This window comes from Haliotis rufescens, unplaced genomic scaffold (assembly GCF_023055435.1).
Source record: "Haliotis rufescens isolate VD_foot unplaced genomic scaffold, xgHalRufe1.0.p SCAF_9, whole genome shotgun sequence".
NCBI lineage: Eukaryota > Metazoa > Mollusca > Gastropoda > Lepetellida > Haliotidae > Haliotis > Haliotis rufescens.
The window spans coordinates 18,417,816-18,489,904 of NW_025964383.1; the positions used below are offsets into that span (position 1 = coordinate 18,417,816).

Genomic DNA, 72,089 nt, shown 5'->3' on the forward strand with positions numbered 1-72,089 from the left:
AAGACGATCTCATCGATAATCAAAATCTATAGTGTGATTAAACTGTTCCTACTTCGCGAAGAGCATCAAATCAAGTGAGCACCTTGATTCAAAACATGAAAAGATATTGGAAATATCGTTTGACACCGAGTTGGCGGTATACATGTTTTGCAAATCCTGCAATCGACCGATATCTGCACGGTAGTTTACGAACCGGATGCCGATTTCGTTGCGCGATTTTGATTTGACAATGCATAGACTCGTTAGTCCAGCCAAAATATAACTTTTATAGTCAGTTAACTCCCTTGCCTCGGGAAGGTGTTTAAACAACAGCACCACCCTAGACGATCCGTGGGCCTTTCCAGACAGGAGGTGAAATGGGGTTATATGTCGCGTTCAAGATTGTTTCACTCATATAGCTACGCACATGGGTGCGTGTTTGCGAGTCCGGAGGACCAATGCTGGTGTTTTAGTGCTAGCCAACTGAGATACCACGCCGCAATTTAACATGGATACCCCATTCGGACAGAGCACACCAGAGCTTGTTTTATCTCCATAATGCCAAGCGCCAGACAGGGTAACAACAAGTACCATCTTTTGACTTCTTTGGATATGAGACGGCCGGGGATCGAACCATCGCCCGTCCAATCATCGGGCAGACGCTCTACCCACTAGACCACGGAGGCGGTCCCCTTCCTGACAGGTGTATTCGAATGGAATACATCAAAATCACATTTCTTTACTCACAAAACAGAATATACAGGGCAACTGATCAAGGAATTACGCAATTTATTTGCAATACGAAGATAACAGAAAGATTCTAGCCTGAACTATATATTTACAACCAGAAAAGTAACAACGAGGTATATATTATCATCAATATAATCAATATTATCATCAACAAACTTATTTACATGAGTTCAACAAATTGCTGACACAGCTAAAATGACCATTAAGGAACGTCTCACTCAGACACGTGTTTACTGATTTGCCGGCGTGTGTCCCCTTAACGGACAGGACGCACGTACAAGCTATATACAGTGGTATTTATGAAACACGCACGGTAAACACACTGAAAATAAAATAGTTGAACCATTTGACAAATTATTATATATTCATTTAATATTAATATCAAAATATAGTTTATTTGGTACTAAAATAATATGTTACATCAATATTACGGTATATATTGCAAAATATATTTAGAAATACTTCACTCGTGACGAAAATTATGGTTCTGTTGATGAAAGTATTACATCAGCATAATACATGCAATAGAAATATTCAAGACATTTTATTCATTTTAGACTGCTCAATTACACGTAAAGATACGACTTAGGTAAAATTATTATATTTGAGTGAGTGAGTAAGTATGGTTTCTCGCCGCTTCTAGCAATATTCCAGCAATATCACGGCGGGGGACACCATTGTACCCATGTCGGGAATCGAACCTGGGTCTTCGGCGTGACGAGCGAACGCTTTTACCACTAGGTTACCCAACCGCCCCTTATCATCTTTGAATAGACATTGTGCTCGTCTTTACTGAAAGCGGCCCTATTAGTAATCGATATGTATATATATTGACGTATTTATAAACAATTCCACTTTATCAAACTTGTATCCTACCCATAGAACCGATGTGTACACTGACCGTCAACCAGTAATGGCGATGTGCGTTATTAACATTTGCGACCTGAAACGAAGTATTAAATATATACACTATTTACATACACTTTAAATATGTACAAGCTGTTGCGGTGACCTTGACCTGGCTTAACTGACGTTACGTATTATACAGCACGCTTATTATAATACATCATAGCTGAGACTAATACATTTAAGAAATGATCATATCCATAACTATCAAATTGGATAACTGTAACAAGATATTACTATTGATGGACAGCGAAAACCAACATATCACATCCACCTGCCCAACTGAAAGCACACCCTGACGTGGCCTGCCGTCAACTCTAAACACCACTTTCTCCCACGGCTCCTCACACCGTCACTGGTCGCTCGTCTCGCGGTGATTGGAGGGTATTTCTGATGTTATATACCTTACGGAAACTAACATGTTATGTATCTTAATTATGTTTCCCCATTTCCATTTGGCAAAGCAGCAACTGACATCTTGACGATGGCCGCAATGACTGCTACGTTTCACCGGAAGCTGCTGCCAAACGTGCCACAGCGAAGCCAGCTCCGCCATGACACGGTGGCCTTGACCTTGATCCATGACCCTTTACCCATATTCTCAGTTTTTAGACAGTTTGGGAGGAAGCATCCTGTTTCGGCCTTCGACTCCTGTTTGGTTTTTTCGCTGTTTCCTCCTCTTTAACCTCTCAAACTTCTCCGTCTTCCACCATTTCCTCACCAGCCTAGCCAATCGTTTCATGGCGTTGCTGTACCTGTTGACGTCGGTTGAAGACTTCGCCGCCTTCTCCTTCTCCGGCTCCTTCAGCTCCATCCATCGTGACCTTGACCTATGGACCACTCTCTGTGTACGTTTCAGCGTTCGGAGCAGCTCCCGAACCCGCTTACAGAGCTGTGAGTGTACTTTCCTGCACTGAAAGAGAAAGATGTCAAGTCAGCATAACAGGCAACGTCAGACAAAATGATATGATATTATCAAATCCACTTTCAAATGGTAGATGTGTTCGGTCTTGCTACAACAAACAGATCGGTTCCATTATACATTATATATAGACGATTTTGTCTCGAGGCTAACACTGTTTCAGCGTAGGTGCGAATCTAACGCGTTGCGTCGCTGCGTGCAGTTTAATCCCGTGATTCCTTACAATACAGCATGGGACAGTGGAGTGCTAGTATACCGGAATCCCCACAAGGGGGTACTGGATTAAATTTCTGGCCGGAATCCCCACAGGGAGACAAACATGGGGTACTGGGGACCATTTCTGCCCGGAATCCCCCACAGGGAGACAAACATGGGGAACTGGGGACCATTTCTGCCCGGAATCCCCACAGGGAGACAAACATGGGGAACTGGGGACCATTTCTGGCCGGAATCCCCACAGGGAGACAAACATGGGGTATTGGGGACCATTTCTGCCCGGAATCCCCCACAGGGAGACAAACATGGGGTACTGGGGACCATTTCTGCCCGGAATCCCCCACAGGGAGACAAACATGGTATATTGGGGACCATTTCTGCCCGGAATCCCCCACAGGGAGACAAACATGGTATATTGGGGACCATTTCTGCCCGGAATCCCCCACAGGGAGACAAACATGGGGAACTGGGGACCATTTCTGCCCGGAATCCCCCACAGGGAGACAAACATGGGGAACTGGGGACCATTTCTGGCCGGAATCCCCACAGGGAGACAAACATGGGGTACTGGGGACCATTTCTGGGCGGAATCCCTACAGGGAGACAAACATGGGGTATTGGGGACCATTTCTGCCCGGAATCCCCCACAGGGAGACAAACATGGGGTATTGGGGACCATTTCTGGGCGGAATCCCCACAGGGAGACAAACATGGGGTATTGGGGACCATTTCTGGCCGGAATCTACGATATATATTTACAATGAGGCCCAGAACAATGCTTAACTTAAAACCGTGTAATATAATCTTACCAAAGCATTCTGGACTTCAGTTGGATTCATTTTCAATTTTATTCCATAGGTCTGGTGATAAGCCAGAATGAAATAATGGTATAATCAGCGTTAGGAATTGGCAGTGGTCCTATAGCCCTTGCTAAACCGCCCGATAGCTAAAGTATCACAAGGACTAGTTGAAATTTGCCATTTTAAAGGGTTTTGCTATTTGTTTATATTGTAAGGACTAGTAGACTAAAACAGTCCGTTTCTATCGCTGATAATCGTACCTGACTGTTTAGAGTGAGTGAGTGAGTATGGTTTTGCGCCGCTTTTGGCAACATCACGGCGGGGACACCAGAAATGGGCTTCACACATTGTACCCATGTCGAGAATCGAACCCGGGTCTTCGGCATGACGAGCGAACGCTTTAACCACTAGGCTACCCGACCGCCCCGACTAGACAGAATAAGCGATGCGATAACGATGCTACTTTCAACAAGGGGTCACTCGGTATGCACTAGGTGGAGAGGATGCTGCGGTCATATCCACCCAATGAGGCCTCCACACATGCAATAGCACAAAAAAAACGAGGTGGCGTTCTCTATGTGTCATAAGGTTTGGTTATATTTTCTAGTGATTGCCACACTTATCGCAAGGTGCAGGGAAAACATTTTTAAAAAATCGTTGATTCATCGTTCATGTATGTTTGGGCTCCGACTATTACGACAAGCCGTAAATGATGAGTCTACACTTCTTTGAGAACCACCGGCGTTACAATGATGCTATGATATGGAATTCTGTCAATGAAATGTACATCACCGGAGCAGATACACGTGTGGATGTTGTTATGGTAATAGTTAACTCAACTCGGGATCTGGAAACTCGCTCAAGGGAAGCCATGGGGCGTCACGTGACGTCATGTCTGTTTTCACTGCTGATCATCCTAACTCAATTATACCATCTGGGCATCCCATTAGCCGCGTGTTTGTCGTCTACTCATGCTATTCATGGCGTTAGGGAGGCCTCCTGTTTGTCGTCTACTCATGCTATTCATGGTGTTTGGGTGGCCTCCTGTTTGTCGTCTACTCATTCTATTATTGGTGTTTGGTGGCCTCCTGTTTGTCGTCTACTTATTCTATTATTGGTGTTTGGGAGGCCTCCTATTTGTCGTCTACTCATTCTATTCATGGTGTTTGGGTGGCCTCCTGTTTGTCGTCTGCTCATCTATTCATGGTATTTGGGTGGCCTCCTGTTTGTCGTCTGCTCATCTATTCATGGTGTTTGTGTGGCCTCCTGTTTGTCGTCTACTCATCTATTCATGGTGTTTGGGTGGCCTCCTGTTTTTCGTCTACTCATTCTATTCATGGTGTTTGGGTTGCCCCCTGTTTGTCGTCTACTCATTCTATTCATGGTGTTTGGGTTGCCCCCTGTTTGTCGTCTACTCATTCTATTCATGGTGTTTGGGTGGCCTCCTGTTTGTCGTCTACTCATTCTATTCAGGGTGTTTGGTGGCCTCCTGTTTGTCGTCTACTCATTCCATTCATTGTGTTTTGGTGGCCTCCTGTTCTTCGTCTACTCATGCTATTCATGGAGTTTGGGTGGCGTCCTGATTGTCGTCTACTCATTCTATTCATGGAGTTTGGGTTGCCCCCTGTTTGTCGTCTACTCATTCTATTCATGGTGTTTGGTGGCCTCCTTTTTGTCGTCTACTCATTCTATTCATGGAGTTTGGGTTGCCCCTCTTTGTCGTCTACTCATTCTATTCAGGGTGTTTGGTGGCCTCCTGTTTGTCGTCTACTCATTCCATTCATTGTGTTTTGGTGGCCTCCTGTTCTTCGTCTACTCATGCTATTCATGGAGTTTGGGTTGCCCCCTGTTTGTCGTCTACTCATTCTATTCATGGTATCGAGGTGGCCTCCTGTTTGTCGTCTACTCGTAATCTAGTAAGTCTAGCCATGATGTTGGTATAGCCGCGTGTTTCTAGCCAACTCGTGCTAGCCACGATGCTGGGTTGGCTGCGAGTATCGGAAAGGGGTCACGTGGTTCTAGGGGTAGTTCGAGGGGAGGGGCCGGGGTGTTGGGGTGGACATTGCGGGTAGGTCTTGCTGGTTGGGGGAGAGTTGTACCTGAGACTGAAGACCCAGGTCACGGATGCATGGAGTAATTTAAGATATAGCGTGCCTCCATCTCAAAAGTCTACAGGACTAGTGCCAATTTCTAATGCTGATAAAACCACTGGTTCCATTGTTTCAGTCTGGCTCTTCACCAGAACTGTGGACAAAATTAAAAAAATGAATCCAGCTCAAGTCGTAAATGATTTGGCAAGTTTAGATTTTGGCAAGTTTCAAATTGCATCAGGTGTAAAATAAGCGTTGTTCTGGGCTCCATTTGGATTTTATTTTCTATTTTGTATATATACAAAAAAGTCATAATTATATACATTAAATTTTATTTTTATTTGTAGAACTAAATGTCAGTCTAGGGCATATGTACCTGAGACTTAAGACACAGAGCATGTAAGACAGGGCACGATAACTCAATGTGTTTTCATGGCAGTACCCCCAGGACTAGCGTCTCTCGCCCGGCGCCAGACATTATCTGTGTACGGGGCGGCGCGGAACAGGGGAAGGGGTCCTGCCGTACGCAGGTTACAACATGGCGGGACTCGCATCAGCTATTCCCTGAGTGACTGATAAGCCCTTCCTACATACGCAATTAAGCCACTGCCAGCAGCTAAAAGCGTTACTACGCAAAGAAAGATCTAAACACGAAATGAGGAAACGGTGTGTTTATCACCTGGTTAATAAAAACAATACTGCTATGGATACATCGACAATGAAGTCAAATCAGTGCTATAAAGTCGGGGAACGAAACGTGTATTAAATTATCTAGGAGGTGGTGGGTGAATTTGGTGTAGCATTGCAGTCAGTGCCATAGCTAGATCATCACCCAGACTGGCGCAGACAAACCAGTGATTTGAAACGATAAGCGTAAGAAATTATCTGCGCAGTCGGGGTAAGACAACACACAGACCAGTCAGCCACGTTAGGCACTTTAACTCCCCCCCCCCCCCCCCCCCCCCCCGGCGTTAAACAACAAACTCAACCGGCCGTTAAACACGCAGTGGGTAATTTGATTCTTTGTAGCCGATCCGTTAGTGCTAATGGTCACATTCTGTCAACATACATTTTATGGTTAACCAAATATCTCTGGTAGTTGTTATTCCTTATAGTATCGACAATCTTTCAATCACGTATGCCATGGTGAAATATCGCCGGAAATTATCTGTATTGCCCTTCTATCCAGCAACGCTGGGCCAAATCAGCGACCGGGGACCGTGCGTGGGGCTTCAACACGTTCGGCAGCCGTGGTGCCTGAACATGTAGGCTATCAGATGCTACCTATGTTATTTAGTCGTGTTCTCGTCCATTTCTTGCCACATGTAACCGTGGTTTATTGCCAAATGTAATGCAGTCTGAGATGAGAGTCGATAACTTTAAAGATTATACCGGCATCAGTCAGTAAATACGTTTTTTTTCATTGAATAAAATCACCCCCTATCTCCCGACTTATCACTCCTTCCGGCGGTTTACCTCCTCGGCACTGTTTCATGTGTGTATTATTACGCGGGTGTGTGTGAGGAACTTGCTGACCCCTCCCAGTTCCCGTATAGCAGGTGGTATGGCAGACCGCCAGATCCCTCCCCCCTCTTCCCCTCTGCGTCGACCGTGCGTCAATTTCACCACTGCCAAGCAATCACGCTGCCCCACGAAATCAAGTTTGCAAAAATATCGCCGTTTTTCCGTGAATGTTTCGGAAACGACGTACTATCGTCTAGACAAGCTGCAAATGGTCTTGGCTTTATCAATCTGATTTAAACCATAAACCCACGCTTTTCCCAACTTACAATGATTAAATCAAAGGGTTTTTCACATCGCATTACATGTGTATACACCGTCTTTAAAATAGATATACATGCATGCGGGCCAGGAACATGTTCTTCCAGACATTTAATAAGGCAATGTCTTCCAGATAAACTCCCATAATGTGTCTTCCCGTGTTTTCGTATTCAGGGACTCCCTCAAAATCCAAAATATCATTTTTACACAACAGGGTCAAGGCTTCCGATTTACGAATGAATTGATAACGTAGACCAATTTCTGGCGTCGGACCAATGAATAACCCTGTCCATTCCGTTATCCGAAACGAAAATGGGATTTGATAAGATACCAGGAATTCCCGAAAATGTTTCTTGATAAAGTCCCCGAAATATGTCCGCCTATCAGATACTGGGACACTGATGAGGCTTGCTGTCTACTGTCTAAGGCGTTATAAATCACATGAGTGGTCACGTGTCAAACATATCTGTATCAGCATCAACCACGGAGGATGTAGGTTGATATCCTACACTCGGTTGGAGATTCTTATATAAACTATTTACTGAAATGATAGCCTCAATGTTTGTTTTGAGCAAACATGAAATAGCGACAACAGGAAGCAATTTGCTCCACACATGGCGGAGGGTGGTGTGCGGAGTTTTGAACGACCCACATGCACGCCAGTTATCTGTATTAGTATCCCTTTAGAAGTTTTCGGGAGATTTATTTTAATTTTAATGTAACATGAAATAATGTACTTAAGACAAAAAAAAGTAACATCTGCCATTTCTAGTTGATTTGCACCTGTGTGACTGCTATTTGAATTGATAAACCACTCAGTGGTCATAACCTGCTTCGTAACAGGTGGTTTTAGGTGCGAACGTTTCCGTTCTTCTAGTGTGAATTAACTGTAACATTTTCATTGCAATGAAATGACATTCCTTTTTTATTCCAGAGATATTTCTGTATTTCGCATAGTTCATGGGAGGATATTTAATAACATCATGCCATTAATTATTATTCGTGTTATCATCATCATCATCATATATTATTATTATTATTATTATTATTATTATTATCATACATTTATTATAATTATCTCCATCATACATTAATTATCAACATTATCATCAACATCATCGTACATTTATTATAATTATTATCATCATACATTAATTATCATTATTACACATTTATTATCATTATTATTGGTATATACGGTAAAGTCTCAAAATAAGTCAACGTTAACCACATGGTCTTACTAAATTGTGTCTAGACAGTATGAGAAAAAGACGAAAAAACTGGCATAAGAAAGTTAACACTTCAGAATTGGATTTGACCAAACAATTATCAAAACGTTATCAAAACGTTACCATGGACTAAGGGCTGAAAGTTGTCACCCAAACCTTAAGGTCCTTAACTCAACAATGATACCCATATCAAATACATCACCATCGAATAACTATTTCTTGTTTGTTTCATTTTAGCCCCACCATCATCAGTGTGTTCTTTCTTCCCCCTGGCAGTTTAAAAAATAATGATGAACACGAATCGATCGTATTAATATAGAACACATAATACAGAATATAGACTAAAGAAATCAAGGACGGACATTGACTTCCTCTTGTGTACAGTTGATTAATGCATCAAAACAATATTTTAAAATGGCCGCCAAGGCGAGCATTAAAAGCGAATTTCAATTATGCAACTTTCACTGGTTTGAAAATAGGGTCGGCCGGAAAAGTTCATCTTTTTTCTTGTGTTTGTTATTTAACGCCGCACTCAGCAATATTCCAGCTATATGACAGTGGTATGTAAATAATCAAGTCCGGGCTAGACAATCCCGTGATTGACATCATGAGCATCGATGTACGCAGAGCAGCATTGTTTTTATTAACCAGGTGATAGACACACCGTTTCCTCATATCGTGTTTAGATCTTTCCTTGCGTAGAAACGTTTTTTAGCTGTTGGCAATGGCTTAACTGCGTATGTAGGAAGGGCTTATCTTTCACTCAGGGAATAGCTGATGCGAGTCCCGCCATATCTTAACCAGGGGAAGAGTGGACTAGCGAAACGAAATAACCTTGGTCAGACTTAATTAAGAGTCAACCCAAAGAAAGAGAATTTATGGATGTCAACTTCTTTATTATGAGGAACACTTATGAGGAACACATATGACAATTTTTTTGGTGTATTTCTTTAAACTAGATGTCGGATTGACTTCATCTTCCCGAGGCAAGAGAGTTAACTGACTATAAAATTCCAGTTTCCAACCTTGCCGAACTAGGCTGGAATGATAGAGTTACATTTTGGCTGGACTAACATGTCTATGCATAACTTCTTTGATAGGCATTTATCCTTACTGAGTCTATGCATAGTCCAATCAAAATCGCGCACCGAAATCGAAATCCGGTTCTGTCGTGCAGATTTCGGTCGATTTGCAGGATTTGCAAAGTATGTGCACCACCAACTCGTTGTCAGCAGATATTTCCAAATCTTTCATGTTTTTAAGGTGCTCACGTGATTTGATGCATTTTGCAATGTAAAACCCGTTTTATCACAATATAGATCTTGATTACAGATCAGATCGTCCTGACTGGGCGCCACAATTTTGTGTGAAGCAAACGCAAGTGACACGAGAGGTGGAATCTGACTGGTCCATAGGAGATGCTAAACGGGAACATAACTGGTAATAGCCAGTGGTGGCGCTACGATCGAGCTCAGTAATTCCAGCCTAGTTCGGCAAGGGTGGAAACTGGACTTTAAAAGTCAGTTAACTCTCTTGCCTCGGGAAGATGAAGTCAATCCGACATCTAGTTTAAAGAAATACACCAAAACAAATGATCGCAAAATGATAAACCTTACCCGTTTGGTTGCTTTCTTCCCTATCTTCGTGGACTGTCTGAGAGTCACCTCCAGAACGGAAGTCTTTTCCCACATCTCAAGACTCTGCCGATGAGCGAGACGACTCTCTACAAATGTACAACATCAGATTAGTGAAATGTTGGTTGTTGTTAAATGGTTCAGCTATATGACGGCGGTCTGTAAATAATCGAGTCTGGACCAGACAATCCAGCGACTGACATCATCAGCACCGAACCACACAATTGGGATCCGATGACATGCATCGGCCAAGCCAGCGAGCCTGACCACCCGATCCCGTTAGTCGGCTCTTACGACAAGCATTGTCGCCTTTTACGGCAAGCATGGGTTGCTGAAGACCTATTCTACCCCGGATCTCCGACGGTAGATTACTGAACGATTTAGTTAGGTTTCTCGGTTTCTTTGAACAATATTAACTTGTGTAACAGCACTGTGCTATCTGGGTGAGGTGAAATGGGGTTCAATGTAGCGGTCAAGATAATTGCACTAATATAGCGACGTGTGTGTATGCGTGTGTGTGTGTGTGTCCCGAGCGCCAGGCAGGGTAAGAACAAGTACCATCTTTGAACGTCTTTTGGTTTGACGCGGTCGGGAATCGAACCACCGACATTCCGCTCTCCGGGCAGATGCTCATCCATTAGACCCCGGAGGCGCTCTATGAAGTAAGGAGCTAAATGTGCCTGTGCATCATCCTCGAGTATCAAGGGTATTTATTGTGCATCCATTCTCGGGTGAAGCATACCCTGGAGCCATTTGCAACCATTGCTTTGTTTTCAGTCTGGTCCGAAGGACAGGACACTCGAAATAGCCGTCCAATCAAATAACACCCACGAACGAGAAGAATTCTGTGCTAAGTAAGTGATAAACGAGAAAGGGATGGTGACGTGATTTTGGAAATAAACTATGGTTTCGATTAGGGCCATGGTAAATAATACTATGGAATAGAAGAATAATACCCTAGATATTCAGGGATGTATGGGGGATGTCGCCGGAATGAATGAATGCTTCTGTTTGTTGTTTAAGCTGCAGTCGGAATTATTCCAGCTGCATCCCGATTTCTTGTAAATAATCTAGTGCGGTCAGAACGAACAAGTGGTTGATATCATGAGCAACCTTCTTGTTAGGGTACTATGACAGGCAGTCAACCAAACCACCCCATCGACCCCCGATCCATGTGGTCACTTCGAGTGAGTGAGTGAGTGAGTGAGAGAGTGAGTGAGCAAAACAGACTAAGGATCATAATAATAAATTCAGGAGATCCTGCTCGGCGCAAGCAGGAGATTCTGCTCGGCGCAAGTGAAATGAGAAAAATGTATAGCAAGGCAAATTTGCTGAATATATATCCAAGCACATAAAATGAACTAAAAAGGGGTCCATTTGAAAATTCCATTGTGATATGTGTGCCACACCTCTTGCATCAGAGAACTCTATTGCAGTTGCCATGGCAACACCCCAGGCGTACAGTAAGGTACTTACGAGCTTTTTGCTGAGTTTCAAATGGGTAGAGGCTGTATCGTAGGTGGGGCGCAACCTTGTCATGGTCGATGTCGTCACGTAAATGCTTAATTTCCCCCTCCATGATCTGGACGTACCGCAAGGCATGCGCATACTGTCCACTCTTGAATGTCTTGCTGTGGTAGTGACCCTTCCCTGCCGTTGACAATCTGATTATCTGGAAGACGAATTCTCATAATGTACGTGTGAGTGAGTGAGTATGTCTTTTACGCCGCTCTTAGCAATATTCTAGACGGGGGACACCAGAAATGGGCTTCACGTATGGAATCCATGTGGAGAATCGAACCCAGGCCTTGCCAACGTGCAAATGCTTTAACCACTTGGCTAAGCCACCGTCGCCCGCAGGTTTCCGAGCGAAGGCTGGAAGACGTATTCTAGACGCAAATGATGTAACAACAGAAGTCCCACCCGGTACACCATAGCAGTACCATTACCACGAATTAGGATGTTTGCAGAAATCCCTCGAAGATCGCCGGTAATGTAAGCCCCGTTCTAATCGCTGCAGCGTTTTGTAAAGTTTGATCGATGACTATCTTTAAGCTATACCACTCAAATTGTTTTCTGATAATAAGCCAGACAATGAGAGAAAGTTGTCGCTTATCACTCGCATTGAATGAGAACAGACCTTTTCTGATTTTGACCAAAGAAATTCAAGTCTGTGGGTCGATTATGTATTTTTCCATATTTCGATTTCAAATATATTTTGAGAATAAAAATGAAAACAAATAGCACGGGGCGGTAGTTTATAAGACCAATTTTAAACAGGTATTAATATTATTTTAAATAATATTTTTAAATTGATAGCGGCAGTAAATGAGCTGTTGTTGCAAACATCGTACTTATGTCTCGTTGTTGGAATAATATACCCATTGATTTTCAATTTTTTTATTTTTTTCAAATTTCAATTTATTGGCTTCGGCGGATTTGTACACCAAGTTTAAACAAATATGGCCAAATGGCCGTTAACCCTAAACATACAATGGCGGACAGTTTGGACAGACAGGTACGTTTACCATCATTAAAGAAGATACTGGAATGTATACACGTTACTCACGAGTAGGTTAGCTAGCGTCCCAACTTCTCTCCGCACTGTCTCCATGTAAACGGACATCAGTGAATTCGGCGACCTAATTTCCTTCGCTTTCATTGTCTCCTTCCGCGTCCGAAACCGGAACTGAACTATGATGATCTCCAAGGTGCCGTAGCTGATGTTCTTCAGGTAATATTTCCCATCATTCTTGGACTCAATGTCGTTACTTGGCCATATGTTATTTTCTAAAATATCCAGGCTCTTTCTGTAATACTCAACATAAGCCCGGATCATTGTCTTCTCGTTGAACGTCAACTTGCTTGCGATCTCAATCTGAAAGTAGAAGATGTTTTGTTTGTTTGTTTGTTTATTTGTTTGGCCGCCGCTAGCCGTAGGTTTCAAATTTTCAAGTTTCATTTGGATCCTACGGGATGAGCCGTAGGTTTCAAATGTTCAAGTTTCATTTGGATCCGATGGGATTAGCCGTAGGTTTCAAATGTAACTTTCATTTGGATCAGACGGGGTTAGCCGTAGTTTTCAAATGTAAGTTTCATTTGGATCAGACGGGGTTAGCCCCAGTTTTCAAATGTAACTTTCATTTGGATCAGACGGGGTTAGCCGTAGTTTTCAAATGTAAGTTTCATTTGGATCCGACGGGATTAGCCGTAGGTTTCAAATGTTCAAGTTTCATTAGGATCCGACGGGGTTAGACGTAGGTTTCAAATGTAACCTTTATTTGGATCCGACGGGGTTAGCCGAAGGTTTCAAATGTTCAAGTTTCATTTGGATCCAACGGGGTTAGCCGTAGGTTTCAAATGTTGAAGTTTCATTTGGATCCGACGGGATTAGTCGTAGGTTTCAAATGTTGAAGTTTCATTTGGATCCGACGGGGTTAGCCGTAGGTTTCAAATGTTCAAGTTTCATTTGGATCCGACGGGATTAGCCGCAGGTTGCAAATGTTCAAGTTTCATTTAGATCCGACGGGGTAGCCGCAGGTTTCAAATGTTCAAGTTTCATTTGGATCCGACGGGGTTAGCCGTAGGTTTCAAATGTTCAAGTTTCATTTGGACCCGACGGAGTTAGCCGCAGGATCGAGCCCCAATCTCCCGCTCTCCGAGCATACGCTCTATCGTCTAGACCGTGGAGGCGGTCTCCATGTCACATAAAGCCAGGCAACGTATAAAGTTAGAATGAAAAGGTAACCAGCCGACTATTGCAAAATACTACTGCAACGATGGTTCAAGTATTGCAATCAAACAACAATATTGGTTTTATCTATTGTGATATAGTGAAACCCCGCTAATCTTCCCGATTGATCGATTTCTAGATAAACGAGTAAGCATTCTTATCAGTACTATCCTTGAAGGTGGGGTATCCCGATTGACGGGGTACGGAGTAAGGAGCGTTCACCGTTAGTAAACTGTTCATTTTGGTCTGGGGGCATAAGGCGACACAATTCGCTAAAACGATTTGCGCCCCTTGGGCACGCCAGAACCTATGATTGTGGGTTCGAATCCCGGTTCGCCGTGATTATATTTCTAGGTTTGTCAGGACCATACCCGTGCTCGTGGGTTTCACCGAAGTGGTAAACGTCTGAGACCTGCATCACTTCGGGCTTTCCTCCCACATTAAGCTGACACGCCGTGATATAACTGTAATACTGTTCTGAGCGGCGTTAAACCCAACTCACTCACTCACTCCTCGTGTTCTTCATGCGTACTCACTGCCACACAGTCGCCGTTGTTCAGGATCCCTAGGAACGACGCCGCTTCTCCCCCACAGAGACCTAGGTAGGCGATGATGTCGTTGGGGGTGGAGATTGGGGCGTTCCTCTTGCTGTGGACGGGTCGGGTCAGCGATGTCACATTGCCGAATTTCCTTCGAGAGCTGAACCCAAAAAGCAGTTATTTAACATTCAAAACATTTCAGTTCCTACTCTATTCAGGTTATTTATGTCACAAATACTTATTTATCAATCGTTATCAATGAGTTTCGCCCATTTGTTGTGTAGGTACCAATAATTGTGGGTTCGAAATTCTAAATATGTTATCAGATTAACGGAAGTATGGAAACCTTTTAGTGCCATTCTTTTCTTCTTCTTGAAATTTCAAGATACTACGTTGAAATTTCAAGATACTAAGTTGAAATTTCAAGATACTAAGTTGAAATTTCAAGACACTAAGTTAAAACTTCAAGATACTAACAGGAAATTTCCAGATACTAAGAAATTTTATCTTTTATCTTGAAATTTCAAGATCATTATCTTCAAAATTTCAACTTTTGTATCTTGAAATTTCAACATGGCAATTTGAAATTTCAAGTTACAATTTTAAAATTTCAACTTATTATCTTGAAATCTCAAGATCCTTCTTGAAATTTCAACGTAGTATCTTGAAATTTCATATAACATCTTGAAATTTCAAGTTAATATCTTGAAATTTCAAGAAAAAAGAAAGAAAACAAACGGCCCTAAAAGGCTTCCGTACAGATTTGTCAGCACCATACCCGTCGGTATTGTATCACCAAAGTGGTAAATGTCTTAAACATGCATCCATTCCTCCCGCATCAAGTGTAATTCGCCATGGTGTGCGTGAAATACTGTCCAAAGCGACGTTAAACCCAACTCACTCACTCACTCCTTCCTAGTTATCAAACTGTTGTTCATAATACAATTACCATATGTCACAGTGTAACGATCCACCGAGATGTCAAGTATTGTGTACAAATTAAACAATATTGCGCACTTGACTTTGAATTTTGGTCCATTTGAGACATACAGTTTTGGTTTAATTCTTTCATCTTCCCTCACGAGGCAAGCATTTTCACTCGCCTAGTTTAAGACTTTAGACGTATAGGCTAGTGGACACGCTTGTCTCGGAAGATGTAACTCTTAAGGCACTGCGTATTTCTATCAGGCCTATAGTCTGTCATTCAGACCCTGGAACAAACATATCCAATGAAGCCCATGCAAGTCTAGATTACAGGACCCGTGAAGATCCGGGGTAGAATACGTCTTCAGCAACCCATGCTTGCCGTAAAAGGCGACTATGCTTGTCGTAAGAGGCGACTAACGGGATCGGGTGGTCAAGCTCGCTGACTTGGTTGATGCATGTCATCGATCCAAATTGCTTGGATCGATGCTCGTGATATTAATCACTGGATTGTCTGGTCCAGACTCGATTATTTAAGGACCGCGGTCATATAGCTTGAATATTGCTGAGTGCGGCGTTAAACAACAAACCAACCAACCAACCAATCTAGATTAGAGCAGTATCTGAAAATGAAGGGAGTCTCTGGGCTCCTTTTTAGTATATGTTTACAAAGATAAATTAACAACTGTCTTTTTTTCTGTGAGATATGTTCATTTCAGAGACGAGATCTTAGTCTATAAGATTTCCCCCGCAACCCCCTCCTCCTTCACCCCCATCCCCTCATCTACTCTCACAAGACACCGGCGCTCGTGTGCTGTTCATTTTGAAATTACAATGTTTTCTAACCTCAGACAAATTAAACACAATAAACACATTTGTCATTAACCACAAATTACTGTCTTAAGATTGTACCTGATCATAGATAGTCTATGTGCGTGGAGTATGCCTGTTCGCGGCTTCTGAGGCTGTAATGAAGCGCTTCATCCCCATCCTCTGCCAGATACCATCTCTACTTACGTGCTAACACACCGACACCAATAAGCTCTCTGTTAAATTATTCTGCAATCCCTCGCAATATAAAGTAGGAAGATTTACGCTTTTTCAAAACGGAAATAACGCATATAGTCCTCAGGAATCCGTATCAAGGTTGACTTGATGGTTAAGACATAATCTTAAAACAATAAATTGCTCTATCATAAACCGTTTGGCATACGTCTTAACCATCTTCCTGAATTCGCCGGAAACTATGTACCCTGGCGCTTCACCTCCCTGGTGTGAAGGGATGGTGGAAGGACATACGGAAGTGATCAGGTCTAGCTTGGAAGGTTATATCACATCCGAGAAAGTAAAGAGTCCGGACGTTAATGTGAGTTGTTTGGCTACTATAAGGGACTATCTCACCGGGTGGCGGAGGAATTGGGCTGTAAACAGGCTGGTGGAACGCGCACACGTGCATTGTGCCTTGGATGGGTACTTAGTAGAAGGCGGTAAATCTGTGTCATGATTGTGGAAACATTTGTGCGTGGTTGGACTACAACGTTTACTGGTAATGATGAGCGATGGCGTGGCTAGGTGTTAAGAGCGTGATGGTAACTTAGCCTAATAATGGCACGCTTTGGAAATAGGGTACGTCATTTTATAGTATTATGGCGAGCTACGTCGACATCAGTTACCACGAGAAGGTGGTGTTGACTCAAATAACCGCCGAGGAATTCAGCAAATGAGTAATCCATCCAATACACTTGAAGACAGGGAGATGTGTATTTGACATCTCTGTGATCGCAGAACAGGTTTACAACCATTCGACCGACTAATTCTACATCCTACAGAAGAGACGAACTCGGAATAATTCGTTCTTTAGCAGAACATGACATGACAGGAATTTTTTTTAAAGCGAAAGCCTTAGTGGCTGAGTAGGTTAGATCGCTAAATTTATGTGATGGCTACTTGATGCCTCACTCTGAGAGAGTGGGTTCGAATCCCGGATAGGACCTAACCCCCAAAAGTACAAGAATTTGTACTTTACAAAGGCAGAGTTATCCCAAATATAACATGCGTTACATTTGACAACTTTCTAAATGACATTGTGTATGCACAGTTTTTCAGTTAGTTCAAAGAATATAAAATAACGGGGGGAAAAGGATACACCTGAAAATTAGATTTGACCATAAAAATAGAAACGTTTTCAAAACGTTACTAAGCTGAAAACAGTCCCCCGAAACACTGCAAAATTAAGGTGAGGTGAAATTGGGTTTAACGTCGCGTCCAAGATTATTGCACTTATATAGCGACGTGCATGCACGTGTATGTGTGTGTGTGGCTGCTTGTACTAGTCCGGACTGATGCCGATTTATAGTGCTAGCTCACTGAGATACCATGCCGCAGTTTAACATGAATACCCCACTCAGACACAGAATACTGACTCCGAGCCGACCAGTCCTTGTTTTAGCCCCTTAATGCCGAGCGCCAGACAGGGTAACAACAAGTACCATCTTTTAACGTCTTTTTGTATGACGCGGCCCGGGATCGAACCCCGGACCTTCCGCTCTCCGGGCGGACGCTCTACCACAAGACCACGGAGGCGGTCACTGCAAAATTAAGACCCAGAACACGACTATGATACCCGTATGAAATAATCACCGTCGAATAACCATTTCTTGTTTGTTTCGTTTTAGCCACTATTAAACATGGGTGTATATTTTCTTTTGTCCGGCTGTGTATATAGGTAGAAACGCATCTTCGTCCACACCGTGTAGATTCCGGGTATGAATACAGGGACCAGCAGCCCATATTTGTAGTAAGAGGCGACAAAATGGATCGGGTGTTTAGGTTTGGTCGATCGCATGTCATTATATCGAAGACGCCGGAATTCGCTAGACAGAGTTGCGTCCCTTTCGCACGCTAGGAACCTATGATCGTGGGTTAGAATACCAGTTCGCCCTTATTTGTTTTTTTTGTTTATCAGCACCATGCCTGTGTTCGCGGGTTTCACCAAAGTGGTGAACGTCTGAGGCCTGCATCACTTGGTGATTTCCTCCCACATCAAGCTGACACGCCGTGATGTAACTGAAAAACTGCCCAAAGCGGCGTTAAGTCCAACTCACTCACTCACTATCGGTTTGATAATGTTACATTACAGTTGAGTATTTCTCCATGCTTTTCTTACACTCCCGCCCCAAATGAGCGAGTTTTATCACTAGCATTACAATATCCATGACGACCCGGGAAGATCCGGGTAAGAATAGGTCTTCAGCGACTATACGTGCCATAAAAGAGGACTGTGCTTGGCATAAGAGGCGACTAACGGGATCAGCGGGTCGGACTCGATTATTAAAAGACGCCGTCATATAGCTGGAATATTGCTGAGTGCGGCGTTTAACAACAAACAAACAATACCCATGCCACAGCATGACAGGGGACACCAATGATGGTCTTCTCATAATGTAAGCATAAGATCGAACCCGTTACTTCAGCGCGACGTGCAAACGCTTTAACCACTGTGCTACCCGCTTTAGCATTACCCATTGGACAGTTGGATAATGGGTAATGCTTGATGCCTTAAGACCCCTGATTATCAGTCAATATCGGTCATGTGACTGGTTTCTCTTAAACAACCCTGTGTAAGTTTCGCGTCTGGACCCAACCACGCCAAAAGTCTACGCTATCTTGACTGGCAAATTCATCCGCGCCACAAATGTCAAGGCAGCAGTGTGTATTACGTCTTGAATGGATGTATAATTATGAAATGTCTCGGGACTAAGTTTTCTAGTAGCTTCCACAGCGGCACCGTTTCACAACGCTGGCGTCACACCATGATAGGTTTGAATGAATGGAACTATGTTTTATCTGGGGCGCTTCCGTGCCAGCGCCTCCGTCTGATAGGAAGGTGTGTGTTGCCACCTCCCCTGATGAACCACACAGGCAGGTTGGGACATCTCAGGGGAACTATCAACCCTGTGGAAACGCTTAGTAAATCACGAACTCGATAAAGAAATAGGTATTTATCTCGACTAGATTTGATATTCACACTGGCTTGTGTTATATCACACAAGATGCGGGGCGGTTGACTTCCGGTTGGAACGAAATCAACCTGGCAAAGGGTGATAATGAAATAGCATCTCGTGTTGGCAGCCTCAGAATCTAGAAAAACCTTAACTTATATTATCGTCGAATCCAACTTCCGTTACTGTTGAAATAACGGTCTATTTTCTCGAGAGATAACACATATGGTTACTTTTCGGCGATTAGCTTGAAATGTAAAACAGATTCCCGTCCTTGCATGTCTCCGTTACATATCATCTACTATTAGGTCATATCGAAAACCTCACGATATTTTTTTTTTATCGTTTTCGGTATCGTTATGCGAACCTATATTCATATATTTTAAAAACATCATTGACCGGAGATCACTGAACAGAGATACACTGCTGGACAAAAGATAGTGGCTAAACAATAAAACAAACCATAAATGGTTAATCGACGGTGATGTATTTGATAAGGGTATCAAAGATGTGTTTTCGACTTTGAGTTTGCCGTGTTTTGCAGTTACTGTTTTCAGCCTAGTAACGTTTTGAAACGTTTGTAAGTTTTTGGTCAAATTCAATTTTCAGGTGTATACTTTCTTTTGCCCGGCAGTATACTTACAATATGTATGGTCATAGTAACTTGATGGTAGATTGAACTAAGAAACAATACTGAGCCGATACAAAATATACCCCTCACTATATATTTATTTTTTTATCGGCCCAGGATTGCCCTATGCTGTTATCATTTACAATCTACCACCAGGCTCGTCGATTTGGTTGATAAGTGTTTGTTCTCAAAATATCAACTGGGGCGTTGGGGTAGTCTAGTGGTTAATGCGTTCGCTCGTCTCGACAAAGACCTTGGTTCGATTCCCTACATGGTAACAATGTGGGAAGACCAGTTCTGGTGTCCCCCCGCCATGATGTTGCTGTAGAATCAACCAACCTATTATTTACAGACCGCTGAGACATATCTGACAAATTGCTGACTGTAGTATACTGAGTATACACACTCCACGCACCTTCGGGACTCGTGAGTGCAAGAGTGAGTGAGCAAGCGAGTGAGTAGTGTTTTACGCCGCTCTTAGCAACATTCCAACAATATCACGGCGGGGAACACCACAAATGGGCTTCACATATTGTACCTATGTCGGGAATCGAACCCGGGTCTTCGGCGTGACGAGCGAACGTTTTAACCACTTAGCTACCCGACCGCCCCGAAATTAAGTAGAAACGATCTTCATGTGGTTTGTTGTTTAACGCTGAACACAGCAATATTCCAGCTATATGACGCCTGTCAGTAATTAATCGAGTCTGGACCAGGCAATCCAGTGATCGATCCACGCAATGAGCATCGATCTAGGCAATTGGGATAAGATGACATGCATCAACCAAGTCAGCGAGCCTGACCACCCGATCCCGTTACTCGCCTCTTACGACAAGCATTGTTTGCTGAAGACCTCTTCTAACCCGGATCTTCACGGGTCCGATGTACCTGTGAAGGATGTTTCATGTCACAAGTATATTTTCCAGATGACCTTGACCTTATTATCAAAGGATGAAGGACTGGCACAAGGTCATGGGCAACACCCGCATGGAGAAAGAGATGTAACGCCCTTCCTAGCGACCTGAAGCACTAGCTTCTCGCAATTTGTCAACGCCTTTGGAGACAGGGCCCATTGAATGGTCGAACCAGACAGTCCCGTGGCAATGTCGGTATATATATATGCATGTCACTGTTTGATAACCACTTCCTACGACGCAAAAGATCACATTTCGTTACATGGGTTGGGTGACTTACCATCGGAGACGCTCCATCCCGTGACTTCCCTTGCCGTTGCTAATCGGAACTTCCCGCCGTGGGCACTCGCCGAGATCGAGGTGATCCGAGAACTTCCGAATGTACTCAAAGGCCGTTATGTCCATCATTCCCGAGGCGGCCCTGAATTTAATAGAAACAATTTTTGTCAAAAGTGCAGATAGGCTCTGTGTAAAAAATGTCTTTCTTAAATTAAAATTAACATCTTTATTTGGCAACTGGGCATAAATACGGGACTTTTAAGTCTATCTGAGGATTTGTTCTGCCCCGCGCCATGATTTGACTGGTTATTAAGTGCGAGTGTCTTAACGACTACCTTTACATCAACACGTTCATCATTCGTGAGTCAATACATGTTTTGTAGCATCGTTTAACATATATGTACAAAATATATTCAAATGAGTTCAAATAATACTACTGTCACAAAAGGCCTTGTTTAAATGTGGATTTTCGAAATATGTGCCATTTCAGGTAGGAGCTAAGAACTAAGAAAATAACTAATTAAAAATTATAAAAATAATTCAGAATATGTTTTTGTGTAGTGCACATTACGTCACACAAGATCGGTCAAACAGAGTTGGATCTGTTGAATACGTTTTTATCTCAACTGAAATTCCTGGACCATAAAATTGTGGCCACTAAAAGAGTGAGTGAGTGAGGTTTTACGCCGCTTTTAGCAATATTCCAGCAATATCACGGCGGGGGCACCACAAATGGGCTTCACACATTGTACCATGTTAGGAATCGAACCCAGGCCTTCGGCGTGACGAGCGAACGCTTTAACCACTTAGCTACCCGACCTCCCCGCCGCTGAAAGAATTTTGAATAAGCGCTCCAGAAAATCGCCGCCTGCAAATGTATGGATTTATTAGAAAGCTTATAATACAAAAAAAAAACCCGTTAATTTTGTTTATCGACATCGGGGATTCTGACCTTTCCATCACAGCTAGTAGCAGCCTGTTGATAGCAATGCCGCAGAGCACCTGACATGTTTTAATAATCAACCCTATTGAGCTAATAAACACATATCTCATTCTCTCATCATGACAACGGGGCGTACTCATCGACTCATAACAAACCATAAAATTAGAAACAGAACGATTGTTGAAGGTCCTATCTTTTCAACTCGCTGAATCCCCGAACTAATTATATTCACACGTTGATCTAAATGCGAAGGTTGAATAAGCGATATCCATTTGGGAATCTTCAAAGCTCTGTATTTAAACCATTCTATTACAACCATTTGCAAGCCTTTAAATTCAGAGGTGTATTTATTTGCTGTCGGGGAGGCCGTGTGGCTTAAGTGGAAACGGCTCCTGTCACGTTATGAGGTGTCTGTCAGTGAGAACGCCAACTCGTACACTCCACAGAACTTCGACCCTCGCCTGTCCCCATATGCATCTCTAGCTGCACTGTGTCACACACAGACTTGCACAAGTCTCTAAGGCAATAATTATTTGTTTGAATCATAATTTCTAGATTATGTAAATAATAAGAAACAAGTCGTCCCTATAAGAGACTGGGGTCCGCATAACTAGACTTGCCTATTAGGAGGATAGAATTACTACACATCCTTGGACTTTTCTTTGAGTACAGCCTTGGAGCAAGGCTACGTCACACATTCAGGATGAGGATGACGAATTTTATAAACACTAACCCCTAGCCTTTATAGCATCAATACTTTCAGAGCTTTATCATAATAGCTGGGATCACGCACGCACAGTCAGCATCAAAGCTTGTGATAACATAGCACTGACGAGAAACAATTTGCTGTGAGAATGTTTTAGGAATATGCGTAGTTCGGTTTCATTTGCGATTTTCGTTTCGCAAACAGAAAATGAGTTTCTATTGCAAGCATTAATCATACATTGAAAAGGACTAAACGCGTTTATGACTTAATAACGACTATTATGACAACTGGTGATTAAACTGAAATAAATTTAACTGCGATGTCGGATCTGGAAAAGGGTCACGGCTTTCCCCACCCACCATTTTGTTATAAATATGGCGTGAGAAATTTTGACCTCGTTGACGGTATTTCCTATATTCTATAGTTATTCAAGTCACATCCGTTGGGAAATAAAGATCCGGTTTGGCTACGTCATTTAATTATTATCTCATACGTGACACCAAAAAATTCAAATCCGAGGTATTCTCAGAAATCAAGTTAATACGCGAATGAAGTCGAATGAATGACGCAACGTCCAAGCGTTTAAGTTAATTGACTGTCAGGGCTTAGACAGTTCTAGACTCTCCATCCCGGGCGAGTTCTAAACCATTAAGGCATACCAGGGCAGATTTTCATTGTTTTCGTGACACTGGGGTCTGAGAGATCATATATATCTCCTGTAATACTTGAGATATAAAACTGAGGCGAGGCACGTCGGTAAACTCCGCCTGTCTACGCGGACCACGTGACTGCGAGGTCATGTGATGTAGGTTCAGGTCCCTTAATGATCTGTAACTTAAGACGTGTCGGTTATTTAATTTCCTTCAGCGTTTTGCTGTGACTCGTGCTCTATGCTTGCTATGACGGCTCTTGAATTGCGTTGATTAATTAGAAATGTAGGTAGAATGATTTTAAAATTACACTCCAGTTGTTGATGATGTGTCTTGGGAAATTAATTTTAATGAATGAGATTTCAAATTCATTGACTGATTCTGTAGAACACGCGTCGTGGAGCGCCATGTTTTCTCGTAATATATAGCCTGTCTCACAGTCCCTGAACCACATTATTTTCCCTTCCGCCCAGTCCTGTCCGTAATGCAAAAGTCCTAAATGAAGCAAGTCTAGATTTTCTGGGTTTAGAATCTCCCTTCTTACACGGCCTCCTTTACAATTTAAATGGAGTTATTTGGTTCTATCATAATTATGTATTTTCAGAGACTAAGCGTGAGTCTCGGCAATATACTGTAAAGGTTGCCTGCATACAGTTATTATATATGTAAAGACTAGAACCGACAAGCGACAGCAAAGAGAGCGATGGCACTGACGTATTGTCATACACAACTGTCACGCTGACATGAAACTTGTCTTAAATATACCTCGGATGAATTTCTTAAAGTTTGTTTCCTTATTAAATCATATTTAGATAGTGGTAAATAGAAACCTGAAAAATATAGAGCGTGAAAGCGTATATATTGTACATTCAACGACATATTTGTCCCGACATTATCATATTCAATAAAGTCCAAGGCACGAATCTGCGAATCTGGGAATTTGCGAATCTGGGAATTTGCGAATCTGGGAATCCGGAATGTGTCTGGGTGACGTGTCTAAAATGAGTGAGTGAGTGAGTGAGTTGGTTTTAACGCCGTTTTTTTAACAGTATTAGTTATATCACGGCGTGTCATCTTAATGTGGGAGGAAAGCCCGAATTGATGCAGGTCCCAGACGTTTAACACTTCGGCGAAACCCACGAGCACGGGTATGGTGCTGACAAACCTAGAAACATGATCGCGGCGAACCGGGATTCGAACCCACAATCATAGGTTTCTGGCGTGCCCAAGGGACGCAACTCTGCACAGCGAATCGCGGCGCCCTAGACCCGTGCCCCCGACGTGTCTAAAAAAGATTCTGTTACCGAAAACTGTACCCAGGGTAACAACAAATCGTTCACATGGTATGATGAGACTGGGATTCCAGGACAAGCTACTAGATGTCCCAGAATATACCCTCCAGCCAGTCGGTTTTGTAAAAAGTGTTCCTCAAAGAGACCATTTTGTTGTTACCATCCCTTAGACTTGTGTACGTTATATCCGTGTTCGACATATCCGAAGATGAGTATTTGTGCAATGTGTATGAAGTCCGGACAGCACATACCCCCACCCCTCACGCCCTCTCCATCCCACGCAACAACGTAAGTTGAACATAACGTCGGTAGCTCCCGTAAGAAAGTAGATAACGTGCGACTATAATGGGATCTTCTTTTCCACCTTCTCAAGTGTTAAGGTTTTATGACCTCTTTTAAACCGTGTATATAGTATAGCGTTTTTAAGTGTTAACTGTCTCGCAAACGCACCTCGTTGTAGATATGTTGGCACCACTGGACGTGCAACGTGCTTGGGCTATTATTTTGTACTTAGACTTGCACAAGTCTCCAAGGAAATGATGCTTCGTTTAACATATAATTCCTTTTGCAATAAATAAATAAATATTGTCCCAATAAAGACTGACGTCCTGTATTGTCCGTTTATGTAGAATTACCATTTTAAGGATGCAATTACTATACATCCATGAACATTCATAAAAGCCTTGGAGCAAGGCTATGTTGCAAAGTGACGAATCGTTCGTTTCAGCCTGCGACTGGTGTGAATCGTAAATCAGGCTCTTGCATTTGAAGTTTAATTTTCAAATATGTGGGTTTTAAAAAAATATTTCTAGATAATATTATGACAGGTAACTTATAACACGGTTCTCTTTTCTAAGGATCGGGTTAATGCCGTAGTTTAGCACCATCACAACTCTGTAACGGCATCAGGGAGCATGGTTGTTTGGTTGTTGGTTGGTTTGTTGTTTAACGCCGCACTCAGCAATATTCCAGCTATATGACGTCGGTCTGTATATAATCGAGTCTGGACCAGACAACCCAGTGATTGAGATCATGAGCAGCGATCCACGCAATTGGGATCGATGACATGTATCAACCAAGTCAGCGAGCCTGACAACCCGATCCCGTTAGTCGCCTTTTACGACAAGCATAGTCGCCTTTTACGGCAAGCATGGGTTGCTGAAGACCTATTCTACCCCGGAATCTTCACGGGTCGGGAGCATGGATGGGGGTGTAAGGCCTTGCTGCATGTCTTCCGTGTCACAACGCTTTGGTGGCATCAGGGCGACTATACCAGACCCTCATTGTTGTTGCAGTGAAGCCAACACCGTATTTCAGATATATAAGGCTGTAAGATTAAACTATGTGAATCCACATGCGACATTTATCCAACCGAATACGAGAATGGTACTGACAGACGGAATCATATTCAGCTAGAATCTGAGATTCGAAGTCACAATCAGCGGACCCTGGCAAGGTAAAGGGAAGTAACTCTTCACAGTGAGAAATTATGCACATCTTGTCCCGGAGAAAGTCGCACTGCGGGCACTTTGAGGATACCACTGAGAGGTTGAATGTCTCCTATTAACAAGCTTGTAAAAGCACAAGGACAAGCATACATCACTGCAAAACATAATAACCAACACCCGGCTAATCTGGCTGGCGTTATGCCCCCGACTGTCCAAAACGTTTGATGAAATTGATAATATCGACGCATGTTTACGGACGCTTTGTTCAAATAAACACTGACAGCCTGTTCGTTTGAAATCGCCGGGGGTAGACTGTTTCTGGTTGGCATTTTGTGATGCGAATGTCATTAAGGGGCAACTGCAAGCGTAACTTTCCATGCTGAACAAGTACAAACAGGCTCATGATATCGTCCTGCCTTGCCCAGATCTGCTATCTAACAGAGTCTGCTATCCTCTGCACCGCGAGGCCCGAAGACAACTGATGCCATTGTTTGTAAATACCATGGTGCTAGCTCTACGAGCGCCAGCTAACAATAGCTTGTGGCATGTTTCGAGATCCACCTTGTCTGTACCTTCATCAAATAGGCCTCGGCGCTGGCTTGTTTATACAGAGTCTGTTCGTCATTGCAGTGAATTATGGACATATTGTTCCCACTACAACTTCTACTACGGCTGCTACTACGTCAACTACACCCCGCTGTCGTAGTATTTCTCTTTCTACTATGAGCGTCTACTGCAGCGTCTGCTCTGACATAGACTACCACTTCCACAACTACTCCATTATTGTAACGTCTACTCCTGTTACCTCATCCTCCCCTGTTACGTCACCTACTGCTGATATTTTCACAACTACGCAACTACTCTTTGAATCTACTCGAAGAATTTCCACTACTAATATTTATGCTGCTTCAGCGTTTAATTCTACAAAATCTACCAGTGTTAACTATTACATAAACATCAACTGTTCTGCCACTGCTTCTATTTCTGCTTCACCAGCAACTGCTTCTTTGTTTGTTTGTTGTTTAACGCCGCACTCCGCAATATTTCAGCTATGTGACGGCGGTCTGTGAATAATCGAATCTGGACCAGACAATCCAGTGATGGGCATCATGAGCATCGAACTACGCAATTGGGATACGATGATATGCATCAATCTTCACGGAATACATCTGCTATGCTGCTGAAGCTGGGGACACAGAAGCCTCTGTCGCCTAAGGCGACGTAACACGGTCTGCATTACTGCGTGCCAGAATCCTATGATTGTGGGTTCGAATCCCATATTCGCCCTGATAATGATTCTTGGTTTGTCCTACTAACCCCACGAAGCTTGTGGGTCTCACCATGGCGGTAGAGACCGAAATCATTTCAGGGTTCCCTTCGCCATCAAGCCAGCTGACCCGCCGTGAGATAACCGAGGCAAGGGAGTTAACTGACTATAAAAGTACATTTTCCACCCTTGCCGAACTAGGCTGAAATCGATCGTAGCGCCACCAGTGCCTACTACAAGTTATGTCCCATCTATGTCCCTCCTGTTGGCCAATCAGATTCCACCTCTCATATCACGTCCATTTGCTTCAAATAAAATGGCGGCGCCCAGTCAAGACGATCTGATCGATAATCAAGATCTATATTGCAATAAAACGGGTCTTATCCTCGAAGAGCATCAAATCACGTGAGCACCTCGACTAAAAACATGATTTGGAAAATATCTGTCGACGTTCGGTTGACGGTTCAAATGCTCTGCAAATCCTGCAATCGACCGAAAATCCGACCTGATGTCGATTACCGGCGATTTTGATTGGACTATCCTAGACTCGTTAGTCCAGCCTAAATATAACTCATGAAGCATGATGTGGTTAAAGGGTCGAAAGAAAATCTTACAATTGTCACGTCTGAGGCCGGGGTTCGATTCCCCACATGGGTACAAGATATGAAGCCCATTTCTGGTGTACTCGACGTGATATTGCTTGAATGTTGCTGAAAACGGCGTAAAATAATATTCACTCACTCGACATGTACTACAACGTCGGCGACTACGTAAAACATATCAAACCACGTCACTTCAACTGCATGTTATTATCTCAGGCGAATACACGTGCTGATGAGCCCCCTCGTATCTGCCCAATCTGCCACGTCCTCTGCTCCATCAGCTACTACAGCTACTACTGCCACGATGTTGTATATTGTTATTACTATTGTAACAGATATACATTTTCCCCTCTCTACAACATCCAGTTAATTGTTACGTTAATACTACGAGATCTTCTATTAGAACTTTGTCTGCTAATTTTCTCTTCCATCTGCTGATACGATGTCGACTATGACTGCATATTGATATATTGAGTACTATCACAGCAAAATAATCATCTGGGACTACGTCCGATGTTGCCGACACATCAACGTCTACATCAACATCGTCGTCTGCACGTAAGAGGTCGGTTATTTGATATCAGGGGTTGGGGATGGGGTGGGCTTGTTTTGTGGGGTGTTTATAATATATTCTGTTATCGAAAATTGTCTTCAGGCCAACAACAAATCCTTCACACGCCATGCTGAACGTTCTGACAAAGAGTATGCAGTGGGTGATTTACTCTACGTATTCTACCAAAATAAACTCAAGACCTTCCCGATGACAGATTAACTGTAGTAATGTGAGTGAGTATAGTTTTACGCCGCTTTTAGCCATATTCCGCAATATCACGGCGGGGGACACACGAAATGGGCTTCACACATTGTAACCATGTGGGGAATCGAACCCGGGCCTTCGACGTGACGAGCGAACACTTTAACCACTAGGCTACCCCGCCGCCTTTTAGTAATATGAAAGAATCAAGTGGTTCTTAACCGTTGTTTTGAGTAGAATATATGAATATGGAAATTTGTCAGTATTCAGCCTCCATGACTGTGAGTGGGAAGATACCAAAAGTGTAACACTTTTTGGTTGTATCACACCTATTTTTGAAGACATGGGCATCGGTTGCTGGTCAACTCCAGGTGTACAGAAGAAAAAAAATCAGCTCAAGGAACCTACAAGCAGTACTGTATACTTATACACTGCAATAATGTCATTTGTACCGTGCTTGTGAATTCACAATACTATTGTTCACATATTGTTCTATACAGTAAAGTACGTTTATAACGAATACGCTTTAAACGAACTGACGGATATAACGAACTGATTTTTTTGTCCCGACTATTTGCTATTGTTATACTGTATATATATGCTTATAACGAACTACGGTTATAACAAACTAAAGTTAGTGGTCCCTTTGAGTTCGTTATAACCGTAGTTTACTGTTATTTAATGTAACTACAATGTACTTCCCGTGGTTTAATTAAATAAAGACTATGTACAAAGTACGGCACAGATAAGGAAATGACTTCAGCGAATAAATCGACAAGTAAAATTCATTTATTTGTTTGTTCATTCTTCCTTCCTTCCTTCCTTCACTCAAATAACCAAACGTAGCTGTGATTCAATACGGATAGAATGGGTCATGTCCTGCCAGGATTTTCATTGTAGAGATGGCCTGTTTTACACTTGCTTACTGAACATAATCAGTGTATTTGTACTGTTTTCTGCGACTGGTATATCACACCTTATATACTTACCCATAAAGAATTACATACTGCCTTGTTATCGTCAAGTCGAGTTTATCCCTTTGTGAGAGTACCTCATCCAGGGCACCCGTGACTAGTGTACGTCACAATATGGTGTGACCGTCTCCGTGGTGTAGTGGTAGAGCGTCCGCCCGGAGAGCGGAAGGTCCGGGGTTCGATCCCCGGCCGCATCATACCAAAAGACGTTAAAAGATGGTACTTGTTGTTACCCTGTCTGGCGCTCGGCATTAAGGGGCTAAAACAAGGACTGGTCGGCTCGGAGTCAGTATACTGTGTCTGAGTGGGATATTCATGTTAAACTGCGGCATGGTATCTCAGTGGGCTAGCACTATAAATCGGCATCAGTCCGGACTAGTACAAGCAGCCACACAAACACACACACGTACATGCCTGTCGCTATATAAGTACAATAATCTTGGACGCGACGTTAAACCCCATTTCACCTCACCTCACCTCACAATATGGTGTACGATAAGCAGACGACATTAACCGCCATGTTTAGGACTTTTGTTACCCCTCGTTTCAATATCACTTTACCAACCAGACATTGTGAAACTTATTTGTTTCATAATACACCTGTTTACGTCACGCCGACATCGTTAAAACGATGAGTAATGGACCTTGAACTCCGGTGCAATTCGCAGGAAATGGCCCTATGTGGAAGGATTTTGTGTTGTAATAAAACTGTCAGCTGGTCAGCAATGTGTGGTCAGTAGACATTCCCGAGTTCCCCACCCACTGCACATCTTGACACACACAGTATCATATAACGATAAAGAAACAAATCTAGTGTCTTGCCAGTACATGAGAGGAACTAAGTATTCGTCTCAAATTTATATTGTATTCACATGAAAATCTACATTTTGGTCAAATTTGACCTGCTATCTAATGGAGTGTGACAGCCACTGTCTGTAAACAGGACAGTGCCATGCTGTAGGCGATCTGGAGCAGCGGTCTCAGATTACTTGCTTTTCAAATACTTTCTTCTTTCACAGGACTATATACATACCAAAATCAATTTCAAAATAATTTGACATTGTTCATCGGAGATATTTACCGTAGCACAAATTTTCATTTGTAGTATATTTATGTAATTAATACAATTTAATTACTTAATATTTCTAATTAACAAAAATATCGGTTTCGTTCCGTGTCTACGATTATATAGGAATTAGACCGGTTGATCACGGTAAACGTGGTATTGTCTCACAGTGGGATAGTTGAACACATGTGACAAGTCAATCCTTAGTCACAAGATAACGTGTCAACCTGTTTCCGTCTAAAAAACGCGAGTATTTATGAATCACAAATACAGAATACCCTGTCGTCTGCTGTGGAGGTCACGTGACTTACCTTGCCATCAGTGCTAAAGCGAGTGTGGTGAGAAGTACACGCGTTGCCATGGTATTCGTGTCCGTTGTTCGCGTACCCCTCCGTTTAGGAAGCACCATATCCCGTGTATCACCCGGCTCACACTGCTACACCATGGGCTAGCCGCATCAATTTATACCACGCAATCTCATAAGTGAGGTGTGCGCGTGCGCAGGACAGGATGCACTTCGGAGCAGACTCTTGGCACCGCCGTGACGTGTGTTGAATCGTCTGCTACACCAGGTACAGCACGTGCGGCGGGAAACTGGACACAAGCGCCGCTCCCTCCCCTCTCCCCCCGCTCTGGTTTAGATGCTGCGGTTAAGATGCACTTTTCAACTAGCTCCAGTTATATCGCGGTTGGTGTGTCGCGGCGATGCAGTTGATAGCTCTACACATTTATAGCTCCGGGATTGGCTCGTACTTGCCATGGATTGAGCAACGTTCCTAGAAGTTTGAGGCCTGGTCGTAGGGCACTTAAACTATCTGGCAGGGTAGGGGTGGGGGTCGAGCTAGGTGAGAACCCATGCTAATTGCAAGACTGACAGGGCACGTGCAAACGAACGCTAGCACCAACAGGTGTCCCTTTTCCCTGAGCTCTGTCGGTCCAAGGTTAAACATGTGTCGGTTAAGCTTATCCTTTGCCATACGGTAATGCTCTCACGGGGGTAAATGGATGCAGAAGAGATTTGAGAGTGGTTAGTTCCGGTGATTTGTTTCTTTTGAAGATGAAGTGCGTCCTTTGTCTTGATTCCGTTAGTTGGTTGAGAGCGCGAACAATTGTGTATGTAGATTTAGCGCTGCCATTGCTTTGGGTTTCTTTGAAGAATTTTGTTTATTAAATCTCGCTGTACAAAGTGGGTTGATAATTAACCCATCCTTCACCTGACGTATCATTCTTAACGTGTCTGCACAACCATTTGGGGTTAAGATGCACCAGGACGCCTAGTGCTCTAAATTAAGACGTGTTCATTACTTGCTAGACATGGCTAGGGGGTTGGTTCAAGGAAATGTGCTGATAAAATAAACGGTCACAACCATCGTCAGGTTATTCGCATAGTTTTCAAATTCACGCTTGTTTAAGAGTTCATGTAAGCGTTTTTGGTTTAAAAAAATAATAATAATCGAATCTGGACCAGAAAAGCTAGTGCTATCATGAGCATCGATGTACGCAATTGGGATACGATGACATGACATGAACCACGTCAGCCAGCCCGACCACCGATGCCGTTAGCAGCCTCTTACGACATTTCTCTCGGCGAATAGCTGCAAAAGTGCGCACTTATTCACTTACGACAAACGGGTTTGCTGATGACCTAACCCGGATATTCCCGGGGGATTAGGGTTACAGAGTTGTAGAGATGGGTAAATAATTCATATTGTGTAACTGCAAACAGACTTCAATCACTTGTGGGGAGTCTGGGTGAGAGGTGGTCAGTCCCCAGCCACCTGTGATGCTTTTATTTATTTATTTGTATTGTTTTGTTGTTTAACGCCACACTCAGCAATATTCCAGCTATATGACGTCGGTCTGTAAATAATCGAGTCTGGACCAGACAATGCAGCGATTGGCATCATCAGCATCGATCCACGCAATTGGGATACGATGACACGCATCAACCAAGTCAGCGAGCTTGACTACCCGATCCCGTTAGTCACCTCTTCCGACAAGCATAGTCGCTTTTTACGGCAAGCATGGGTTGCTGAAGACCTATTCTACCCCGGATCTTCACGGGTCGTGAAGCTTTTAAGAGGCGACTAGCTGGATCAGGTGGTCAGACTCGGTGAGTGAGTGAGTATGGTTTTACGCCGCTTTTAGCAATATTCTAGCAATATCACGGCGGGGACACCAGAGCAGGCTTCACACGTTGTACCCATGTGGGGAATCGAACCTGGGTCGTCGGTTTGAATAGCGAATGCTTTAACCACTAGGCTACCCTACCGCCCCGTCAGACTCGATAACTTACTTGATAACCTATCATAGTAGAGTTAAACATTGTCATCGGCTTTTGTCAATGTTATTTAGAACTCTTCCAATACATCGCTATGTGGCTGACATTATGCCGAAATTTTAACTCACTCATTCAATCTTCCAAAACGTGTGTCATCATTCCGGATGGTAGGGTAGCACAATGGATAGTATGTTTGCATTTTCGACACTTTTACATTACCAGAAGACGGTCAAATACATGTTGCACAAACCACACTGAACAGCTATGCTCCATGAAGAATTCAGTTTGTGTAGCACAACATGAACAAATTGTACGTGCGTTTGTGTTTTTGTTGTTTAACGCCGCACTCAGCAATATTCCAGCTATATGACGGCCCTCTGTTAATAATCAAGTCTGGGCCAGACAATCCAGTGATTGACATCATGAGCATCGATCCACGCAATTGGGATACGATGACATGTATCAACCAAGTAAACGAGCTTGACCACCCGATCCCGTTAGTCGCCTCTTACGACAAGCATAGTTGCCATGTACGGCAGGAATGGGTTGCTGAAGACCTATTCTACCCCGGATCTTCACGGGGAGACAAGAATGGGTTGCTGAAGACCTATTCTACCCCGGATCTTCAGGGGTCACACATTGTACGTATATATTTTTGTGGGATTGTGTATTTTTTCAAGCTACATCTGCAAAAACAGATATTTCATTAATTTAAACTATAAGCCTAAATATATTTTTTGCTTTCAGAACTATAACTGAGTGCAGAGACTGACATAGACCAAACTTGCATGCATTTAAGGCGTAACAAATATTGCCATTTTAATTTAAATGATGTCTTGGAGAACAAACAAAACTTCGTGGTCCTGAATAACCTTTTAACCTAGAGGTTTTTTTTAATCTGAACGATTACAATAATTGTACATCCCGATTTAGTGTGAGTGAGTATTGTTTTACGCCGCTTTTAGCAATATTCCAGCAATATCACGGCAGGGGACACCAGAAATGGGTTTCACACACTGTACCCACGTGGGGAATGGAACCCGTGTCTTCGGCGTGACGAGCGAACGCTTTAACCACTAGGCTAACCCACCGCTCCCATGTAACATGTTTCTGTTGAACATCGGTTAACGTAGCTATGTCTTAACCTCATGTGACTGAGCTCATATTATCCATCAGTTGTTCTTTAGGCCTCTCGTGCTCAATAAACATCTGTCTATTTATCTAAAACGTGTTGAAAAATAACGGCGTGACGAGCGAACACTTTAAGCACTAGACTACCCTCCGCCCCTCACATCCCGAATTGAACAAGCATCACTTGATGCCAGATGGTTGTAATGTTTATACCATTGAAGGGGCGGTCGGGTAGCCTAGTGGGTAAGCGTGCGGTGGTCACGCCGAAGACCCGGGTTCGATTCCCGACATGGGTACAATGTGTGAAGCCCATTTCTGGTGTCCCCTGTTGTGATATTGCTGGAATATTGCTAAAAGCGGCGTAAAACCATATTCACTTATACCATTGAATGACTGCCGCTTATGCGTAGTGTAGCCTAGAGGTTGAAGCGTTTGCACATCACGCCGAAGACACGCGTTCGATTCCTCACATGGGTACAATGTGTGAAGCCCATTTCTGGTGTCCCCCGCCGTGATATTGCTGAAATATCACTGACTCACCCAATATCGTCATTTTGATGGGTGGGTGGTGCGAGTCGAGGTGGATTACCAAAACGCCAAACAGGTACTTGTTGAAGATATATTTTGAAAAGCTGGCCCATAGGGAGTCCTTTTACTGTTGTAAATATGTAAGTATGTTGGTAATATGGCCATGATAAACTCGAGTGGAATTCAAGCCTGTCCCTATACACCTTCGCGAAGCTCCGCGACAAAACCTGTACGTAACTAATGAAGAAAGACCGGTTAAAAATCCTCACCGATCCCTTATCACTCGCACGTCTGTACAGCATGCCTGTGGCGTTGCGAGCCCGCATCTCGAGCTCGTATCTTCGTCAATCCTGGAAAGGGGAGATGGGGGTGGGGATGGGGATGGGGATGGGGGTAGGGGATGCAGGTCAATGGGGGAACGCTGCATTTCTGTGCAGCTTAATTGAGTGAATGAGTTTGACTTTTCAACGCCTTCAGAAATATTTAGCAATACAACGACGAGGAGTGACAGGAATGAGCTTCACACGTTTCACCAATTCCAGGAACCGAGCCCGGGTCTTACTCTAGTGCAATTCGCAGAACATGTCCCTATCTTGAAGAGTCCTTTGTAATTTTTGTCTTTTTTGTTTCTTCCAATCTGGTAGTTTAACTTCCGTTTCCGGATTAAAGGTATAACTCATGTTAAAGAATGCAAGTCATCCTATGGATTGTTGATATGGTTTAGTGTAAACAGTCAATTGTAAATATATTAAATTTTGATAATATTGAAAATGTTATGTTGCCAAGATTCCAAGTCACATGTGAGTAAGTGAGTATGGTTTTACGCCGCTTTTGGCAATATTCCACGTGAATCGGCTTCACACATCGTATCCATGTGGGGAATCGAACCCGGGTTTTCGGGTTTTCGGTGTGACGAGCGAACGCTTTAACCACTAGGCAGTCCCTCAGCCCCTATGTGACAGGTTTCGGTAGACTAACATCAAGTCTCTGAAATGAACATGTACAGAAAAAAGCAGTTGTTAAATTATCTTAATAAAAATATAATAAAAAGGAGCCCAGATACTCTCTTCAGTTTCAGACTGCAGTAATCTAGACTTGCCAAAAGGACTGCGGTAACCTAGACTTACCAAACATTATAGACTTGCATGGGCTGTATTTGATTTATTTGTATCAGGGTCTGTAAGACAGGCTAAGGTTTCGGTTGAACATGAGTTAACGTAGCTATGTCTTAACCTCATGTGACTGACCTCATATTATCAATCAGTTGTACTTAAGGCCTCTCATGCACAATATACATTTGTCTAGTTATCGAAAAAATTTGTCTTGTAATAAAACTGTCAGCAGGTCAGAAACATGGTCAGCAGACATTCCCGAGTTCCTGGGACACTGCAGAACATGGCATCAGGCAGTATGACATATCTGTGAACAAAACTGGCGTCCAGACTCTTTATATGGCAATACAACATATTATATTACCTTAAATAATCTACAATCTGGTCACAATTGACCTGCTGTCTAATGGGCTGTTTGTTTGTTTGTTCTTTAACGCCGCACACAGCAATGTTCCAGCTTTATGACGGCGGTCTGTAAATAATCGCGTCTGGACCAGACAATAGTCTGGACATCATGCGCATCGATCCACGTAATTGGGTTCGATGACACGCATCAGCGAGCCTGACCACCCGATCCCGTTAGTCGCCTTTTACGGCAAGCATGGGTTGCTGAAGACCTATTCTACCCCGGATCTTCACAGGTCCTAATGGATAGGTTGTAAACAGGACAGAGCTGAGCGGTGGAGAGCTAAGGTTTCAGATTACTTTATTTTCACATACTTTCTGCGATGTTCATAGGGGTAGGGTGACCTAAAGCTATATAGACCGCGGTCTCAGTGGTCCAGAGGTAGAGCGCAAGCCCGTAGAGCGGAAGGTCCGGGGTTCGATCCCCGGCTGCGTCATACCAAAAGACGTCAAAAGATGGTACTTGTTGTTACCCTGTCTGGCTCTCGGCATTAAGGGGCTAAAACAGTAGGGCCGTCAGTATACTGTGTCTGAATGGGGTATTCATGTTAATCTCAGTAGGTTAACACTATAAAATCGGCATTAGTCCGGACTAGTGCAAGCAGCCACACACACACACGTCGGTATATAACCTCACCTCACCTCACCTCACACCTTTATCCTGTAGGCTACCCCACCCCCTTCGATAGCCACAGGTTTATCCACAGGTCTCCCCTCTCACTGGAGCTTCTTTTCAATATAAATGGAGTTATTTGTTTCCATTAAAAAATACATATTTCCAGAAACTAAGCGTTAGTCTAGGGAGTGGGATGGAGAATGTCAAGATCAACGTCAAGGCCGAGTCCTGAGATCGATAAACTGGCATCCCCAACGCAGATTAACGAACATAACTGGCTTCATCAGCTACACCACGTGGGGTCCATCTGGCTTCACGTATGTACAATTAGATAAATACTTACGTCCATCTTAATAGGGTGACCGGCATATATGTAATCCACATTTACAGTTCCGATAATTTCGGAAGCAGTTTCGCCACCTATAATTATGTTGAATAAGTTGTACTGAGACGCCTATTCAACTCCAATCCGGGCCGTGGTTATTTGCTGAACCGTCTTTGAATGACGATAAGTTTATGCAAGCACCACACACCTTAATTAGAATTTTCGGTCCGTGCGAGTAATTAAGTGTGCGGGATTCGGAGCTCATTCAGACTTCCGACAGTTTTGCAATTTGATGTTTGGCAACGGGCCACCTTGTGTCTCCCACTACTTCGAGGCCAGACTACGGGCGTTTGGGCAAAAGTAAACAAAATGTGGGATGTTTGTTTACCACATTTAATATTCAAAACGAAGTCGCAAATACTATCATGTGTGGCAGCGGAATGTTGTAATACACAACACCCTTCTCCTACCATCTACCTCTTTACCCGTCTTCTACCCGATCTACCCGGGAGAACCATCGGGTGATGGGATACATGTATAGGTGAAGTGAGGTGAGGTGAGGTGAGGTGAGGTGAGGTGAGGTGAAATTGGGTTTAACGTCGCGTCCAAGAGTATTGCACTTATATAGCGACGTGCTACACGTGTATATGTGTGTGTGTGGCTGCTTGTACTAGTCCGGACTGATGCCGATTTATAGTGCTAGCTCACTGAGATGCCATGCCGCAGTTTAACATGAATACCCCACTCAGACACAGTATACTGACTCCGAGCCGACAAGTCCTCGTTTCAGCACATTAATGCCGAGCGCCAGACAGGGTAACAATAAGTACCATCTTTTAACGTCTTTGGGTATGACGCGGTCGGGGATCGAACCTCGGACCTTCCGCACTCCGGGCGGACGCTCTACCATATGCATGTATAGCGTGCACCAGAGCATGTATTTTGATTCTGTATATAAGGACCATCTTCCCGAGGCAAGAGCGTCCATAAGCCTTTTTATCAAAGCCTTGTTTCAGCCCTTGCCATATCAAGCCAGCTTTCCTGTTCTAAATATGATCGGACTATCGCTCATATCTTTTCTAAAATCAGAGAACGTTTGACAAAATCGACATCCACGACTGGTACACCTTCGTATAAAAGTGATTTACCGCTGTCTGTCTTTGTTGAAACGTCTTTTTATCTTTTAAACCCCCAAACGATTGCCTACGTTTTGTGTCAGGGATGAAAACGCGAACGTTTTCGTTATCTGTTCGACGAGGTCGTCGCTTATGGTAGTCGCCATTTTTGTGAGGCTCTACGAGATAAGAACAGCGATCTGATTGGATATCGCATTTTCATTACAAGGGGCACAACTCGTGATCTACGCGAGCTGGCGCCATGGTCGAGCCAAGAAAAGAAGTTTGTTGTGGCAAGGGTAGAAACTAGGCTGGGATATAGGATGGTGGACACGCTTGCCTCGGGAAGATGATCAAGGATGTGTCGAGGTTTCAGTCCCCGACACCCATCACACACCAACACACCCCTCCTTCCACAAACCAACACACAAAGGACCCTTTATTCTATTTTTCGAATAATTACATCTTTCGATATCGCCAATGCAGCTGTTGCGTCTGTGATTATACCTTGTAATGTAAAAAGACCTTTTTAAAAAAATGGTCGCCACGGCAGCCATTTTGATAAAGCCAATCTTTCCCTTCCAGCAGAGGTCGCAGAATGAAGACTACTATAATAGTTACGTGGCGCTGACTGCTGGAATCGGTGTCTGAGGGAAGTGGGGTTGGAACCACCAACCAAATGCCAAGGGACGCAACTCTGCACTGCTAACTGTTGCGCATTACTCCGCTTTAGGTTCTACTACACTAAATCAGAACCAGTTGTGACAGTGCGGTTTTCGTAGCCTTCAGGGCAGATCGAGGGATATATGCAGGCTGTGATTGGATGATATTGTGTAAGATTTTTATGTCTTATAAATGTACATCCATCCAGTAATAAAAACTGACCATATTTTTCAATATTTCTTAAACAAAATTACTTGTGCTTTATGTGAGCGCAGATATTTTCAAGTAGGTGACATTTTGTGCGGAACTGGGGTTTGTGTGTTCAGCTTCCTGTACTCGGAAAAGGAGCTGAAAATTTGTGTTTTTATTGCAGCTTTAATTGTTTGAGGCCAGACTGTGCATATATGTATATGAAATGGCTTTTGAATGCCTAGTTATTTTTTTGAAAATAATATAAAGGTACTATAGAAGTCTATGGGAAAACATTTGGTTGTGTGTTACCTAAACCATGCCGTTCATCGATGAGAAATGGTGGAAGACTGCCTCATCTCACTGATACACTTTCTGTATCAGTTTGTATGAAGGCCGCATGTTCATGGCCTCGTTGATAGACAAAAGGCGTCGTTTTATGGTGTTGAGTTCCCTCGCCAAAAAAACCTCAATGTCAAACTGAAAATAATTTTTTTTTAAATTTCCTCTTGAAAAATACCAACACCTTAATCTAATGTTAAGTAGCTTAATGGGAAACTAAGGTGACGTCCGTTACATTTGTAGGAGGAGGGCAATCTATTTTCTCCCCGGCTATATCAAACAAACTAATTATTTACTGAGCACTAGTACAGTAAAGTACGGTTATAACGAACTCAAAGGGACTACTAAATCTAGTTCGTTATAACCGTAGTTCGTTATAAGCATATATACAGCATAACAACAGCAAATAGTCGGGACCAAAAAGTAAGTTCGTTTTATCCGTCAGTTCGTTTTAAGCGTGTTCGTTATAACCGTAACTTACTGTATTCATTTTCACTATCACAAATCCTTGACGTCCGGTACGTTACACAAAACAGCAGCATGGGCAACTATGTATTATTGGCATTATTCTGAAAAAAACCCTCTTCATTTAACGCCCCCCTCCTACTCAAAGAAATGAAATGAATGCTCCCAAAATAAGAGTTTATAGCTGTGTGTTTTTTATATCAACGATGACGCAAGTTCATTAGCCAGCGTTTCCCGGATAAGTAGTTAAGTTAGAAAAATAGTCGAACGACATAATAGAGGAATATCTGCATTTAACTTAACAAAAAACACAGTCTATTAGTGATACAAATAGCCCGAACCTTCAGATATTATAAATCAGCATGGAAAAAAGGTTTAATGTAAGTCTAATATTCTTTTTCTTTCTTTGGACCAAATCTTGGATTTATGTTACTTAATAAGTGGTCCATCGCATCCCTGGCGCGGAGTGAGCGAGACGAATATTGCATGTTAATACCGCTGCATGTCTGGGACGTGTCACATGGTTACTTGCAGGCATTGACCAACACAAATATATCCAATGCAGCCCAAGCAAGTCTATAATGTTTGGCAAGTCAAGATTACTACAGTATCTGAAAATGAAGGAAGTCTCTGGGCTCCTTTTTATTGTATGTTATAACTATAATTCAACGACTGGTTTTTTTCTGTAAAAAATGTTCATTTTGGAGACTTAATGTTAGTCTAGAGTCGACATTGCAGTCATTCACGCCAGCCGTCACTGATAAATAAATATTGGTAATGAAATATCATGTTGAATAACCATAACCGCAGAGGTCAGATTCTTCAGATCGTAAGAAGCGAAAGCGTGGAATGTTCCACGCAGCTTTGTTAAATATCTTCCTCAAATTCACACATCAACTGCGACACTTACACCGTGAAGAAAATCTCGTTTATGGCTCCGCGCTGATACACTGACTCTGCATGTACATCGCATAGAGATATTGATGTAAACAGCTCGGCCTTGTTGTTGTTTTAAGACTCGGTTCCGCGATGTATCCTTATTTGTGTGGCGCTGGGAGTTTACATAACTCAAATAGCCGCCACATAACTAGTGCCCACCAGTATGGTCATAATTATATCCAAACATAAGCCGCGGAGTGCACCGTAAGCTTCGGCTCCGGTGGTTCTGCTGCTGGAATGCGCAGCCGCTAGGAACACATGTCAGCACTGGGCCTGGTAATGGTATGGAATGAGCCGCTTTGGCCTAACTGCATGTGAAGAAAGACAGAGCCCAGTTTGAAAAGACCTTGCAGTAGTGGTAGCCACGGATTCACCTGGGTTGTGGTATGTGGTGTGTTTACGTCAAGAGAGGCGTGGATGAGTGCGTTCTTCGGTAAAGAGTGGATTCGGGGGGTAATTTGGTTTTGGAATTGTTCTCGCTTCCCGGGCTGATTCTAGGTCAGTTGGATGAGGCGGGCGCTGTTCTGTTATCTTGCAAGTTATTTTATTAAAGGAAACGTACAAAAACACAGAAATTAGATTAACCTTCGTAATTATTCTTACTGGTGCGGAATTTCATATATTCCGAGGGACATGTGCCTCATGGAACGTTAACATCAAACAACATCTTAATCCTAAATATATTGGGATGTTTAGACAAACATTTAGACCCAGAAAAAAAATTTAATTACAAATTATAAAAATATTTTATACGCACGTGCGGATTTTGTTTAAAGTAGGTTGTACTTCATTAACTTCTAAACGTCTGTTATAAAACCAGATTTTTCCCTGAGACCAGTTTTGTCGGAAGCTTTTCACTAACCTCACCTACACCATCAGCATCAGCATCAGCATCGCTGATGCAATCGCTTGGCAACTTCGCTGACGCGGGGGCGGCGGGATAGCCTAGTGGTTGAAGAGTTCGCTCGTAACGCGGAAGACGCGGGTTCTGTTCCCGACATGGGTACACGTAAAGTCCATTTCTGGTGTCACCGTCGTTGTATTGCTGGCATATTGCGAAAAGCGGCTTAAAACCATCCTCACTCATTTGTTTACGCGAATCTACATGCATTTCAAATACTGTAAAGATTTTATTCAACCTTTTGGTAGTTTGCTCGTTAGGTGAAGCAGGCAACGGTGGGGCGATGAAATAGCTAATGTGTTTGGAGAGAGTGAACGAATGTAGTGTAACGCCGTAGGCACTACCCTTTTCTTTGTAACGCAAATAGTGAACAATCTCATTAAAATCGGATCAATTACTCCGATACGACACCTGCATATCTTAGGACAGCCCAAGAATCACGTGAACTATGTAATCAGCCAATCAGCATCATGCTTCTAAATTTTCGGCACGAGTGAGCGATACATTTACAACGAGCATATCTAATGTCTTGATCTCGAAAACGAACTAAAACGACAAGTTCCGAGAAAAGAAAGTAAAACTACGGCAATGTATTGTTGTGAATATTTCATAAATGGTGTCATTTCTGAGCGACATGGTCCTTTTGAAAGAAATGTTTATCTTCTATGCGGGTTGTCATTTGAACAAATCGAAATGTCTAGGTGACGAAAAAACGAAACCGACTGGTTTTAGAAAACCCACATCAGATTGGATCAAGAACCCACGCATTTAGATTGGGAGGTCAAAGTCCCCTGATTCCATCTTCCCGAGGCAAGGGAGTTAACTGACTTTAAAAGTCAAGTTTCCACCCTTGCCGAACAAGGCTGGAATTCCTGGGCTCGATCGTAGCGCCACCGGTGGCTGTTACGAGCTATGTCCCTTTTGAGCCTCTCCTATGGACCAATCAGATTCCACCTCATGTATCACTTGCATGTGCTTCAAACAAAATGGCGGTGCCCAGTCAAGACGATCTGATCGATAATCAAGATTTATGTTTTGATAAGACGGGTCTTACATCACGAAGTGTATCATATCACGTGAGCACTTTAATAAAAGACATGAACATATTTGGTAAATATCTGTTGACAACGAGTTGGCGATGCACATGTTTTGCAAATCCTGCAATCGACCGAAATCTGCATGACAGTTTACGAACCGGATTTCGATATCATTGCGCGATTTTGAATGGACTATGCGTAGTCCAGCCAAAATGTAACTCCATAATACCAGCCTAGTTCGGCAAGGTTGGAAACTGGACTTTTATACTCAGTTAACTCTCTTCCCTCCGGAAGATGTCTGATTCAAACGCAGAGAGATTTGGTTTGTTTGCTGTTTAACGCTGCACTCAGCAATATTCCAGCTATATATGACGACCGTCTGTAAATAGTCGAGTCTGTACCAGACAATCCAGTTACTGACATCATGAGCACCAATCTACGCTATTGGGATACGATGACATGCATCGACCAAGACAGCGAGCCTGACCACCCGATCCCGTTAGTCGCTTCTTCCGACAAGCATCGTCGCCACTTGTTACAAGCATGTGTTGCTGAAGACCAAACATGAATTTTAACCCGGATCTTCACGGGACCGCAGAGAGGTGTTGTAAGAGATCTGACTTCAATGATATTGACCTATGAAGAATCAAGTACCATGACAATCTCTCTCTCTCTCTCTCTCTCTCTCTCTCTCTCTCTCTCTCTCTCTCTATCTCTCTCTCTCTCTAATATATATATACATATATATATACACACACACACATATATATATATATATGTATGTATGTATGTATATATATGTATATATTTATAAAATCTGGTGCAATTCGCAGAAAAGGCCCTATCTTGACGGATCTTGTGAGTTCCTCGCCCAGTGCCGAGCTCGACACAAGGCAGTATCGTGTAACCACAAACAAACAAATCTGTGACCAGAGAGTCGCAACCGAACACAAAAGAGAACTTTGTTTGCATCACAGGCACTAGATGGTATCAGGGCAGAGCCATTCAATGGACGAGCTAAGGTGTTAGATTACTTGATTTTCATATACTTTCTGCGATATTCATAGAGGGAAACAGTCGAGTCTAGAAGCACGAGCAACGATTCCACGATGTTACACAATGGGAGCTTCACCACATCACTTTCGTCAGGTGAGGTGATATGGGGTTTAACGTCGCGTCCAAGATTATTGCACTTATATAGCGACGTGCATGCACGTGTGTGTGTGTGGCCACTCAGACACAGTATACTGACTCCGAGCCGACCAGTCCTTGTTTTAGCCCCTTAATGCCGAGCGCCTGACAGGGTAACAACAAGTACCATCTATTAACGTCTTTTGGTATGACGCGGCCGGGTATCGAACCATAGACCTTCCCCTCTCCGGGCGGACGCTCTACCTCTAGACCACGGAGGCGGTCGGGCCTTTTGAAGTCCGCTATTCACATGATTGAGTGTATACTTACTTATACCCGGCAGTTTAGTCGCCTCTAACGACAAGCATTACTTGACTGCTGAACACAGAATCATCGCAGACCTGCGAAGATCCCGGTTAGAATCGGTCTTCAGCAACCCATGCTTGCCGTTAAAACGACTATTCTTGTCGTAAGAGGCGACTAACGGGATCGGGTGGTCAGGCTCGCTGACTTAGTTGATGCATGTCATCATATCCCAATTGCGTAGATCGATGCTCATGATGTCAATCACTGGATTGTCTGGTCGAGACTCGATTATTTACAGACCGCCGTCATATAGCTGTAATATTGCCTAGTGCGACGTGAAACAACAAACAAACAAACACATTCGTAGCATACATGGTCAATAAAATTATGTTTTGGTACATCTACGTATTCCTGTGGTTGGATGACCGTCAGGGGTACACTGATGTCCGCGACACGTGCACGTACGTCATCCTCCTCACGTGACCTCCACGTGGGCGTTGTACCCGGAACTTACTTCTCCATTACAGATCCGTTTTGCAAACAGAATATAAAATATAAAGGTGCAGCAACGTCCAGCAACGTAAATGTATCGACCCCTGAACCTACGGACAGACAAATATACAAGACCACACCGCACCAAGCCCGCCTCGATGCAGCAGGACACGTATATTCAACCCTGACCATCCTTCTCAAGACTCAGGGTGTTTCATGTTTTGGGTTTACGTCCAACAATGCTTCCAGCATCCAATGAGACGAATCCTTCACGTCAACAGGGGGTACGGGTGGCCCAGTCGTCTAAGGCGCCGCAATTCGCTGTGCAGAGTTGCGTCCCTTCGGCACGCCAGAAACCTCTGATTGCGGGTTCGAATCCCGGTTCGCCCCGATTATGTTTCTAGGTTCTTGGGTTTCACCAAAGTGGTAAACGTCTAAGACCTGCATCTCTTGGGGCTTTCCTCCCACATTAAGCTGACACGCCGCGATATGACTGGAATACTGTTAAAAGCGGCGTTAAACACAACTCACTCACTCACTCACCTCACGTCAACACATAAGTAGTACTAATAAGGTAATGTTTTTTTTAATAATGCTATGTACCCTGGTTTCCTGTGTCTAACCTATAGTATTTACATTGCGCTGACGACACTCATTCACCCTTTCCACCTCAATATTGCTCACTGCGGCGAAAAAAACTTAATTCACAGTATGTATCAGACTATAATTGCTGACTGTGGCATTAGACACAACATCCAATCACCACCTCTTTACTACCCCACCCCATGTCTCCCCGACAGCTTTTGAAATCATCCCCCTACACACACACATACACAAACACGCACACACACACAGACATACACACACAAGCATGTCCGCGGTCTGTGTGAGTCTGCTGGGACCCCTGTGTTTTGTCCGCGGTCTATGTGAGTCTGCTGGCACCCCTGTAATTTGTCCGCGGTCTATGTGAGTCTGCTGGCACCCCTGTGTTTTGTCCGTGGTCTATGTGAGTCTGCTGGGACCCCTGTGTTTTGTCCGTGATCTGTGTGAGTCTGCTGGGATCCCTGTGTTCTGTCCGTGGTCTGTGGGAGTCTGCTGGGACCCCTGTGTTTTGTGCGTGGTCTATGTGAGTCTGCTGGGATCCCTGTGTTCTGTCCGTGGTCTGTGGGAGACTGCTGGGACCCCTGTGTTTTGTCCGTGGTCTATGTGAGTCTGCTGGGACCCCTGTGTTTTGTCCGTTGTCTATGTGAGTCTGCTGGGACCCCTGTGTTTTGTCCGTGGTCTATGTGAGTCTGCTGGGACCACTGTGTTCTATCCGTGGGGTGTGGGAGATTGCTGGGACCCCTGTTTTCTGTCCGTGGTCTGTTGGAGTCTGCTGGCATCCCTGTGTTTTGTCCGCGGTCTGTGTGAGTCTGCTGGGACCCCTGTGTTTTGTCCGTGGTCTATGTGAGTCTGCTGGGATCCCTGTGTTCTGTCCGTGGTCTATGTGAGTCTGCTGGGACCCCTGTGTTTTGTCCGTGGTCTATGTGAGTCTGCTGGGATCCCCGTGTTCTGTCCGTGGTCTGTGGGAGACTGCTGGGACCCCTGTGTTTTGTCCGTGGTCTATGTGAGTCTGCTGGGACCACTGTGTTCTATCCGTAAGGTGTGGGAGACTGCTGGGATCCCTGTGTTCTGTCCGTGGTCTGTGGGAGACTGCTGGGACCCCTGTGTTTTGTCCGTGGTCTATGTGAGTCTGCTGGGATCCCTGTGTTCTCTCCGTGGTCTGTGGGAGACTGCTGGGACCCCTGTGTTTTGTCCGTGGTCTGTGGGAGACTGCTGGGACCCCTGTTTTCTGTCCGTTGTCTGTGGGAGACTGCTGGGACCCCTGTGTTTTGTCCGTGGTCTGTGGGAGACTGCTGGGACCCCTGTGTTTTGTCCGTGGTCTATGTGAGTCTGCTGGGACCCCTGTGTTTTGTCCGTGATCTGTGTGAGTCTGCTGGGACCCCTGTGTTTTGTCCGTGGTCTGTGGGAGTCTGCTGGGACCCCTGTGTTTTGTCCGTGGTCTGTGGGAGACTGCTGGGACCCCTGTTTTCTGTCCGTGGTCTGTGGGAGACTGCTGGGACCCCTGTTTTCTGTCCGTGGTCTGTGGGAGTCTGCTGGGACCCCTGTTTTCTGTCCATGGTGTCTGGGAGTTTGCTGGGACGCTTTTTTCTGTCCGTGGTCTGTGGGAGTCTGCTGGGACCCCTGTGTTTTGTCCGTGGTCTGTGTCAGTCTGCTGGGACCCCTGTGTTTTGTCCGTGGTTTGTGTGAGTCTGCTGGGACCCCTCTGTTCTGTCCGTGGTCTGTGGGAGTCTGCTGGGACCCCTGTGTTCTGTCCATGGTGTCTGGGAGCCTGCTGGGATCCCTGTGTTCGGTCCGTGGTCTGTTGGCATCTACTGGGAGCCTGTGCTCTGTCTGTGGTCTCTAGGAGACTGCTGGGACCCCTGTGATCTGTATGTGGTCTCTAGGAGACTGCTGGGACCCCTGTGTTCTGTCCGTGGTCTCTAGGAGACTGCTGGGACCCCTGTGTTCTCTCCGTGGTCTGTGGGAGTCTGCTGAGACGTGCCAATACCCCTGTTTTCTCCCCGCTCTTATGACACCTGACACGCAGTGCGGGAATTTGTCAAAGGAAATTTGAATTTTTCTATTTACTTTCCTGAAGCATATTTATATAAAGCAGGAAATTGCCTGTATCCCGGTAAATGTCATGTTTGTTACCGAAGGAACAAGACTACACAAGTTTCCCATTAAAACCCCGTCATAACAAGTTTCAAACTTTACACCATTTATATAAAAAAAAAATTATTTTTGTGAATTTGTTTTTAATTAATTGTAACCTGCGGTAAAAATGCGTATCCTGTAATTTGCTCTGTATATTTTCATGGACATGTGTTTACTGACGCGAATTCTGCTGACAATGGTGTTGTCTGCAATGTCGGAAAGACATGAGTCGTGGTTCTGTTGCACTGTGTTCTCCGGCCACAAACCGAAGTGCTTCTCAATACCGTGTAGGAGAGAGAGTTGTTGTGCTGTTCTAGTGCGCTGAAGGAATTGGCTGAAACTATATAGGTCACACGTTCTTAACTACTCTTTTGTCTGTTTACCGGATTTTGACAGTCCCTATTCTTGGTGTGTGGGGGTGGGAGTGCTCGCGTGCGTGTGCGTGTGCGTGTGCGTGTGTGTATTTGTGTGGTTTTGCGTGTGTGTCGGTCTGTGTATGTGTTTGTGTGTTTTTGCGTGTCTGCTTATGCGCATGTGTGTCTGTCTCTGTGTGTGTGCGTCTGTGTGTGTCCGTGCGTGTCTGTATAGGTGTGCGTGTGCGTGTGCGTGTTCGTGTGTGTATTTGTGTGTTTTTGCGTGTGTGTCGGTCTGTGTATGTGTTTGTGTGTTTTTGCGTGTCTACATATGCGCATGTGTGTCTGTCTCTGTGTGTGTGCGTCTGTGTGTGTCCGTGCGTGTCTGTATAGGTGTGCGTGTGCGTGTGCGTGTTCGTGTGTGTATTTGTGTGTTTTTGCGTGTGTGTCGGTCTGTGTATGTGTTTGTGTGTTTTTGTGTGTCTGCTTATGCGCATGTGTGTCTGTCTCTGTGTGTGTGCGTCTGTGTGTGTCCGTGCGTGTCTGTATAGGTGTGCGTGTGCGTGTGCGTGTTCGTGTGTGTATTTGTGTGTTTTTGCGTGTGTGTCGGTCTGTGTATGTGTTTGTGTGTTTTTGCGTGTCTGCTTATGCGCATGTGTGTCTGTCTCTGTGTGTGTGTGCGTCTGTGTGTGTCCGTGCGTGTCTGTATAGGTGTGCGTGTGCGTGTGCGTGTGCGTGTGCGTGTTCGTGTGTGTATTTGTGTGTTTTTGCGTGTGTGTCGGTCTGTGTATGTGTTTGTGTGTTTTTGCGTGTCTACATATGCGCATGTGTGTCTGTCTCTGTGTGTGTCCGTGCGTGTCTGTATGAGTGTGCGTGTGCGTGTGCGTGTATGCTTATCAATAACTCTTTGATTCCACCCACGATACTGCCTGCATGGTCATCAAATGGTCTGTGCAGCGGTAGTGCTGCACTTTATAAGGCTATACGGAAGCCTGATGAAATGAGACATCCGCTGTGTTCAGGTGCGTCCGGTATATAGAGAGGCCTCTCTCTATCAAGGTGCGTGCAGGTGCGTCCGGTATATAGACACGCATCTCACAGTCTAGGTTCCTGGAAATACACGCTGTTAATGCCAACAGATTCTGTTTTCACAAACCCTATACGTGGAAGGATGTAAGGAAGCGGATGTCAATATATGGTAACGTGGGGAATACCGCGTTCGTCCATAGCAGGTTCATGTTTACAGATCAAGCTCTGAGGTTAAGTTTCGATTTTTATATAAAATACATCACTCCTTCCCGTGGAGAACGCCACCTTCCTGTGTTCATTGTGAACACAGGAAGGTGGCGTTCTCCACGGGAAGGAGTGATTTATTTTATTTAAAAATCGAAAAGACAATTCTTCATTATGTGAGGTCGTGAGGTGAAATAGGGTTTAACGTCGCTTCCAAGATTATTGCACTTATATAGCGACGTGCATGCACGTGTATGTGTGTGTGTGTGTGGCTGCTTGTACAAGTCCGGACTGATGCCGATTTATAGTTCTAGCCCACTGAGATACCATGCCGCAGTTTAACATGAATACCCAACTCAGACACAGTATACTGACTCCGATCCGACCAGTCCTTGTTTTAGCCCCTTAATGCCGAGCGCCAGACAGGGTAACAACAAGTACAATCTTTTAACGTCCTTTGGTATGACTCGGCCGGGGATCGAACCCCGGACCTTCCGCTCTCCGGGCGGACGCTCTACCACTAGACCACGGAGGCGGTCTCTCCGTTATGTAAAAACATATTTAGAACACATGCCAAATACCGAACATTCTCTTACCCAGAAGCAAGCCTCGTTATGTCAATTCTGCATGAACGCCACAAAGCATTCCCTTAGTACAACCTCCCATTTAGTGCTGACCGCCTCCGTGCGGAAGGTCCAGGGTTCGATCCCCGACCGCGTCATACCAAAAGACGTTAAAAGATGGTACTCGTTGTTACCCTGTCTGGCGCTCGGCATTAAGGGGCTGAAACAAGGACTGGTCGGCTCGGAGTCAGTATACTGTGTCTGAGTGGGGTATTCATGTCATCTCATTGAGCTAGCACTATAAATCGGCATCAGTCCGGACTAGTACAAGCAGCCACACAAAACACACACACGCACATGCACGTCGCTATATATGTGCAATAATCTTGGACGCGACGTTAAACCCCATTTCACCTCACCTCACCATTTAGGTCCTACTGGTGTCAGATTGACAATGTCATTTTCAGATACGATTGTATACGACAGCTGATCCAGTCACGCAAGGTGCCACAAATTCGCTACGCTGATATTTCTTCAACAACGCTCAAATGAAATGAAGTAGCTCTCGCCAACGTCTTTGAAGCCGCACTCACTGCCGGAGAGAATGACTTTTGATAACGCTGGTGAGAGCGACTTCACGCACTATTTTTAGAGACACTTCACCAACGCTGAAGAACGACGCCAAAAAAGATTTGCCAGAGAGTCTACATTAACGCTAGTATGAGCGACTCCAATAACGCTGAGTTCTGAAATGCTGATAAGAGTGACTTCACTGACGCTGTTAAGAGCGACTTCAATAAAACAGGTGAGAGCGACTTCACTAAAACAGGTGAGAGCGACTTCAATAAAACAGGTGAGAGCGACTTCAATTAAACAGGTGAGAGCGGCTTCAATTAAACAGGTGAGAGCGGCTTCAATAAAACAGGTGAGAGCGACTTCAATAAAACAGGCTTAGAGCGCCTTCAATAAAACAGGTGAGAGCGACTTCAATAAAACAGGTGAGAGCGACTTCACTAGCTGTGATAAGACTTCAAAAGCGTTCATGACAGATGGGATGATGTTTCTGGGTCTGTCAGCCCCAAGTTTCAGTTAAGTGTAGTCTGTCTCCCAGACCCTAGAGTATAAGTTAAGGAACGAGTCCAACTCAAGTCTAGAATGATTCGAAAAGTCTAGATTGCCTAAGCTCTGATATTAAGGAATTTTCTGGGCTCCATTTGGATTATATTTGTTTATATTTAGAAAAAATTAAGGAACGAGTCCAACTCAAGTCTAGAATGATTCGAAAAGTCTAGATTGCCTAAGCTCTGATATTAAGGAATGTTCTGGGCTCCATTTGAATTATATTTGTTTATATTTTGAAAGAATTATGGGACTAAATGTTAGTATAATAAATAAATTATGTAAATTGGTAAACGTCTACCAACAGCATCGCGTCTTATTCCCCCAAGCCCCACCCCCCAACCCCACCCCACCCCCCAACCCCACCCCACCCCACCCCACCCCCCAAACCCCACCCCACCCACTCCCCACCGCACCCTCAACTGACTTGATGTAAGTGGAATACTTAACTTTCAAAATGACGGTATACAAACTCACTCCCTCACTCACTCACGCTGGTGAGAACGAAACGCTCGACGGGAAAAGGATGCCGAACACTAGACCAGTCTATCAAAGGATCGGCGGATGAATATGCTATCTTTTTGTAGAACTAATTTTAATTGCGGAAGCATGTAGTCCGTGCCTCTGGCGATGTGACATGTGGCCGCCCTGCCTCCCACCCCCCACTTCCGCCCGGCTAGCCAGCGAGGGCGGAAGTAGCGTGGCCGACCCATGTGTAATACATGTAGCCACACGCTCTGTCGTCACTGTATGTACCATTGCGCGCACTAACTGATTCTATATTTATTTATTCATTTTTTTATTTAATTTGTGTCTTGACATACTTTATTCGTATTGTAGTCAGTGAATCCAACTTATATATCGTTCCCGTGCTTTCTTTATAACTCCTCTGTGCTGAGCGTTTGTCTTTCGGGCCGACAAAAATGAGGGTCGAGTGGTTAAGGGCCCATAATTTGATATTCTGGAAAAGAAAATGTTTCTTTCCATTTATATCTGTATGAATATATTGATCCTCCCCATCCCCCGAAACACCTCCCCCCGAAAAAATAAATAATTTTTTTTTTAAATAAATAAAAAATAAAAAATAAAAAAATAAATAAAAATAAACAAACAACAAAAACAACAACAAACAAACAAACAAGAACTGAAACCAAACCCACTAACACCGCCCCGCGTCATCGGTCCATTACAGTGTGTGACCTGTCTGATTGTTTGTCATGGTCATGATGCAATGTGTGACCTGTCTGACTGTTTGTCATCGTCATGATGCAATGTGTGATCTGTCTGATTGTTTGTCATGGTCATGATGCAATGTGTGACCTGTCTGATTGTTTGTCATCGTCATGATGCAATGTGTGATCTGTCTGATTGTTTGTCATCGTCGTGATGCAATGTGTGACCTGTCTGATTGTTTTTCATCGTCGTGATGCAATGTGTGACCTGTCTGATTGTTTGTCATCGTCATGATGCAATGTGTGATCTGTCTGATTCTTTGACATCGTCGTGATGCAATGTGTGACCTGTCTGATTGTTTGTCATCGTCGTGATGCAATGTGTGATCTGCCTGATTGTTTGTCATCGTCGTGATGCAATGTGTGACCTGTCTGATTGTTTTTCATCGTCGTGATGCAATGTGTGACCTGTCTGATTGTTTTTCATCGTCGTGATGCAATGTGTGACCTGTCTGATTGTTTGTCATCGTCGTGATGCAATGTGTGACCTGTTTGATTGTTTGTCATCGTCGTGATGCAATGTGTGACCTGTCTGATTGTTTGTCATCGTCGTGATGCAATGTGTGACCTGTCTGATTGTTTTTCATCGTCGTGATGCAATGTGTGACCTGTCTGATTGTTTGTCATCGTCGTGATGCAATGTGTGACCTGTCTGATTGTTTTTCATCGTCATGATGCAATGTGTGACCTGTCTGATTGTTTGTCATCGTCGTGATGCAATGTGTGACCTGTCTGATTGTTTTTCATCGTCGTGATGCAATGTGTGATCTGTCTGATTCTTTGTCATCGTCGTGATGCAATGTGTGACCTGTCTGATTGTTTTTCATCGTCATGATGCAATGTGTGACCTGTCTGATTGTTTGTCATCGTCGTGATGCAATGTGTGATCTGTCTGATTGTTTGTCATCGTCGTGATGCAGTGTGTGACCTGTCTGATTGTTTTTCATCGTCGTGATGCAATGTGTGACCTGTCTGATTGTTTGTCATCGTCGTGATGCAATGTGTGATCTGTCTGATTGTTTGTCATCGTCGTGATGCAGTGTGTGACCTGTCTGATTGTTTTTCATCGTCGTGATGCAATGTGTGACCTGTCTGATTGTTTGTCATCGTCGTGATGCAGTGTGTGACCTGTCTAATTGTTTTTCATCGTCGTGATGCAATGTGTGACCTGTCTGATTGTTTGTCATCGTCGTGATGCAATGTGTGATCTGTCTGATTGTTTGTCATCGTCGTGATGCAATGTGTGACCTGTTTGATTGTTTGTCATCGTCGTGCTGCAATGTGTGACCTATCTGATTGTTTGTCATCGTCGTGATGCAATGTGTGATCTGTCTGATTGTGTATCAAGATCGGGGTGTAACGTCACCGGTTTGATAGTGTATCGTCATTCCCAAACCACGTACGTCGTAGCTAATGCTTTGCCCAAGCTAAGTTTCCAGGTCCAAATCCTATTCAGTACAGACCGCGATGATAAATGTGGATTATTACAGACAGTGCATACAACAACATTCGCTTGTGAATTTAATCACACGAAAACATACATACAAATGTTCATTTAAGCGAATCCAGCAATATCTCACCCTATGACGGCGATCTGTAAATAATCGAGTCTGGACCAGACAATCAAGTGATTGACATCATGAGCATCGACCCACACAATTGGGATACGATGACATGCATCAACCAAGTCAGCGAGCCTAACCACCCGATCCCGTTAGTCGCCTCGTTCGACAAGCATGGGTTGCTGGTAAGTAAAGACCATTTCTAACCCGGAGCTTCACGAACGCATATATGGATGGACATTGGCAATATTACGATCAAACTAAAAAAAACCACAATGCATCATAGGTTTCAAGGTTTTGCAATTCAGCCCCAAAAATACTACATCACACAATGTTTAAACTAGTCCAGTTTACGTTTGCATTACAACTAAAACATATTATCTGTATGATCTGCATCAAAAACATGCTTAATTTCCGTTCTTACTCAAGGGTAGCTATCGCAATGGATACACGATCATGTTCCGCCACTCGTGAAGCGACCGGCACCAAAACACACCTCGCCGCCTCCTAACACGTTAGAAAGCCATACAATTATAAAGCTCGCGACAAGAATACAATCATGCCTTTTTGTTTGTCTGGGTATTGAGAGCGTTTAGAGCGGGGCGGTAGTCTACATGTTTCCAAACACTGATGGGGAACCAGGCTATTCCACTTGGACAGCGGCCAAGGGTGTTCACAAGAGGCAGCGTGGGGGTCTGCTTGCATTTGACAGTGAGGTACGGCAAACCGTGCCACGTGATCGCCATCTCCTCAAAGACAAAAAGAATCATAACCAATTATTCGAGATATCGGTAGGTTCGAGATTCCGGAACGGGGTGGGGTTGATAACAAAGTTGGATACAGTGTTTAGGAAAAGGAGGGTGCATTTGGTTGTGATTTTTGCAATTCGCGTACAGAAATCGTGAGCTGGTGAAAACGCATCGCCATATGAGTCATTCATAGTGTTGTTTAACAGGACTCAGTGTTATACGCTTACGTTTAGAATATACTATGGACTCTACTGGATGGAATGAGGTGAGGTGAGGTGAAATTGGGTTTAGCGTCGCTTCCAAGATTATTGCACTTATATAGCTACGTACGTGTGTGTGTGTGTGTGTGTGTGTGTGTGTGTGTGTGTGTGTGTGTGTGTGTGTGTGTGTGTGTGTGTGTGTGTTCTAGTCCGGACTGATGACGATTTATAGTGCTAGCTCACTGAGATACCATGCCGCAGTTTAACATAACAAGTAACCATCTTTTAACGTCTTTTGGTATGACGCAGCCGGGGACGCTCTATCACTAGATCAGGGAGGCGGTTGGAATATATTTGTTAAGTATGCTTTACGAAAAGAGTATGTTGGGTGCGTGGCCCGCCTATATGTCCGCACACCCCACCTCCATTAGCCCGATCCGTGGATGTGTCCTAAATACCTTAAGTAGCATTGACTCTGAAAATACGTTCATGGGGGTCTTAAGTTTTATCAAGTATGTGATGTCGATCACTGGTTTGACATGTATGGCGTCAATATTTATCGTCAGTGCCAGAAATGCTTGGCGTGCTTTTTCAGACGATGGGGGTACGGCATCACTCCACAAAGATTATGTCATCGTGCATTTTGCTAAGCAGTTGCTTCATTCTGCTATGCAGCTGCTTCATTTTGCTAAGCAGTTGCTTCATTCTGCTATGCAGCTGCTTCATTTTGCTCAGCAGTTGCTTCATTTTGCTCAGCAGTTGCTTCATTTTTTTAAGCAGTTGTTTCATTCTGCTGAGCAGGTGCGGTCATTTTGCTGAGCAGTTGCTTCATATTTTAAGCAGCAGTTGCTTCATTTTGATCAGCAGTTGCGTCATTTTGATCAGCAGTTGCTTCATTTTTTAAGCACTTACTTCATTCTGCTGTGCAGTTGCGGTCATTTGGCTGAGCAGTTGCTTTCTTTTTTAAGCAGCAGTTGCTTCAATTTGATCAGCAGTTGCTTCATTTTGATCAGCAGTTGCGTTATTTTGATAAGCAATTGCTTCATTTTCTAAGCAGAATGAAGTTGCTTCATTTTCCTGAGCAGATGCTTCATATTTTAAGCAGTTGCTTCATTTTTTTAAGCTGTTGCTTCATTCTGCTATGCAGTTGCGGTCATTTTGCTGAGCAGCTGCTTCATTTTTTAAGCAGCAGTTGCTTCATTTTTTAAGCAGTTGCGGTCATTTTGCTTAGCAATTGCTTCCTTTTTTAAGCAGCAGTTGCTTCCTTTTGATCAGCAGTTGCTTCATTTTTTAAGCAGTTACTTCATTTTGCTGAGCGGTTGCTAATTTTGCTCAGCAGTTGTGGTCATTCTGCTCAGCACTTGCTTCATTTTTTTAAGTAGTTGCTTCATTTCTTAAGCAGTTGTTTCATTCTGCTATGCAATTGCTTCATTTTGCTGAGCAGTTGCTTCATTTTTTTAAGCAGTTGCGGTCATTTTGCTGAGCAATTGCTTCCTTTTTTAAGCAGCAGTTGCTTCCTTTTGATCAGCAGTTGCTTCATGTTTTAAGCAGTTGCTTCATTTTTTAAGCATTTGCTTTATTTTTTAAGCAGTTGCGTCTTTTTGCTGAGCAGTTGCTTCATTTTATAAACCAAGAAAATATTGATGCCATGCATTACAATCCAGTGATGGACATCACATAATTGATAAGACTCAAGACCCCCATGAAAGCATTTTCAGGGCATGGTCCAGGGTGTCTATACTACTCCTTGTGATAGGCGAGTGAGTGAGTGAGTTGGATGTAGCACCGATATGAGGAATACTGCAGTTATGTCACGTCGGTTTAACGTGAGAACGAAGCCCGATGCTGTTACATGAACATCGAGGGGCCCAGTCGTCTACGTTGCCGTAATACGATGTACAGATTTACTTCGCATATTCGCGCCCGGATTCGATAAATGTGTTTTCAAACTTATTATGATTCAGTGACTTTTCAGCACACATCCAGACCACCCCCGTGGTCGAGTGGATAGAGTGTCTGCCCGGAGAGCAGAAGGTGGAGAATTCGATCCCCGGAAGCCTCATATCAAAACACGTTAAAAGATGGTATTTGTTGTTACCCTGCCTGGCGCTCGGTATTAATGGGATCAAAAAAGGACTGTCGGCTCGGAGTCTGTATACTGTGTGTGAGTAGGGTATCCATGTCAAACTGCAGCATGGTAGCTCAGTGGGCTAGCACTATAAACTGACTATGCTCGGACTAGTACAAGCAGACACACACGCGCGTTCATGCACGTCGCTATATAAGTGGAATAATTTTGAACACGACGTAAAATCACCCCACCTCTTCCCACCAGTACATATCCTCGTAAGTTTTTCATACGTTTTTATGCAGACGACTTACATCACTTTTGGCTTTCCTCCCACATCAACCTGACGTACCACGTGATATAACTGAAATACGACTGAAAGCGTCGCAGAACCCAAACCGTACGTAAAGGCGATCAGAATGTAAACTGTTCCCCCAACAGATACTTCACTAGATGTTCGTGTCCACCTCCCAGTCCATCGCCGCAACGGACTTTTGAAATGGGGATCGCATGGTTATTATGACAACACTTCAATGGGGATTCCGGGTTAGAATAACCTATGCTGGTCGTTAGCGGTGAGTTATGGGTCCCATAAAGGACTCTGAATTAAAGCAATGGTATTGGATTTGAGAATTTGCGGAATGGTGTAAAGAACTATTTGTTTTTAAATTTAAAGGTTGGTTGGTTGTTGTTTAACGCCGCACAATATTCCAGCTATATGACGGCGGTCTGTAAATAATCGAGTCTGGACCAGACAATCCAGTGATTGATATCATGAGCATCGATCCACGCAATTGGGATCGATGAAAAGCATCAACCAAGTCAGCGAGCCTGACCACCCGATCCCGTTAGTCGCCTTTTACGACAAGCATAGTCGCCTTTTACGGCAAGAATGGGTTGCTGAAGACCTATTCTACCACGGAATCTTCACGGGTCTAAATGTAAAGGAAACACAAAGTAATGATTACAGACTTTCGAAGAAACAAACCAGCCTTACATCCAGTTGCAATGGAAAATAATGAATATGAACTTGTAAAATAATATGAGTACCTTTGGTACCATCTATTCATGGAATTCAAATACAGACTACATTTTTAAAAAAGGGCGATAAAGAGTGTACTGCGTCGTTTAAGCCATTCCTATCTTGACACAACAGTTCTTTTCTTGTTTTACACGATCTTCATAAAAAGCATTATGACTTTCAGTTTCCTAAAAATAAATTAATGAAATTTGTAAATATTGCACATATAATTATCGGCTTTCTGTCTTATATCGACATGTATTATGAAGAACAAATTATGAAAAATACTAAATGACAATAGTCCTGTGTTATTCTCTGAATATGAAATCATGACTGTCGACTGCATGTGCTGAAAACGAGAACAGACTACGCCAGACTGTGAGTTGGTGAGTGAGTGAGTGACTATGGTTTTACGCCGCTTTTAGCAATATTCGAGCAATATCACGACTGGGGACACCAGAAATGGGCTTCATTCATTGTACCCATGTGGGGATTCGAACCCGGGTTTGGGGCGTGACGAGCGAACGCTTGATAGCATGTCACCGTACCCGTGGATCGTTGCTCATAATATCAATCACTGGTTTGGACCATACTCGATTATTTACAGACCGCCGTCATATAGCTGCAATATTGCTGAGTGCAGCGTTAAACAACAAACAAAATATGGCAACGTACATACACCCGAAAAGCAACGTGTGGTGTCACCCTGGACAAGTGACTCAGTACCAAGGTGCCTCTGTTCACCCAGCATTTTGATGACTTGTTTAGTCAAATCAAATTTTCAAGTGTATACAGTAAACTACGGTTATAACGAACTCAAAGGGACTACTAATTTTAGTTCGTTATAACCGTAATTCGTTATAAGCATTTTTACAGCATAACTACAGCAAGTAGTCGGGACTAAAAAGTAAGTTCGTTATATCCGTCAGTTCGTTATAAGCGTGTTCGTTATAACCGTAGTTTACTGTACTTTCTTTTGCCCAGCAGTTTAGAACTGAAATAGTCTTCAGATTGTCATTTGGGGGCACGCGATTGGGCACGCCAGAAACCTATGAAAGTGGGTTCGAATCCCAGTTCGCCCCGATCATGTTTCTAGGTTTGTCAGCACCATACCCGTGCTCGTGGGTTTCACCGAGTTGGTACACGAGACCTGCATCACTTCGGGCTTTCCTCCCACATTAAGTTGACACGCCGTGTTATACCTGGATTACTGTTAAAAGCGGCGTTAAACCCAGCTCACTCACTCAACTCAGGCTTGCATTCTGCTTACTCACTCTTCACCTGGCAAGAAACAGAAAAAGTGAGTATGGTTTTACGCCGCTTTAGGAAGTCTCCCACATGTCACGATTTGTGGCTTCACTGATTGTGGAAACAACTCGGCTCTTCGGCTCTTCGGCTCCACGGGCCAATGCTTTAATCACCGGGCTGGCTAACCCACCCAAGACACTCTAAGTTGAGTACGGATCCACACTGAAACACACAGTCCACGCAGGTGTTTGAAAAACGCAATATTTCATTCAGTTGGTTTAAGTATGCATGCAAACCCGTGAAGATTCCGGGGTAGAATAGGTCTTCAGCAACCCATGCTTGCTGTAAAAGGCGACTATGCTTGTCGTAAGAGGCGACTAACGGGATCGGGTGGTCAGGCTCGTTGACTTGGCTGATGCATGTCATCGTATCCCAGTTGTGTGGATCGATGCTCATGATATCAATCAGTGGATTGTCTGGTCCAGACTCGATTATGTACAGACCGCCGTCATATAGCTGGAATATTGCTGAGTGCGGCTTTAAACAATAAATAAACAAATCATTTGCATACACGTGCATTTCCCTTAACATACACCGTATCTGCTGTACCGACGATGTAGTTGCAATCGTCAAGGGGAGTGTCTGCTGTAATTGCCTTGGTTGGGGAAAACAGTGCGGGAGATGAAGGAATTATTCCTTTACACATGCTCGTGCACAGCAGCTGCTTCCAGCTGAACAGCTGCACGTGCAGAATCCCGTACTAGCGACTCCTGTATTCACTGACACCATGTTTTCGAACCGATTTTATCTGCGCTGACAGCCCTCATAATAAATTTCTGCCATGGCCCGAAATATTTCAAACAAACGAAACAACATATTATTCAATCCTGAAATGCTAAAATAGTTGCTTGTTGATAATGCTCTTGCAGTTTTTAATACAAATGATCATATTACTTTGTTAAATTTGTTTTGAGTGATTAGCGTTGTTTAACACATTCTAAAATTCCAGCTGTATCACGTGGCCTGTTAAACATTGAGTCTGAATCAGGGAGGTTTGTAGCCTTGTGGTTAAAACGTACGCTCGTCGTGTCGAAAACCAGGCTTTGATTCCGAACGTGGTACAATGTGTGAAGTCTATTTCTGGTGTCCCTCGTAGTGATATTGCTGGAATATTGCTAAAAGCGGCGTAAAACTACACTCACTCACTAACTCCCGAACTCACTCACGACCAACGGATTTGTGAGTGAGTGAGTGAGTGTACATTCGCGCCGCTCTTTTGCGGTAATATCCGAAAAAAGGTGCCACGCGTTGTGGAGAATCGAACTTGGGTTTGTCGTGATTGGCTTACCCACCTGCCGTAAAACAGAGAGCCTTAAGTGAATGAGTGAGTATGAGCAATATCAAGGCTGGGGACACCAGAAATGGGCTACACACATTGAACCCATGTCGGGAATCGAACCCGGGTCTTCGGCGTGACGAGCGAACGCTTCAACCACTAGGCTACCCGACCGCCCCCAGAGAACCTTAAACATTCACCATGCTACACATACATGTTGTTAACTGATCAGACTTTGAAGGATTGTATATTCTTCTTGTTAATTCGTATTCTACACTGACTGGAACAGAAGAATGATAAAAAACAACTTCTGACCCACTATCGGTCAATCAGCTCGCTGGCTTAGCGTGGGAACAAACTCTAACCTCAATCAAAGAAAACGACACTTCCTGAAGATGGCGGCTCCGCAAGTAAAGCATTAAGCGCCTACTTTGTATTATACACAGCTGAATGCAGCCGAGACTTACTGAATGAACTACCGGAAAGTCATCAGGTTAAGGGTCGTGTATTGCACTGTCACTGTTGCCACAACTTCCAACTTCCGAGCTAATTTTGGCCATGTTTCAAAAGTGTAGACGCTTGATCGGTTCCTGAAACACGCAATATAGCAACGGATGTCGTTTTTGAGGAGGATGGTGTTTTCAAGAATGACACAGCACGTACACTCTATGAAGTTGTGCCATTCCTGATTAATGTGGGAGGAAAGCCCGATGTGATGTAGGTGTCAGAAGTTTACTACGTTGGTGAAACTCACCAGCACGGGTATGGTGCTGAGAAACCTCGAAAGATAATCAGGATAAATCAACGATCATAGGATTCTGGCACGCCTAAGGGGCGCAACTCTACCCGTTCTTGTCATGCTGTAATATTGACACACGAGGCATCAAACATCACACAACCACTCATCCATAAACAGTGAACCGCGACATACCTAATATTTCTAATTTTTTAATTTTATCTCTCCCTTTTTTTTGTTTAACGCAGCAATATTCCAGCTTTATGACGGCGGCCTGTAAATCCTGGAATCTGGACCAGACAATCCAGTGATTAATATTGTGAACAAAGATAACACGTCGTCAATCAAGTTATCGAGCCTGACCAAATGATTCATTTGGTCGCCTCTTGCTGGGGACCTATTCTAAATCGTAATCCCCACGGGGTTCGCGGATGTCCGGAATAACGAGTGTCCAGTCTAATGGCGCATATAGATACTAAATGGTGCCCCAAACAATTGAGAAGAAACCAGTCGAAGAATGCTGGATTAATGTCCTCTTGTATATATACTAGCCACATAAAGAAACTGTGCACGGAGAAAATATATTCTGGATTGAAATACAACACAGCAAGAACAAAATGATGCAGACGCTGTAGCAGCTGAATGATCGGACCATAAGAAAATGTCAACGGGACCTGAACAACATCGGTTACGATGACGTCAGAAGATCAAAATGGAGTAGGGGGTCATACGACAAAGTCACAAAGTCAATAACGGGTATGACCACCCTGTGCGTGAATCACAGCAGTGCATCGGCGACGCAAGGAGTCCACCAAATGGGCATGGAAGGCCTGGGGAATGGCCTGCCATATCCTCCTCAAATCCTGTGCCAAGTCACGGACGTTATCTGGAGGATGTGGAAGACGACGCAGACGGCGCTCCATTTCATCCCACACATGCTCTATCGGGGAGAGATCTGGAGAAACTGCAGGCCATGGCAGTAACATGACATTGTAATGGTGAAGGAAATCCATTGCGACCCTAGCCGTGTGAGGACGAGCGTTGTCCTGTTGAAATGTCAATCCCGGGCCATGACGTTGCAGGAAAGGAAGACCACAGGCCTCAGAATCTGATCTCTGTAGCCAACACGGGTGAGATTGCCCTGAACAACCACCAAAGGGGTTCGGTGCCGTGCTGTTATCCCACCCCAAATCATCACAGAGCCACCTCCCAAACGATTCCTCTCCACAATACAGTTGCGTGCATAACGTTCTCCCAAACGCCGGCAGACACGTTGGCGCCCGTCACTGTGGGAAATGTTAAATCTCGATTCATCTGTAAAGATAACATTTCTCCACCATATTCGAGGTTGGCGAACATGATTTCGACACCATCTTAGACGGTTGTCTCGATGACGGTGTGTCAGGATGGGACGTATGGCAGGGCGTCGTGGTCGAATCCCGTACTGACGTAAACGATTCCTGACAATGTTGGGATGGATACGGCGCAGTCCAGGAATTGTCTGGGACGTCGTTACTGCCGTTTGGAACCTGTGTCGGTGATGTGTAACTCGAATCCATCTGTCCTGTCTTGGCGTCGTTACTCGGGGACGTCCTGAACGTGGGTGGTCGGCAACGTCATTTGTATTCTGATAACGCCTCACCAATGCCGATATCGTGTTACGATGGCATTGGAAATGTGTTGCCACCTGTTGTTGCCTCATTCCCGCTCGGATCATTCCAATGGCTTCATGACGCTGTGCAGCTGTCAATCTTGGCATGATTTGCTTGTGATATGCTTGTGTCTGCGCCTGAGAAGTTTTGAATTTTTGAATGACCACAGATCATGCTTTCCAAAGTGACAGCGAATTTTGAGTTGCACATGCTGTGTACAGCTGCACAGGATGCACGTGCAGTAACACATTGCACGTCCATAGGCCCCCATCACTGACGTCATATCGCATGGCACGTGCATGAGCGTTTGAATGTCTCCAATAATTGCTGTGTTCAAACCTATATTTCATATATGGACGGTGTGCCCTTATATCTATATTTTCTCCGTGCACAGTTTCTTAATGTGGCTAGTATATAAACTTTCCTGTGGAATATCGGCGGCAGGTGACGCTGCTTTGAAAGTATACAGTACAACCCCGTTATAATGCCACTCTGGTTATAATGCCACGTTTTCCTTGGAACGGATTATCGCTCCATCAAATTACCTTTTTAAAATGCCACCCTGGTTATAATGCCACGTCTTCCTTGGAACGGATTTCCGCTCTATCAAATTACCTTTTCAAAATGCCATTCTGGTTATAATGCCAATGCCAATACCAATGCCAATGTTTTTTTCTGAATAAAGATCCCAGTTCCCTGCCTATAATGCCAATTTTGGGGGGTAATGTTCACCAACATATATCATTATCGTTCATCTTTTGGAAATCAGATCCCATCTTTAGTGCGTTCGCTCGTCACGCCGAAGACCCGGGTTCGAGTCCCGACATGGGTACAATGTGTGAAGCCCATTTCTGGTGTCCCCTGCCGTGATATTCCTGGAATATTGCTAAAAGCGGGATAAAACCTCATTCACTTTAGTGCATTAGTTCTCCTCCTTTAATCTTTTTTCAAGTGAAACTTAAAAGAGCACTCACAAACAAATTAGTTTCATCTTCATAACAATATATTGCTCATTAGCTCAGTTTGGTTGAACTTATACCAGGCCGTGTCAAGGCAATGTGGGTTAAAGCTCTAGTTAGCAGAGGTGAGGTGAGGTGAGGTGAGGTGAGGTGAGGTGAAATTGGGTTTAATGTCGCGTCCAAGATTATTGCACTTATATAGCGACGTGCATGTACGTGTATGTGATTGTGTGGCTGCTTGTACTAGTCCGGACTGATGCCGATTTACCATGAGATACCATGCCGCAGTTTATCATGAATACCCAACTCAGACACAGTATACTGACTCCGAGCCGACCAGTCCTTGTTTTAGCCTCTTAATGCCGAGCGCCAGACAGGGTAACAACAAGTACCATCTTTTAACGTCTTTTGGTATGACGCAGCCGGGGATCGAACCCCGGACCTTCCGCTCTCCGGGCGGACGCTCTACCACTAGACCACGGAGGCGGTCTCTAGTTAGTAGAACGGAGTGAATGAGTGAATTAGATTTCACGCCGCTTTTGGTTTTACTCAAGCCATCACATGTTATGCTCAAAATGGGCTTTTGCCATTGTACCCATTGAGCATCGAACCCGGATCTTAGGTGAGACGAGCTAACGCCTAATCCACTGGGCTACTCCACTGCCCTGACACGGCCGTAAAGGGTGACTACGGAAGACAGTGCGGACACATCGAAAACCGTTTTGATGAGGCTGGGTTTTAGGGAAAATAGTGGCTATTTATTTCAATACTTCGTCTCGTCAGGTAGCCTAGTGGTTAAAGCGTTCGCTCGTCACGCTGATGACCCGGGTTCGATTCCCGAAATGGGTACAATGTGTGAAGCCCATTTCTGTTGTCCCCCGCCGTGATATTGCTGGAATATTGCAAAAAGCAGCGTAAAACCAAACTCCCTCACTCACTCGTGCCCCCGCGACGGAGAGAGTTACTCATGCTATTAACCCCTAGCTTACTTGGCCGAAACTTGATATTTTTCAGGCCACCACTGCAATATTGCTGACTGTGGCGTAAAACAATATTCAGTCAAGATTTGAAGTCACCTGAGATTTCGTTGCGTCATGAGCTTATACCACGTGTGTGATCAATTCAATCACAGAGCACTGTTTGATCACAGATGGTTTTAACCTAGGGAGTGTTGCGTTTGATTCTCAACAGCAGGTGCCCGTCAGTGATGTAAAGGGGATGCCGATGACACATGTATATCACCTGGCCACCTGGGCACTGGGTGCTCGGCTTCACAGCGCTAATTACAGGTGAGCGAGCAACGCCGGGACACAGTTCTCCTCACCTTAGAAGAAAATGGGCACAAAACTACGGGAATTGTTTACAAATCAATTTGGCGAAGTATTCAATGACGTCAAAGGGGAGAATGTTGAAAACCGGGGTCTGATGGAGCTGGTGTTGTGTGCAGCTGTCGCTTGGGAGGGGGGAGCGGTCGGGATGGGGGCACGGACGCTGGGTGAAGAGGAGGGGATGGGCGAGACTTGGCAGAGTGATGTTCAATTTTGGAGGGGGGGGGGGGGGGGGGGAGGTGTCGCTTGTTACAGTCCTGGAGATTTTATCCAAGGGTTACTGGATCTGAATGATGTAAAGGTGCATGTCTTTGGTTCACGGCAATTCATGTCGAAGTACAGTGATTTGGCAGAATAGATATATCGGCAGACCGGATAGGGAGAAAAGAAAACATATGGGACGGGGTAATTAGCAGGAAGAGGAGTCAAGGAGTTGGTTGCAGATTGTAAAATAGATAGCAGAAAGAATGACGTTAACAAGGGAGTAAATACAGAGAAGAAAAGAAGAGAGAAAGAGAGAGAGAGAGAGAGAGAGATCATATAAAGTGGTGTATATGTATGTTACATCATAGAAAATAACAACATAATATTTGGTCACTCGGATCAATGTTGTATCATGACACAATAATTTATAAAACCCATACCTGATAACAAGCGGAAGCGCAATACGCCCTAACAGTGGGGTGGTATAACAATTCAATTAACAATTTCAAGCATTTGCGTTGATACAGGCGAGGCAGCGGTGGTATACTGACACAAGATGATTGAAAACAGCCAGGGGGATGTTGCTCCAAATGTCAACCAAAGATTTGACCAACTGAGGTAGCGTTACCGGCTGGTTCTGGTCCTGTCATAAGCGTTGTTCCATCTCATCCCAGACATGTGGGGACAACAACCGGTTAGGGCAGTACGGCAATGTTACGTCTCAAAAGGTCTGTGCAGTATCCTGCTGCAACGTGGCGTCACGTCCTTTCATTTGCACAAACGGTAGAACATGATCTCGAACGATGTCGTGCCGGTAGCGTACGCAATTGAATTTGCCATAAACAAGGATGAATTGTGATTCCACCAATGCCATAACACTTTAACTCCCAAAGTAACGACGTTGAGTAACCCACGCGTCGCCAAGACGTTCTCGCGGTGACCCTTAGACCCCTGCACGACCATAAGAGCTGATCAGATAAGGCCTGGGCTCATCTCTTAACCGTATACTGTCCCAGTCTTGCCTTCTGAACCTCAAGGGGGCACGGGGGCCCCAGTCGTCTAAGGCGCCGCGATTCGCTGTGCAGAGTTGCGACCCTTGGGCATGCCAGAAACCTATGATTGTGGGTTCGAATCCCGGTTCGTCCGAATCCCGGTTCGCCCCGATTTCTAGGTTTGTCAGCACCATACCCGTGCTCGTGGGTTTCACCGAAGTGGTAAACATCTGAGAATAACTGGAATAATGTTAAAAGCGGCGTTAACCCCAACTCACTCACTCACCCACTCACTCACTCACTCACTCTGAACCTCAGATGATATCAAGCTAGCGCTAGGTGATGACGTGGCATATCGCTGGACGTCGGGCCGGATGTTGTGCTCCCTCAACCGGTTGCGTCCAGTTCTGGCACTAATAGGTCCCAACCCAGCTGTTTGGTAACGATTCCGTAAACGCACCAACCGAATATGGTTGTCTAGTTGACGTGACGTCGCACTTGGACGACAGGTCCGTGGCGTCATGAGTCTTGCCCTGCTGGAGAAAATGGGATCGAAAGAGATGATATTTTGTTTCGATAGACATTAAAACGCCTGGCAACTTCGTTTTGCGCTATTTCTGTTTGCAGCATACCCACGACGCGTAGATGTTGATTTTCAGCAAGCCGTGGCATTGCGTGGGCGTTATTTGCGGTAACAAACGTGTTTTATGAGCACCGGGTAACAAAACAATTATTGTGTGCTGTTCATATTAAAAAATACCAAAACACGTGTATGAGTATCAGGCTCTCAACAAACACGCAAACATCCAAATTGTGCGCGGTGCATGGACGTGCACGTGCAAACTGTGCATCACGAACTTAAAGTTGGGGAGATGTCTTGTTAAATTTGTATTGAAAGATGTTTAATTTAAGAACAATCATATTTTTTATTGAACTTTATATGAAGCAGAGTTTCTTTTTTCCGTTATTAAATAGTTTATGGACACTAATACTGTTTAAGATACATCCTCGGACAGATCCGATCATAACATTTCTACTGTAAGACCAGATTCCCTGTATTCCATGTCGATATGTAGGGTGGTCCGGCTTCGTGATTGCACGTGTGTCGTCGTCTACCAGTGGTTTGTCTGGTCAAGTCTCGATTATCTATACTGCCGTAAACAATGACACAAATTCTGAAGAGTTCACTCACACGCCCACTCACTCACTCACTCTACCATTGCGTTGGTACTCCATCCGTGTTACTTGATATAATGTTCGTTCAGTTTTTAATTCGTCTTGTGGTAGAGCGTCCGCCCGGAGAGCGGAAGGTCCAGGGTTCGATCCCGGGCCGCGTCATACAAAAAGACGTTAAAAGATTGTACTTGTTGTTAACCTGTCTGGCGCTCGGCATTAAGGGGCTAAAACAAGGACTGGTCGGCTCGGAGTCAGTATACTGTGTCTGAGTGGGGTATTCATGTTAAACTGCGGCATGGTATCTCAGTGAGCTAGCACTATAAATCGGCATCAGTCCGGACTAGTACAAGCAGCCACACACACACATACACGTGCATGCACGTCGCTATATAAGTGCAATAACCTTGGACGCGACGTTAAACCCAATTTCACCTCACCTCACCTCACCACAGTTTTTAATTCGAAAAAAGCTATAACTGAAGTTATTGTTGTAATATTATAAGATGCTAAATAGACGACGCAGTGATGTGCTGAAGGGAGGAGAGATGCAGAGGTTGAGAACGCTCCACACATGAGGCAGTTGAATAAAATAGATCGGGGGAACCTCAGAGTGTTTTTTGGATGGGTGGTGTATGTGTATTTAGCTGGAGGGGGGAGGGATATTGGTATAGTCAGCTGGCTAATCTGGGAGAGGTTTTGGGGCTAAAGAGGTAGATAAGACGAATGATTGTTTATCATCAATTAAGTGAGCATTAGTTGGGAATGGAATGGATTTACACCCAGTGACCCCAGTTTACGCGCGCCTGGTGACTAGTTGTGTTTTTTGCGTTTCAGGAACATTGTCTTTGAAGTCGCTTGTGTGGAACCGGTGTGATTAATGTTCTCCTCCCTCATAATTTTCTATTAAAATAAATCAGGTTAGCCAGTGTGCGTCACAACAGCAAAATACGACAGACAAACCATATTTGGTCACCGCTCACACCCACTTGGCTGAGGTAGAAACACAGGTGTACGTGACCGTTATCTGTGAGTGAGTGAGTGAGTGAGTGAGTGAGTGAGTGAGTGAGTGAGTGAGTGAGTGAGTGGGTGGGTGGGTGGGTGGGTGGGTGAGTGAGTGAGTGAGTGAGTGAGTGAGTGAGTGAGTGGGTGGGTGGGTGGGTGAGTGAGTGAGTGAGTGAGTGAGTGAGTGAAAAGGTGAATGAATGAGCGCCTTGTCCACTTTGAGCACTGGTCCAGTTATATCACGGCATGTCAGATTACTTTGGGAGGAAAGCCCAAATGTTATATGCTTTAAGGGAGCCATAAAAAAGTGTTACATGTATTTTGGGGGTCATGAAAAAATGCTACATGCATTTGAGGAGTCATGAAAAAATGTTACTTATTTCTGGGGTCATGAAAAAATGCTTCATGCATTTGGGGAGCCATGAAAAAAATGCTACATGTATGTGGGGATCATGAGAAAATGCTACATGCATTTGAGGAGTCATGAAAAAATAGTACATGTATTTGGGGGTCATGAAAAAATGCTTCATGCATTTGAGGGGTCATGAAAAAATGTTACATGTATTTGGGGGTCATGAAAAAATGTTACATGCATTTGAGGAGTCATGAAAAAATGTTACATGTATTTGGGGGTCATGAAAAAATGTTACATGTATTTGGGAGTCATGAAAAAGTACTACATGCATTTGGGGAGCCATGAAAAAATGCTACATGTATTTGGGGGGCATGAAAAAATACTTCATGCATTTGAGGAGTCATGAAAAAAATGCTACATGTATGTGGGGATCATGAGAAAATGCTACATGCATTTGAGGAGTCATGAAAAAATAGTACATGTATTTGGGGGTCATGAAAAAATGCTTCATGCATTTGAGGGGTCATGAAAAAATGTTACATGTATTTGGGGGTCATGAAAAAATGTTACATGTATTTGGGAGTCATGAAAAAGTACTACATGCATTTGAGGAGTCATGAAAAAATGTTACATGTATTTGGAGGTCATGAAAAAATGCTACATGCATTTAAGGAGTCATGAAAAAGTGTTACATGTATTTTGGGGTCATGAAAAAATGCTTCATGCATTTGGGGAGCCATGAAAAAAATGCTACATGTATTTGGGGGTCATGACAAAATGCTACATGCATTTGAGGAGTCATGAAAAAATGCTACATGTATTTGGGGGGCATGAAAAAATACTTCATGCATTTGAGGAGTCATGAGAAAATGTTACATGTATTTGGGGGTCATGAAGAAATGCTACATGCATTTGAGGAGTCATGAAAAAAATGCTACATGTATTTTGGGGTCATGAAAAAATGCTACACGCATTTGGGGAGTCATGAAAAAATGCTACATGCATTTGGGGGTCATTAAAAAATGTTACATGTATTTGGGGAGAAAATCTCCCCAAACTTCCATACCCTCCCCTATAACAAATGACCAATCCCTTAAAAGAAACTGTTAAACAGCAGAATAACGAGCCGCCCCTTAGTGTGAAATGATGGGCTGATTCGGTACAAACCGTGCACCACATTCAACACGGCTTCCCCATTGTTCGCAGCTCTCTGACCCCGTGACGATAACTGTCAGATTTTAATGGATAAACATGCCGTCGATGTCGACTCTTGGCGTTTACTGAAAATCTTCCAGGTATAAACATTACAGGCATATGGTCTCCCGATCATTCACTGGGTTTAAATTAGTGAATGAGTTATGATGTTTGTGAGCAGGTTGTAACTTAACGTCAGTACAGATGTCTTTGCTCCAATGTCAACAAAGTGCATGTTTAATTATTCATCGTGAGCCGGCACTTAAGCATCGTTGTTTATTTGGGTCGTCGTTACACCTGTGTTGACGTAACAGTAATTCAGATCTTATCTCATTCTAATTATCAAAATTAGATGTCGGTGTTAAACACATTATGTTGGTCGGGGAGTCCACCGCGTGTGCGCCAGAGGTAAACTTTAAGTACGAAACTATCCGCTTCTCAATACGAAATATAGCTGCTTTGGTCAATGAATGGAGTCATATTTTAGGGGCAATAAATATATGATGAAACATCTCAATGGAGTTGTCTTAACAGATTAATTAACCTCTTCCGTATTCTATAGACAAAAGGTTTGCTAAATATAAAGTCATTAGAAAAGAATTGCGTTAAATTGTGCAGTGAGGAAATTTAGGTGTCTGGCTCCAAACCAGGCGCCATGAGGGTAATGTCCCCTTACAGGTATCCTTGGGTTCCACGAACAAGACCAGGCGCCTAGAGAGTAGTCTCCCCTTACAGTTATTCTTGGTTTCCACCAATATGTGTTTAAATGACAACTTAGCTCTCACTCACGGAGATACGGCTTCAAGTCGATGTGGGTTAGACGAATAGACTGTGTTATTATTGTAATGATAGGGTATATTTCAGTTGTGAGAATACAATAACAAGCGTATTCTTTTGTGGTGAGACCGCCTCCATGGTCTAGTGGTAGAGTGTCTTCCCGGAGAGCGGAAGGCCCAGGGTTCGATCCCCGGCCGCGTCATACCAAAAGACTTTAACTGATGGTACTTGTTTTTACCCGCTCGGCATAAAGGGACTAAAACAAGGACTGGTCGGCTCGGAGTCAGTATACTGTGACTGGGTGAGATGTTCATTTTAAACTGCGGCATGGTATCTCAGTGTGCTAGCACTATAAATCGGCATCAGTCCGGACTAGTACAAGCGGCCACACAAACGCACACACGTACATGCACGTCGCTATCTAAGTGCAATAATCTTGGACGCGACGTTAAACTCCATTTCACCTCATCTCACATCAATATCTGCAAGATTAGGTACAATGCACAGACATGTAGTTTGATTATCCATTTGTTGGAAATAAACATTCAATGATGCTGATAACACCGATAGATGGGGAAATTCAGTTGACATACATTTTTTGTTTGTTTGTTTGTTGTTTAACGCCGCACTCAGCAGTATTCCAGCTATAAGACGGCGGTCTGTAAATAATCGAGTCTGGACCAAATATCCAATGACTGACATCATGAGCATCGATCCACGCAATTGGGATACGAGGACATGCATCAACCAAGTCAGCGAGCCTGACCTCCCGATCTCGTTAGTCGCCTCTTACGACAAGCATAGTCGCCTTTTACGACAAGCACGGGTTGCTGAAGACCTATTCTACCCCGGATCTTCACGGGTATGAGCTTGAAGTGGGAGGAAAGCCCGAAGTGGTGTTTGTTTCTGATGTCTACCACTGCATGTTGTCAGACCCACGTGCACGGGTATGGTGCTGACAAACCAAGAGTAACAAGAAGACGTAGACATCAGTCTCCCCTCCACAGTGCCCGGATGAATACAAGCAGCCCCTACACGTGCAATCAGGCCGCTATATAAGTGCAATAATTCTTCCCATTATTTCTTCCACAGCGGGGGGCACGGGTGACCCATTGGTCTAAGGCGCCGCGATTCGCTGTGCAGAGTTGCGTCCCTTGGGCACGCCAGAAACCTATGATTGTGGGTTCGAATCCCGGTTCGCCCCAATTATTTTTTCTAGGTTTGTCAGCACCATACCCGTGCTCGTGGGTTTCACCGAAGTGGTAAACGTCTGAGACCTGCA

The 72,089-nt window shown here is 44.0% G+C and overlaps 1 protein-coding gene across 1 annotated transcript; it reads right to left on the reverse strand.

Annotated features, from left to right (window-relative positions):
* Window positions 1-751: 751 nt before the first annotated feature.
* On the reverse strand, window positions 752-31,605 carry LOC124145958. The gene is made up of 7 exons (XM_046515949.2): window positions 31,343-31,605; window positions 21,331-21,471; window positions 14,578-14,740; window positions 12,878-13,186; window positions 11,785-11,980; window positions 10,291-10,397; window positions 752-2,548 (listed from the first exon to the last, which is right to left on the reverse strand). The coding sequence occupies exons 1-7, from the start codon at window positions 31,438-31,440 to the stop codon at window positions 2,237-2,239; spliced, it is 1,326 nt and encodes a 441-aa protein (XP_046371905.1). The 5' UTR covers window positions 31,441-31,605; the 3' UTR covers window positions 752-2,236.
* Between the last annotated feature and the right edge of the window lie 40,484 nt (window positions 31,606-72,089).

What these genes read in the sequence shown, in the direction of transcription:
- LOC124145958 (XM_046515949.2), bottom strand. Translation starts at nt 31,440, where the DNA reads ATGGTGCTTCCTAAACGGAGGGGTACGCGAACAACGGACACGAATACC. An exon ending in GGACGCTAGCTAACCTACTC is followed by an intron (nt 11,981 to 12,877) that starts GTGAGTAACGTG and finishes TTCGTCTTCCAG; the next exon opens with ATAATCAGATTGTCAACGGC. An exon ending in GGAAGAAAGCAACCAAACGG is followed by an intron (nt 2,549 to 10,290) that starts GTAAGGTTTATC and finishes TTTCTCTTTCAG; the next exon opens with TGCAGGAAAGTACACTCACA.